Here is a 56,280-nt window from a genome sequence, read left to right as displayed (position 1 = left end):
ATAGCACCATCTTTAGTTAGAAAGATCAAGGCCATATCTAAGGTACAATGCAAGTTTGCATATTAAGTTATTTTAATCATTGGGCTCCGAAACATCCATGTCCCTACCTTGGGGCTTAAATTACTATGTGATAGAAGTATTATATTTGGTTTAAGAAGTTTGAGACGCTTCTAAAGATACACTTTTTCTTAAATTTACAAGGAGATTTCAAACATTGAGATTGTGACAGAAAACTTCGAGCATTGCTTCTTTTTCTATTGTAAAATATTCATATTTCCTTAAACATTCTCCCAAAATATTTGTCAACTATTATTCCTTATGAGCCTTGGAAAAACAAAGAATTTATTTAATAAGAATTAAAAGCTATGAAATATACAATGTAGCAGTTTGAAGTAATACCATGCAAACACAATACAAGAGTTACCCAAACATAATACAAGAGATCCACAGGCCTTTACGGTCGCTTGGGTACCATAACCCTTAGTTTGACATGCTAGAGACTCATATTTACATTTTAAGCTTAATATTGAAGTATAAACCCTGATCTGAGACCAAATATTGTAAACTTTGGGTAATATTAAATTTAATAGTCAATCTTTTATTATATTTACATTTTCATATTAACGGAAAGAAACTGCACACAGCTTTTTTTCTACAAGTATGCAATACACAGGATATTAAAGTAGATTTCCAAAAATAACACATATTGAAGTCAATATTGCTGAATGACGATTTGCCTTGTTGTTTTTAAGATGAGGTTATAATCGGTATGGATGAAAAACAGCCTAGGTAAAAATACATGGCCAATATATGGGTCATATATATCCCCCCTCCCCCCGATACATAGCCTTTACTTTTGTCCCATGGTCTGGACGGTGAAATTCACAATTTATCATCAGGACATTATGAATTTAATTACAATGCATGACTTTATCTCACACGACTGTGATAGTACAAAAAATATTGAATCAATACATTTTCACTATGTGGCCATATTGGCCCAAGCCTAGGGCCTGGAGCCCTGGCCCAGGGACCATGAATGTTATAATATAGGTAGAGGGCTTCATGGACATCATGACATGCATAATTCTAAATTTTATGGGAGTAGAAATGAATTTGTGTTGTTTTTTTTAAATTCAATAAATTTTGATTTTATGGCTTTATTAGCCCCGTCCTAGGACCTGAGCCCCTGTCCCAGGACATCATAACGATACATTAAGTATTTTACAAACATGTATGGGAGTAATGAAAAAGATTTTCTAGGATCTTATGCATTTTTCCTTTATGGCTATATTGGCCCCGCCCTAGTGCCTAAACTCCTCTTCCAGGTACCATAAATTTTACAATTTTGATTGACGATTCATGGACATTATAACAATGCCTTTAGTTTTCTACACACGTGTGAAAGTAGAGAAGATTTTTGACAATTTGAATTGACTTTTTCAATAATTGGTCCCGCCTATGGCGACCCGGAGGTGGTAAAACAATGAATTTCACAAACTAGATTTCTCACCATAGAGATGCTTCACACCAAAAAATGGTAACACTTGGCTTTGTAGTTTTAGAAGAAGTTAAAAATGTAAAATCGTCAATGCACGATGGACGATGCACGACGCACGACGACGGACAAAGACCAGTTGCAATAGGTCATTCGGGTAATCTAAATTGATTTTGATTTAACACTCTGATTATCCGATAGACACGCAATGTTTGTTAGGTGGGCATTTAACATATTCTAATTCAGATATTCTAGATAGTTCATTTATAATATTTTAAGATTTTCCAAAGGTTTTTCTCAAGATACATCCCAAGATATATATGACTTGGAGAATATACACCCCTTGTATGACAAATACGTGCGATGACTATTAACTCTCCAATAAGTTATTCTTCCTTAATGATTAAATGATCATAATATTTTATGAGATAAAATTTACCTTTTTATCTTTGAAGGACCCCAAATATGTAACTTGTGACTGTTATATAGGACAATGCTGATAAGCGATGCGTTTATCCATAAAGGAAGTGCGTCTAGAAGGCAGAACTTAGGATGGAGTTTAAGGTAAATAAATGCAGTGATATTCTAATATATCGTAGTATATCTTGCATTGTTTAAGTCGTAAAAGATATTTCAATATCTGAAGTATAACAATTTTATCTGGTTCATTCAATTTCTTTTATTTCGATTCAAAATAGAGGTTGGTGTGTTTGTTTGATCGTTTAAATAATTTTGATAATTAACCGGGTTTTCCAACGGAAAAATCCGGTTATTAAAATGGTGAAAATGGCGGGCGGGCGGGCGGCTGCCAAAAGGGTACCCTCATTGTACGGATAACTCCTCCTACAGTTTTCAAGATAGGTAGTTGTTCTTTTGCAGATCAATTGTACATATATTAGAGGTGTGCATATTGCTAGGATTTTGATTTCTGATTATTTATGAAAAAAATACCAGCTTTTGAACTTAGTCATTTTTTGGCAAAAAATTGCATATAGGGTACCCTCATTGTACGGATAACTCCTCCTACAGTTTTCAAGATAGGAAAATGTTCTTTTGCATATCAATTGTACATATATCAGAGGTGTGCACATTGCTAGGATTTAGATTTCCGATAATTTATGAAAAAAATACTAGCTTTTGAACTTAGTCATTTTTTGGCCAAATATCGCATATAGGGTACCCTTTCACCTTATCCATTTCACTGGATATGGGTTGACATGGATTATGGATACAGTTCACATAAAAGAAAACCCGGTTTGCTGTCACATTGACAGCTTTTCACTTGTTTAATTTTTTTTTTAAATAGGTCTCATAAATGAACTTGCAATTGTATGATAAGTATTTAAAATTATCATATAGCTGTAAAAAATAATCAAAGTGAACACACTAAGCAGCAAAACTGATACCGGTATCTCTCGATCTTAAAATTCTCTTCTAGTTTCCCATCTTTGTATTAAAATTGGCGCATTGTTGCAACCACTATTGAAATAAAACCACTATTGAAATAAATTATTTCAATAGTGGTTGGGAATGCATTTCATTAGAAAAATCATTTTGCAACCACTATTGAAATAAAACCATTATTGAAATAAATTATTTCAATAGTGGTTGGGAATGTATTTCATTTGAAGGATCACTTTGCAACCATTATTAAAATACGACTACTAATGGAGTAATGATTTAAATAGAAGTTGGGGATTTATTTCATTATAAGAACTACTTTACAGACACCATTGAAGTCCAACTACTAGTAAATTTATTTTTTCAATCGCAGAAGGAAATGAATTACTTTATAAATATAACTATATAATCACTATTGTAACGCATTTGGAAAGAAAGAAGTTGAATATCATATTTGCAAACGATTTTGAAATAAAAGAAATCTAACGAATAATTTAAAATACACAATTATGTTACAATTTTCACTGCTGCGTAGAAAAAAATTACCAATTCTCGCAAATAATCATTATTTACATTTGTTTTTATCTAACAAACAATTTCAAATACACAATTAAGGTACTAAATACTTGCATATTTTACGTTAATAATAATCAAGACTGTGAAATAAATGTGCTTATTTCAATAGTGGTTGCAAAGTGATTTTTCTAATGAAATGCATTCCCAACCACTATTGAAATAATTTATTTCAATAGTGGTTTTATTTCAATAATGGTTGCAACAGTCCATTTCAACAATTATTGAAATAAAATATTTCAATAGTGGTAGGGATGCATGACTGTCATTTTAATGCCTATTATTCCGACTGTGCATAACATTTTCGGTTCCAGATGACAGGTGGTATGGGAAACATGACCATATAGAGGTAAGTCAAAGAACATCATAATGAAAAAGGAATTTATCATCTCATAAGACATACTTCTTATATTCAGAAACTCCCCTAGCAGAAAGGAAAGTGTTACAAACAGACATATTAAGAGACATAAAACTGAAATGCATCATCAACCACTATTGAAATACTTTATTTCAATAGTGGTTGAAATGAAAGGTATCCCTAACCACTATTGAAATAACTTATTTCAATAGTGGTTGAAATGAAACGCATCCTTAACCACTATTGAAATAACATATTTCAATAGTGGTCGTAATGAAGTACACCCCCAACTACTATTGAAATAATTTATCTCAATAGTGATATTTATAATAATATTTATCAATAATTAATTTTTCAATGTACAGCTGGGGGTTTGAATAGAAGTTCTGGCAATTTACAAGATTTTCACTATTGTGCAAATAATATACATTATTCATAGGACATGATATGTTTGTAGAAGGAGAAATGTAAAGAAAAAATATAAATTTTCAAAGTAATATTTATAAAGAAATGCATTCTAAGCTACGATTGAAAATTTGTTTTAATAGTAGTTGTACTTCAACAGTGTCTGTAAATTGATTTTCAAAATTGAATACATCCTGGAACACTATTGAAATAATTTATTTCAATAGTGGTTGTATTTCAATAGTGGTTGCAAAGTGATTTTTCTAATGAAATGCATTCCCAACCACTATTGAAATAATTTATTTCAATAGTGGTTTTATTTCAATAGTGGTTGCAACAGCGCATTCCGATAGTCGATACCGTCAATACTTTAGAGTAATCAAACCAGCAAGCAAAACTCTAAAATTCATCAGGGGTATCAGTCGGCAAAACATAATAGTTATGGCAAATTCAAAAATTACTTTGAAAAAAAACGTACCATGATTGAAATGTGTTACTCGTCCACGGTTTGAATTGAAGACCACGTTAAACCAAAACTAGACTTGATAATAGATAACGTCTCGAAAGACTCGCTTTAATAGGGATGTGCGATCATCTTGTACATTGAACGTTTCTTGAACTGGCTTGTTTGTGCCCAAAACTGACTAAAAGTGTTGTCACCAGATAAAAAAGCAATGAATATGAGGTTTTACATGTATGTTGTTTTGTATGCAAATAATGCATACAAGAGCAGAACAATGCCTTTTCATTCATTTAAATCTGTGCGGCTACATACTTAAATTCAAGATTTAAAAATCTGAAAAAAATATAAAAGGAGGTCATTAGTGTTCACTCTACAATCTTTTGATGAGAAAAATTCAAACAGGTGTTATTTACCTGGAATGACCAGGGTCCGTCGAGGTGCTAATTGCTATACACAATGACATACACAGAACGTAGAAAAAAATATTGAAAATCTACTAGTTTTGTATTAATCTATTGGTTAAAAACTGGATTACACATAAATTAAATTTAAATTTCTAATAATAATTAAGGTTTCCAACGGAAGACTTTATTGTTATTGCTTTGTTTCTTTTTCCCTTTTATTTTTTTTTCTTACGCTTTTTTGTACAAGCGATTTCTTGAAAACGACTCGACCGATTTCCGTGAAAATTTAAGATCTTGTAGATATTTATAAAAACCTTATATATAATTTTCTATTTTAATGACGTCATTTCCGTTCGGGAGATATTGACGTTTTAATGATTTTTAGAGGGCCATTTTGTCCTGCTATCTCCTCCTAAACGAAAAAAGGTATTGAAATCATATTTTCAGGGATTGTAGACAAACGATTGTAGATGTGTTTAAAGGCATTTATGGCTGTCTGGCTTCAAAGGCGTCGAAGCTCGCCTGGACCCGAAAATCGAGTTTGAAAAAACGAAGTAATTTTTAATGGTTTTCGTTCTTTATCTCCTTTCCTGAAAATATTTTAAGATAACATATAGAGCAAATAAAATTTATATTTACAAGAGCTTTCGTTTGATAACAAGAAAAAGGGGCTGGTCCCTCAAATTAGGGGCCAAAAGGGCTCTAAGGTCTTTCTTCCATAGCACTTTACTGAGAAATATTTTGTAATATGTTTAAGAAGCAAAATTGTTCATCTTTCACTGATTAAACTATACATTATAAAAATTTTATCATGCGTTACGTAATTAAGGGTTTTAAAGGGCCAAAAGTCCAAAACTTCGATCGAATATATCCCAAAAAGGACAACTATTTTGAAAAGCAATATAGAATAAAAGATGCTTAGAATGATGTTTTAATCAATATTCAATCATAAAAGAATCGTTATCTGGCCCCAATAAGGAGATTAGGGGTCGGCCCCTAAAACGTCCTATCCCAGATAACTCAAAAACGGCAAAGAATTTCTAAACACTTGTTGAACAAAATATGTTAAATATCAAAAGAACTTTCGTATGATGCCAAGAAAAAGGGGCTGGTCCGTCAATTTAGGGGCCAAAAGAGCTCTAAAGTCTTTCTTTCATAGCACTTTACTGAGAAATGTTTTGTAATATGTTTAAGAAGCAAAATTATAAAAATTTTATCATGCGTTACGTAATTAGGGGTTTCAAGGGGCCAAAAGTCCAAAACTTCGATCGAATATATCTCAAAAAAGACAAAAAATTTGAAGAGCAATATAGAATAAAAGATGCTTAAAATGATGTTTTAAACAATATTCAATCATAAAAGAATCGTTACCTGGCCCCAATAAGGAGATTAGGGGTCGGCCCCTAAAACGTCATATCCCAGATAGCTCAAAAACTGCAAAGAATTTCTAAACACTTGTTGAACAAAATATGTTTAATATCAAAGGAACTTTCGTATGATGCCAAGAAAAAGGGGCTGGTTATTCAATATAGGGGCCAAAAGGGCTCTAAAGTCGTCTTTAAATTATAGCACTTTACTGAGAAATATTTTGTAATATGTTTAAGAAGCAAATATGTTCACCTTTCCTTAATAAAACTATACATTATAAAAATTTTATTATGCGTTACGTAATTAGGGGTTTTAAGGGGCCAGAAGTCCAAAACTTCGATCAATTATATCTCAAAAAGGACAAATATTTTGAAAAGCAATATAGAATAAAAGATGCTTAGAATGATGTTTTGAACAATATTCAATCATAAAGTTTCGTTATCTGGCCCCAATAAGGAGATTAGGGTTAAAACGTCATAACCCTGATAGCTCAAAAACGGCAAAGAATTTCTAAACACTTGTTGAACAAAATATGTTTAATATCAAAAGACCTATCTTTTTATTTTTAGGGGCCAAAAGGGCTCTAAAGTCTTTCTTCCATAGCACTTTACTGAAAAATATTTTGTAATTTGTTTAGGAAGCAATAATGTTCATCTCACATTTATTTAACAATATATTATAATTATTTTATCATGTGTTCCGTATTAAGGGGTTTTGATTGGGTTTTAAGGGGCCAGAAGTACAATATTTTGATAACATACATCAAACAGAACAAATATTTTAAAAAGCATCATTTTGAAAATCAATATAGAATAAAATGCTGAGAATGATGATCCTAACAAAATTCAACCATCAATTTTTTTTTTGTTGCCCCGATAAGGAGATAAAGGGTCAAATATCAAAGTCAAGGTCATATAACCTTCAAAAAATCGCACGGAAGACCTTCTCGTTGCTCGCAACGAGATCGTGTCTAGTTTTTTTTAATAATTGATTTGACCTTTAATTCATTTGAGAAAAAATAACGATTATAATTTAGGTCCTTTGGACTGCCATCAGGACTGTAGAACGCTTAAAAAATTAATTTTCTTATTTTTGTATTATCTCTGAAGTTTTATAAGTAAGTAAGTAAGTAAGTAAATCATTTATTATAGTGACATGTGCATTTTGCATGTTACAATAATACAGTGAAACAATAATACAAGATAATAGCACCCGGCCCATCGGACCTATATGTCACTGGTTATATAAATTACATATTTAAAAGTCAACGTGAAAATTTTGATTGTCTTAGTTTTAGAGCATTAATAATAAATTGAGAGCATTGTCGGGGATAAGTACATACTAAAGTTCTGAATAATTCAAATTCTTCATAATTTGTTGAGCCAGTGCACGTGGTATTTCTAATAAGTAAATTTCGTAAATCATTATATAATGTACATTTTAGGATGAAGTGAATTTCATTTTCAATTTCATTTAAATTACAAAAAACACAGAGTCTGTCAGTTAAAGGTTCATTTCGAAAGCGTCCAGTTTCAACACGTAAAGGGAGAATTCCACATCGGAGCTGAGCTAGGGCAGATATTTGATTTTTTGGAATGTTCATGAGAAGATAATTTTCTGTTGAGAAGTTTTGCTTTAGGAGACGGTAAGTTCTGAGTTTGGGAGAGTTTTGAAGATTTGCGAACCAAATGTTTTCTGATGTCGAGTGTTGGTTTTGGATAAAAAGTTGGACGTCACAGCATATTGCGTTAGTATAGATATTTGACATGTTCACGGAATTTAGCACAGCTTTTAGTTGGCAGTTCCATCCCCTTTCGTTGTTAACGCATTGATCCCAGATGAAAACTTGTTTTGCCGTCCTGTTGTTGTCCATTGTCTGAAATTTGTTCCAAAGGCGGACCATATTAGATTTGTGTCTGGAGCTAGCAGGGGCCCATCCGGTTTCTCCTCGTACGGCTAGTAATGGTGCTAAACGATGTGTTCCCAGGAAATATCTTGCTGCTCGGTCCTGCACTTGGTCCAGTGAATGGAAGTTTTGGTATCCCCATACTCCACTGCAGTAATCTATTACCGGGGCGACACAGCTATAAAATAATTTTTCAAACGTAGTGAACCCAATGTCCTTCAAGCTGTGGATTTTGGATATTAAGGAACCAAGAGCTCGTCCTCCAGATTTAGAAAGATTTTCGGCATTATTTTTAAAGTCTCTGTTTTCGTTAAATAACACTCCGAGGTATTTATAAACTGATGCATATTCTAATTTCGTGTTTCCTATGTAAAATGTAAAGTTGCTTTTTTTACTGTTTCGTTTTCGGAAATGTAAGATTTTTGTTTTTGCTAAATTGATTTGTAAGTGCCACTTTTTGCACCAGTTACTTACAACGTCAAGAGTGTCTTGCATATTTCTTTCATTTTCAGTGATGAGAGCTATATCGTCTGCATATAGAAGAATTCCAACATCAGTATGATGAATAGGGATTCCCTTTTTTGTATTTTTAACTTCCCTAGCTAAGTCGTTAATAAAAAGGGCAAAAAGGGTTGGCGATAGGTTATCTCCTTGTCTAACTCCGGAGGTGCAGTTAAACCATGCGGTGTGATGATCTCCTATGCGCACACAAGATTCTGTATTGTGATATAAAGATTTAACATTGTTGTAAAAATGACCGTCCACTCCGTTAGTTAGGAGACTGTATTGTAGTAGATCCCGGTCAACCGTGTCGAATGCTTTCTGTAGGACAATAAATGTAACGAACGTGGTATCTCTATTTTGTATTAGACTGTTCAGAGTAAAAACGTGATCTTCACAATTTCGATCTTTTCTAAAACCATTTTGTTCATCAACTAAGAGCTCGTTGTCTTCTAGGTAAGCTGTTAATCTGTTGTTTAAAACGGAACTATACGCTTTGGATATGACCGAGAGTAGACTGATGCCCCTGTAATTCAGTGGAATTCTATGGTCAGAATTTGGGTCTTTTAAGATGGGATATATGATCGCTTTTTTCCAAATGGTCGGTATTTTGTGATTTTCAAATATAAAGTTGAACATTTTGTGCAGAGCTTTTATAACAGTGTCATTTTTTAGTACTTCATTTGGCAGTTGATCAATTCCTGTAGATTTCCCGTCTTTATTTTTTAGTACGATATTCCTTATTTCGTTTATATCTATAGTTTTGTTAAAGGAAGTGAACATGAAAAAATTATCAAGGGCTCAAATTTGTCTGTTTGATGTGTATAATGATATCTGAAAACCGTTTAGACAGAGCTTTCCTCAGTAAAAAGATATACCACTTAAAATAACTAATTCTTGCAATCCATGAGCGCTGCCATATTGTTAAAATCATTACCTCCCTGCTGGGTTATCTCAAAGCATCTAAGAGAGGGCAGCACTGATGCTGCCGTCAGTGAGACACATTGCAATTTTACACACGTGTAGTAACAGGGATAAAATGCCATCATCAAAATGTGAATGGAAACTTGAAAGGAATGTAAAGAGTTGTCATTTTAAACAGTGTTTATGGAGGAAGATTTTGGATCTCAGAATGATGCATTCCCACAAGCAGTTAATGTGACATGTAACTAGAATGGAATGTCCGTGGATCAGTGTTATTGTGACCTATTTTTTCTTGCACTCGGGAATTTCTTGTTTATGAGTTTGAACATTATGTGTGCTACATAAATGAGCACACAAGGTGCATTGCACAGCATCCTGACTTTTAAAAAGTGTCTTAGTCCTGTTATTCTTCTGACAGCATAAACAGAACCGGCGTACATATCATCAAGATCTTATGTATAAAAAAAAACAAATCAGAAAAATTTCCAGGGCATTTAAATAAAAAGTAACGGTAAGAAACCCCACATGGAAAATGGAATTACAATTTTATATTAATTTAAATTGAAATCTAAAAACAGCATTTTATTTATGTAAACACTGTCTGCCACATGCATCTCCGTACAAACATCTGGAATGTGATGGTCTTATATTTCACAAATTAATTCATCTATATTCATTTTTTGTACAAATCATAAATAGTTATCTGAGGTTCATTTATAGAAATGTACTAAATCCTTGTCTTCTCATGACAGTACACACAATTTTTCTTCACATCAAGGCATAATTTTTCTCCTCAACTTTTATCAACTCTGTACATAAACACTGGCCTAGTTCCAACATTGACCCAGTCACCAGCAGCAATGTGGCTTATCTACGTCAGAGAACAGATGCATGCTGGGGAATAATGGATTACCTCCATAAACCTTTCACTGAGAGTGTTAAATTGATAAAATCTCTTGATAGAAATAAACAAATAGGTAACAGACCTCATTTTTAAGTTTCAAAAGGCTTTTATAATTTATTAAGCAACAATTATTTTTTTCATGTTCACTTCCTTTAAGCTCTGAGTTGGAGATGTATAATGGATCAAGCATGTTTTGTTCAAATGCATGTTTTTGGATAATAGCCGTATTTCTAAATTCGGAGTCGAATGAGGAGTCCGTATTTGGGTTGTAGAGATTGGAGAACTCAGATTTCCATTTTTGTTTAAGATATTCAGGATTCGTTGTTACACTACCGTCCTCCATATAGCATTCATACGGGATTTTAGATTTTCGCTTTGGGCCCAAGTGTTTAATTTTGTCCCAGAATTTGCGCGGGTCTTTCACCGAAATTTCTTCTATTTCTAAACTCTCTCCTTTGCGCCATTTTCGATCATAATATCGGAGTCTTCTGTCAAGTTTATTTTGCGAATATTTAAATTTTTTCTGTAGTTCTTGTTTCTCTCTGTGATTTTGTTTGCATTTCAGGAATTTCTTTTCATTTTCTCTAGCTATTTTCCACAAAGAGGTAAGTTCTTCATTCCAGAACGGTTTGTGATATTTGAATTTCTTACGGGTTCTCGCTGTACAATCAAACTTTGGGATCACATCTTCCATTTCTTTTATTATTATATTACAGAGGTCATTGTATAAGTCGTCGGACTGGTTTTGTGTTGATCTGCTTTGTTCAATGTTGGTTATCAAGCGTGAAATGGCACTTGTTGCTATGTTTGATTTCATGAAGTCAGGTGGAATTTGGCGCAACTTGTAGCGATGGTTTTTTGCCGCATTTGGGGTTAAACATTTATCAGCTGTTAGGTGCGGAATTTCTGCATTTATTGCCAGCTCAAATGAAAGCAATGCGTGATCGGGACTTTTAGATTTCTCTCCTAGCAATCGAAATAAATTAAATTCTTCTATTAAGTCTTTGCAATTGGTAATGCGAAAATTTTTGCATTGCTTGAAAATATCATGAGGTACACAGATGTAGTCTACTACTGATTTTCCTCGTGTTGAATAATACGTGTACTCGTTCGATTCATTGCCGTAGCGACCGTTTAGAACACAGCATCTACTATCGTTTAAAAATTCCAAGAACGAATTGCCGTGCTGGTTTTGAGTGTTATCAATAGTAATTCTAGGTGGTAGTTCGTCTGTGCCTTCATTACCATCTTGTGTTTTTCCTATTCTCGAGTTAAAATCTCCACAAATAATAACAGAGTCTATATCATAGTGTTGGTACATTTGAGTTAATAGGTGTGTGAAGAATTTTCAGGTGGCAGGTAGCACGAGAATATCACAAATTCAAAGTCATTTTGCTTGTTTTGGAATTTAACACCAAGAATCCCTTCGTATGAGTTATCTATTGTTTCTATATCGTAGGTTTCAAACATCCACTTTTTAATTAATAAACCCACCCCTCCAGACCCTTTTGGTGCTTTAATATGAATGTTTTTCCTGTTTGATCCTATTCAAATGTAATCAAAATTGTTCATGTATATTTCTTCTGATTCAGTTAAGTGGGTTTCATTGACGCTGATGATGTCGCAATTTGACTTATTTATTAGTTCTTGTCTCAGTTCTGTGTTGGCTCTAGTCCAACCGCATACATTTAAATGACCAATTTGTACATAGGGTTTACCGAGGGGTCGGGTAGTGTCCTAATAATCAGGGTCGTGATCGTCGTGATCGTCGTGCTCGAATCGTGGTTCTGGGTTTAAGGTTGTAGACCTCGGTGTCTTTTTAACAATTCGACCGTTCGATGTTATACGAAACTGATTTCCGTTCGGCATTTCTCTCAGTAATGTACGAGCATTGAGTTCTAAAATTCTTTCAGTATGTGATTTGCTACCTCTGAGAAAAACAGTTTTGTATTGATCTTTTTCTTTCAATTTTCTTTTCTCTCTCAAAACCTGCTTTTTTTCTTCCAAGTTCGAAAAGCTAATCTTAACCAAACCGGGTCTGCCGATTCTCCTCGATCTTAACCGGGCTGCGTCTACTACCGTCACCGCGTCGTTCACCGATTTGATAAGTTCAGTTGCAACGTCAAAAATGTTTTCATTTGGCAGTTGAGTGATGTTGGTAGCTATGATAGTTAATTCGGGGTCGTTGACTGTGTTGGCAGTGTGCTCGTGTTCGCGAGGGAACTCTGGTTCCGCACGGTCTGTGGTTTCAACTTTGTGTAGACGCTTTATAATGAGCTCAACGGTCCGTGACATTGTATCTATTTGGGCTTGTTGTTTACCCAGCTCTAAGTCGAAGTCGCTTTTCATAGCCTTGAATTTGTCTCCAATGCTGGACATAAATTCTTTACTAAATTTATCTAATTTGCTGTCCAAAGTAGATTGAAGTGATTTTTGACCTTTTTGGAGTGAATCGATAGCTTCCGCAATGACAGTCATTATATCTAACATACCTCCAGAGCCTTCGGGGCTTTCGGGTGAGTTCGCCGCCATTTTCACTTGTTTTTGTTGTGGCTTGGGCGTTGTCCCGTCTGATGACCGGCGTCTCTTTTCCTGCTCCGAAGTAGTTTCAACCTCAGTTTTAGGTTCCTGGTTGTCCTGTCTCTCATTAGGCATCTCGCTTTGGAGGAATTCACTTTGCTTTATTAAAATTATCAGAATTTCAATATTTGAGACTCACTTAGAAAAATTTCGTGGTGTCCATTTTCACGCATGCGCATCAGAGCTTTTATTATATATTATTGATGTAATGGCATTCTGTTTGAATCTGGCCAAATCGTCTTCCATTATTCTAGCGGTAATGGGCGTACTTTAAACTGACTAGATGTCCTTTCCTTTTTAAACTTTACCATTCTAAACTAATTGATATTTCATACAGTGTTTGCTCGTACAGTATTTACTACATTGTATAATAATGTCTATTGGTTGAACATTTTGTCCAAGTCAACGAAAACGCATGGTCGACATTCTTCGAGGAAATTCGGACCGGTTTTTATGTCGTAAAAGAATAGCTTGTACTGCTTCTACAGAAACGTTTCCTTGTATCTCTGGACCATTCTATTTCATCTAAGGATTAAATTCACTCTTATTTATTTTCAAAAACTAATACGGTTTTATGTATGTAACTTTGGACATATTTCTCTTCGTGATGCGATCATGCAGTGTTAAAGTTCTTATTTATTTCCAATCGGATGTTCATCTCTTCAATTGCAAAAAAATTTATAAAAAACAAAACTACGAAATATTTGCGGTAGATATAAAGGGGATGCCCATAATTAAGTTAATTGAACCGTTAATTGCTATCAACTCACCCGTTCTTGGTGTCCAACAGACATGCTTGGTCAAACCAGTCAATCAGGGCTCAGGCTATTAAATGTTTTTTGTTTGATTGACAAGTGGTATGTTATTTATCTAAATCTAGTTAAATTTAAGGGAAGGTGGCTTAAAATTGGGCATTTAAGTTGTAACTTCGTCTCAAAAGAGGGTACCCTTTTCTTAAAATGGTCTCAAAAACCACCAATTTGCACGAGATAGTTTTGTCTTTGTCTAGGGAAGTACATTGACGTTATATTTTCATTGCAAATTATAAGTATCTATACTACTATATTAAAATAATAGACTCGAATTTTTTAGCTTTAATACCGACAAATCGGAAGAGTACTGTCTTTTGTTTTATATATTTTAAACATCATTGGTACTTGAAGATTACCAATTTGTTTTTATTTTTTCTCAATCAAGCTTCGTTAATTAATAAGCAACGAAAATTCCTCAAAAAATTCCGGAAATCATCATAATTATTTGGATTTTACAATCTTGCGCATGCGCATTACATTCACGCTAAATCACGGGAGGCTCTTTATTTTATGTTTCCACAATATCACATTTGCATGGATAAACTTGGAAACGATAAAACAAATACGTGTTAATTTTCATTTGAATTTTTTTTTCTGTTCATTAAAGACAATACGGGAGATAACTCTAACACAGTGCATTTACTAAAAATTCCCAAGAGTTTCGAACGTCAATATTGTATGTAAAAAACGTTGTTGAAATATGATAAATTCTGCAATTACAGAGCTAAACTTTTCGAAGAAAGGTATTTACAGCTTCAAAATGGTTTGTTGTGAACAATTTGACTGTTTTTTTTCATTGCAACTTTATTAATTTTCTCCAAAATCCTTTTGGAGCGATTCTGCAATTTTCTGCTATATTACGGGTATATGGGAGGCATTTTAACTGTTGTGAAGGCCTTCAAAGTTAGATTATTCCAACTCAGCAGATAGCATTATTGTAGGCTTGAAGTTTGGTTATGCAAGTGTCAACAATAAACGGTGTTTCGATGTATCTATTTTGTAAATGCCCGATATCATATGCAATGTCAACCCGTGCACGCACGGGTCAAAGTCTAGTATTTTTTAATTTAAGACAATTAAATTTTGGACCCCTACCCTACCTCTAAAAAGAATAAATTTAATTCATACTTATAGAACTAGAAAAAACCCTTGGAACTGGTATAAAGATGTCTGTCACATTCAATGTGGAAAATTCAACCTTTTCTCAACAAATGGTTGTAATGTGGACACCAATGAACTCCTTTCTTACTTTTTTCAGATTTCTTTTTAATTTTCAAAATTTGTCTGCAACTGTGCAGTTCTATAGCTGTTGTAAATGATTAAAAAGGCATTGTTCTGTTTTTGTATGCGCAATTTGCAGATGTAAAACCTCATATTTATTGCCTTTCATGTTTTGACCAAAGTGTAGGCCAGTTTTGGGCCAGTTCAAGAAATTTTTACATTTTTATTTCTCAAATGTACAAGATGGCCGTACACCTCTCTTGATAAGGGATGAAGGGTGAAAACGGTATAGAGTTACTGTAACATTTGCTTATCCTATATCCAACCTTCACTCTGTTTCTAGTTTATGACCGATATGACCCAGGGTCAAAGCACTTGATTGAAATTATACTAGATATACTACGTGACCCCCCCCCCTCCCATATTAGGATATTTGGAAGTTGTCTTTTGTTTTGTTTTGTTTTCTTTGCTTGTCAAGAATTTTTGGACAAGCAATTTTGGAGTCCCCCCCCCAACTCCTTTTTAAAAAAAGATGCTACGCATCTGTAGTTTATAAGTAATTTTAATTGAAACTATTTATAGATTTTTTAAAGTTCTCAAGAATGATCAAAGATATTATTTGATGAAATAGAAGCTAAGAAAATAACATTGATCATTGTAGTCAGGCGAACTTAACACACAGCCAAGAAACATTTTCATAGTGATTTAACGATATTCTGAAGTTTTAGCTCACTTGTCCATAATGTTTTTATTATCTGGCGCTGTTGCATGTTAACATGAACACTGGGAATCCAATTTACGTGAAAATCCAAATAGAACATGGATGGAGTGATTTATGAAAGTAATGCAAAAAGTAATGGGGAAGCGATGTACATGTTTTAATTAGTCGGTGTAATGATAACTGTCAGATTTAATTTTATTTGTAAAGGAGATTCAGGTGGGCCAATTAATTTAAAAAAATAAACGCATCGAAGAAAAGAGGTCCATTGGTCACATCGCTCACAGGAGCAACAATTGATAGACATAATAATATCCGATTTATGTAGTTACATACAAAACATCTCAATAATTTCATGTAAAAGGCCCTGCATATTCTTAAATATATCATTGAGCCCCTTTTTAACAGGATGATTTTTCCGTCACATCTCACATTGAGCATTGAAGTTCTCGAAAAGATCTTAAACAACTGTGTATATATTGATTATAAACCTTCATCAAATTTTAAACCTCTTGTGAGGCCCAGGAATTCCCAGGACCTAGGGTCTAAACATTTTTTCATAATTAACAATTGTCGAAATGCTTGCATACAAGTAAAACCACAAATAAAATATTTAATGTGTTCCTTTGTAAATTTGAACCACCCCCTTATGGCCCCAAACTACCCATGAAGATCGTGATTTTTACAATTTTTAATCTACACTATCTGTATTAAATAAATTTACAGCTCTCCTGGGCAAATTGTGTTTAAGAAGAAGATTTATAAAAAAAAAATTCTATATTTCTATGTAAAAATTCGGCCCCATTGTGACCCTTCCCTACCCCTTGGGATCAAAATTTGAACAAACTTGAATCTACCCTACTTGAGGATGCTTCCACACAAGTAGTGAAAAAGTGTTGAATTCTTCAATAATTTGAATTAATGTTTTAGATGAAAGGTATTTATAGCCTCAAAATGGATTGTTATAAATAACTTGACTGTTATTTTCAATTCAACTTCGTTAATGTTCTCCAAAATCGTTTTGGAGCAATTCTGCAATTTTCTGCTTCATTATGGGTATATGAGAGGCATTCTAACTGTAGTGAAGGCCTGTTCCGAGACACATTTAGATTATTCTAACAAAGCAGCGAGAGTGTAGTGAAATTAAAAGCATTATTGTAGGCTAAAAGCTTGGTTCTGTAAATGTCAACAATAAGGTCTGTCGATGTATCTATTTCATAAATGTCCGATATCATAGGCAATGTCAACTCATGCACGCCCCGGTCAAAGTCTGATTCCTATATAAAAATTCGACCCCTCCCCATTGTGGCCCAACCCTACCAGCGAGGAATGATCATGATTTTAATAAACTTGAGTTTACACTAACCGAGGATGCTTTCACGCCTGTTTTCGCCTTTCTGGGCTATCGGTTTCTGAGAAGATCTTTACATTTTTTCTCTATATATCCCTATAGAAAAATTCAACCTCCTGTTGTGGCGCCCGATCCTACCACTGGGGATCATGATTTGAACAAATTTGAATCTACACTACCTGAAAATGCTTCCACACAAGTTTTAGCTTTTCTGGCCAAATGGTGTTTAGAACAAGGTTTTTTTAAATACCCACAATTTTTCAATGATTTCTAATTATCTCCCTTTGCAAGGGGGCATGGCCCTTCATTCTAAAAAACTTGCATAAAGATAAAAAAAATAATTACATGTAAATCAATAAATCTTGTTGTTAAGGTGAGCCCTCTAGGTATCTTGACTTGCGATATTTTGAAAGGATATTGCATAACTATGTAAAATTAAACCATTTGATACAAAGAATAGCACCAGTTAAGGAAATTTAAAAAAAAAATCTTAAGTTTTTACTTGCTTTTCTACTCAAAAAAGCAGATTTAAACTGCACGAAGTTATCAAATAAGAAAATGTTTCTCGTAACGCCTACGAAATGAAAGGGTCCGTCAAAATAGCTTTAAAACATTGATATAAACAACTGCAATTTTAAGGCAGACGGTCAAATACATTGACAACAAAATATATTTTCAATTTTAAAAAATGGCGTGTGTTGTAACTTTAAATGTTAAAAGGTGTGCTTGGAAATTAATCGTAAATATGAAATAGACTCAAAAACTTCAATGATAATTACTTTTTATCATCACAAAAAGAGCACACTATATTCATTGTTATTATTTGTAGTGATCTGTTATCTCTTTTTTCCAGAGTAACTTGATTATTTTCTTACTTCTGTTAGGAGGATATACAGAAAAAGGTAACTTTGATATAAAAAAGAAGTCAATCTTTTATTCATCAAGTTTTTCTTTAATGTTTTATATTATTAAGATATCCTTTGTATAACATCAAAAGTCAAAACAAACACATCACATCCAATACAAACAATAGGACCAACAACAGCATCAATATCGATGGCAAAAACGACAACACAAACGACATCACTACCACAAACAACGACGTCAACAACAACGACGCCATTAACAACATCAACATCGCCATCAACAACGTCAGCAACAACAACGGCTTCAGCTTTCAAGACAAATGGGTAAATTTATCCGTTAAAATTATTCCATGTACCATTTTCTTTTCTGTTTGTCAGTATTTGTGTTGACTGGTTTAATTCCAGAAAGTGTGGTGCCCGCTTAAATTATAGGTGTCTTTGATATGTTTAGATGCGTTTAGGATATAGTTAAATTATTGTTCATGTCATTGCTAATGATCCAATTTATGAATTACGTGTAACTGATATATTTTACCTTTCAACCTGGCCCTATCGGCACCAACATTTATAAATCATCAATGTCAGTCATCAACTCAAATCTGAAACAAAAAGTGCAACTCAGATGAGGCCGAGTATTGACTTGAGCAATATTGGAGACGGCGACAATAATCTTAAAACAATACTCTTCTTTCAAATCTTTTATACGAGAATCGTGATGCTGAGTCCTCCACACTCCGTGACTTAGACACTCCCAAGGGAGTTCAGGATGCAATGGATTGTACGGGTCTCACCAGGGGGTAATATGTAGAAGTCGTGCAAGGCAATGTACTTTGCGAGCAAGACTATAAACCCCAACCTTTACCCTACCTTATTTTTAATTTCAGTACGTCACAATGTATAGATTAGATGTGGTCTTCATACCATGATCTTCATTTGCATACTTGTCAAACTAAAGTTCCGTTTTCTTATCTGTAAATGAAAATTATAAATATCTATAAAACAGTCTCTCATATCATTGTTTCATACGTGTCTGTCTTCACTAGATAACACCCTTTGAAAAATATAATAGGTCGTATGCAGTAATTTAATGCATATCCTATACAATTTTATGCTTGCTATTGTATGCGATTTTATTGATATGCTATGAGATTAGAACGCAATTTTAAGAGAAATTAAAATAAAAGGCTTAATGATATGGTATGCTATGCTATGCTATACTAAAAACCACCTCCGCATACAGAGGAGTAAGAAAAAAACCAATTAAAATATTAAAAAAACTAAGTTTACCACTAATCTGTAACGTAAACATTACTTCTTCAAAACAAAACATTAAAAACTAGATGCTGTCATTAGACAGTAATACCCGCACCATGTGTTTGCCCCTAAATAACACTGTTTTGTACCAGTTTAATTAAAAATGAAGGCTACATGCAAACTCCGGTAATACATTTAAAAATTATAATTTTCATAACTGAAGGATGAAATCCCTGCCCATATGATAATACACATCGTGACATGAGCAGCACTTTATGTGCAATTTGGGGTAGAACTGTTTGCAGAGAATTTTCAGTTAATCAATAATCTTAACATTTTATGTCATAGGAAGTATAATGGTCTATATAATTATTACAAACAAAATTAAAAATTAAATTATGCCCCCTCCCCGTGTCGGTTGCCGGTTTTAGATTTGCTTCTGTGTGCCTACATGAACATCATCGTGTGCACAGATTTAGAGAAGGGGTGGGAGTGAGGGGTCCAGACCCCCCCCCCCCTCCCCATGAAAATTCGTAAATTACCAAAAATACACCTTGGACCCCAATGCTCTTACAGACATGTAAACGCTCTAACCCATTGCGCTTCAATGTTAGGTAACATTATTTGGGGGGTAAATATTTAATCAATATTCAACATACTTTATTGTTTATCTCAATAGGAAGTATACATGTACATCACAATATGCAGGTGTCCTGCACCACCTTAAAGCTGTTATTTACCTAATAAAATAGTGCAAGTGGATTTGAAGAATAGGTCATAAAAATACATGCATGTTACAAATGACTGATCTTTGTCTGAAGTTATGTACACAACACAGGTTTGCATGTCTCATTAGCGGGTACTAGTTTTACCCAGCTCTTCGATTAGATGGGTTCACGTGTATACATACATGGGTGTTGCTAAAACGCGGAACGGAAAACGGAACGGAAGGAAAACGGAAAATCTTATCTAATGTTATTTACCTCATAGATTTGTTAAGTATGCTAAAACGATATACTTTATGTACCTTTTTAATTTTTTTTTAAAGATTAGCAATATTAGATTATTTATTCAAGAATATTTATTTCCTCAAAATTAACAGTACATGCATTGACCACTATATTTTGTCCCAAAATATCCTCGATTCACTTTTTGCTGTATATTTATATATACCTCAGGGTTCAAGCGATTCTCTTTTAGAAGCATTAAACATTCTCATTATTCTTTCTTTAAAACGTCCTCTCTAGCTTATCAGCTGGTATAAATACACGGCTAAAAATAAAGAAGTCTACGGGGTTTTGAATTTTAACAGACCCTAATGATAGTGTTGAAAAATTGTGCAAGGTCTTCTGAGTGACTTCTAAATGGAGAAAAGATGTCAACATTTTCCATTATAAATCGTCCAAATGTGCTGCATGAATATTTTGGGATCGACAGACTATAGTCCCAATATATAATCGGAAAATCAAACCAGGCAACGTCTAGTGCTCTCTATTCGGATCATATGTATATAGCTGCTGGAATAAACAACTGCATGCTTTGTAATGCAAACGTAAACACATTTGCATTGCTAAAGATACTAGTTTCACAAATTACTAGTTTCACAAATTACCGGGTATTTTTATGTTTACTGTATTTTAATTTTTAATGTCGTCAGTCCTACGGTTTTTTTCTTCCATCTCAATGATACTGTATCGTCTGTATGATAAAAGATCGTCTAGAACACCGAAAATTCAATTTTAATGTAAGTATATACATGTACATCATATTTGAAAATAATATAAAAATACTCAAAACACGCATAAAACGCTTTCACTAACTGTGTACGTTACGCTAATATGCCAGCAATACCATATAAGAGAAATAAGTAAAAAGTTATAGCTAATTTGCTCGTTTAATCATGTTAATGATTCACAATTCGTATACATTTGATTTTTCCGTTTCGTACTCAACTAAAGCCGAATGAATACAATGCTATAATTGATAGACATTCATATGAATATTAATAAGATAGCAACATGTTGATAATCATTCATTAGATATAAATAAAAGATACAAAGTAAATCGTTTCTGGCCAGTCTATACCCTTTTTAAGCGATAAACGTGATGATATTTTCCATTCCGTTCCGTTTTCCGTTCCGCGTTTTAGCAACACCCATACATACATGTCTGTGTTTTCCGTATGCAGAAAAGGATTACGGTAGTTAAGATCAGCTAAAGGAATTCATTATTGTGTTTTGATTGGATTATCATTATGATGTTGACCAATTTAGGTAAGCATAATACATGTAGTAGCAGTAGCACAATATAATGAGATGCCAGCATGGGATTCCTGCAAGCATACATACACATGTATATAAGTTCTACTTTCACTTTCTAAATGTAATCTCCCTTTGACAGCATACTGTATCATCATCTTTTAATATTTAAATAAGCTTATCATCGTTACCTATCCTATCGCATTTGTAAAGTTTCTGTCATTTTAGTTGCAAAAGTTATTTTTTTCATTTGTCAGACTGCATGCACTGTTGAGTTGACCCCATATTGACCCTGTATAAACAATTTCTTATTAAATTTGTGTATTACATATGTAAGTAAGTGTAGACACTTATATTTTTTATATGAGTTATAATAGGAAGGAAGGAGTATTTCTTTCTTAATGTATAATTATAATGCATCAAATACAATGTAGGTCATGACCTTATGGGACTGTTCTGACCCCACGAAACAGGAAAATACAAAATATCTTCTAAAGTCATTATGATGCATCAACTGGTGTAAAGTACATTAATGACCCCCAGGTGTTGTCTTTAACCCCCCCTCCCCCCTCCCCCACCCTGCCTTTATGAAATAGGAAATGATATGATACACTGTATATTTTGTTAAATTCTGAGATCTGAGATCCTCATCCCTAAACCGTTTAATTTATTTTTGCTCTTTGTGTCATTGCGCGTAAAATTGTATTGTAAGATTATGCCCCCTTGGAGACACCCTGACATTTTAGAACTAGAAATAATAATGTCTTTTATCTTATTCATATGTTATACAGTAGTGTTTGATCCATGTGGGTAATTCCTAGCCTAATGATGTCACTGCTTTGTTTAGGAGACTTTACAATTGCCCCAAATAGGTGAATACACATGGCAGTGATGCATATAACATTTTGTTTATAAATCTTAAAAAATTGAATTAAGCAATTTCCAAAATGTTAATGTGAATGACACGAGAGAAAAAGCAATCAAGAAATGATTTAAAATTTGCTACTGTACACATGTAAGAATGTATTAAGAAGACTGAATCTTTATAAGCAGGTTAGATTGGGGGGGGGGGATGAATGTGGAGTATAAACATTTATAATTTGAATCATTTATTGTTATTAATTAATTTTAACTTGTCAATGAGTACTACAGTACTTATTGATCCCAAGGTAGAAATATGACCTCTGATCGTATCTCAATAGATCATTTGTCAATTATGCAAGGTGTAATGTAATTTTTTTTAAGAATAACATTTTTTACCAGTTTATAAAAGTTTTTAGACACCCAAATTATATTTTGATTTTAATTCTGATCATTCGACAATTAAGGGGGGGGGGGGAGAACAGTTTATATTTGAGTTTGTTTTGGGGGTGGGGGTTCCAAGTCATATATTTGACAATTTTTTAATGTAATTTAAAATAAGACTAAGCCATACTACAGTCATGAACATGAATAGTATAGAACAAAACACAAACTATACATGTACATGTATATAATATATACATGTACATGTATAGTCAATCATCTGTTTTGTAATACTTCCTATGTATATTATACATAGGAAGTATTACAAAACAGATGATTGATCTATATCTGAGTTCTTAAATTGAATCATATATCATGTACATATTATTGTTTCTTTGTTCAAGGCATTTAAGATGGTATGTAGGTCATGATCCCAAGTGCTCTTCCTGAAATTATCAAATATCATAAAAACCATTGAGATCCCCACCTTAATCCAAAGATATTATTCCTCCTTAGGTCATGCAGGCGCATCAGATCATTATGGCATGTAAGTCATGACCCTAAGGGGTCATCCTGACCCCCTTAGAATCAGTAATTGTCAATTATCTTTAAATTATTGATGTTTGATGATCCTATCTCTATTTAATCTTTATTAATTATTAAGTCTCCTGAATGAAATTTGGAGACTTATTGTTTTTGTACGGTTCTTAATACATGTATTATTATTAGGGTCTTCCGTTTCCAACGGAAGACCCTATTGTTTTTGTTAGGTTTCTTTTTCTCTATTTTTCACTATTATTATTCTTTTTTTTCTTAACATTTTTCTTAAAACTCAAATATCTCAAATATGCTACAACGGATTTTTATGAAAATTTCACGAATAATACAAATATCAAGGTCTTTTATCATGTACATTTTTGTTGATGACGTCACTTCCGGTCGGCCGTTATATTCGTTTTTCTTTTTGTAAAAAGTGGTCTTGTCCTCCCTTTTTCGCAAAAACGATTAAAGATAGAAAATTAAAAGTTTCAGGAATGATAGATTTTTGAATTTCTAGGGCCGATCAGGTAAAACTACGATCGCCCGTCACTTCCGGTCCACTCAAACAGCAATTTTGGAAAATTGTGTTTTAAATTTTTTTTAAATCAAATAATCTACAATTTTTTTCCATCAGAATAGGTTTTAAACTTATCAAATTTTAATATGAGCAGGTCGTCCGTCACTTCCGGTCGTCACCGGAAGTGATTCTAATATTTCGATTTTTGGAATTTTAAAGCATATACGTTTTGTTGACATTTTTGTACTGAATGCAAAACTAAAAACCGTTTTAAAATCGGACAACGCATTGCGGAGATATTGAAGTTTAAAAATGACGTTTTCCGGAAATCTGCATTTCGCAGTGTAGGTTGAAAAATGAGTTTAAAGGAAGTTAATATGATAGTAAATCGTACCAAATGTCAACAGTTTAATTGAACCCTATCAATTCAAAATCAAACGAAAGACCCACTTGTTGCTCGCAACAAGGTGCTTTCAGGTAATTCAGGCATTCTCGAGAAATTAAGCGTCAAAATTCTGATGCGAGAGTCTGAGTAGCTCAGTCGATAGAGTCGTGGACATGGCCCAGGTGACCCGGGTTCAAGCCCCGAATGCCGCAATTTTTTTTTTTACTATTTTTCGCTTAGATCTACGATTTTATCTTTGAAGTGATAAGTTTAATCTAATCTATTCAAAAATCGGACGGAAGACCCATTCGTTGCTCGCAACGAGATCGTGTCTAGTTCTTCATCTTCTTTTTCTTCTTTCCCGCTCTGAACTTGTTTCTCAGAGATGGCTGAACATAATTGTACAAAACTCTGGGCCTGCAAATCTAGTTGTGCACCCTGGTTTGATTTTTCTCATTTTGGGTTAGACAACCACTTTTCGGGGGGGGGGAGGGGGGGGGGGGGAGGGGGGTGTCAAAAGGATGTGGGGTCTAACATTGAACCTTGTAGGAAGAATCGTAGACTTTATTGTAAATGGTAACTTGAAAACGGACAAAGATAATAATATAGGGTTTTCATAATCATATATTGGCTGTTACAGGCAATATAAAGGGTTTATTAGATCTGACCCCTGGGGTCATCCCCACCCCCCAGGAATTTGAAATTACCATATATCTCAGAAACTGTTATAATCATGACCCCTAAACCATATATATTCATGTTTCTGATGTCAAGGGGCATCAAATGCTAGTAGGTCATGGGCCCTGTGAGTGGTCCTGACCCCCTCAAACAACAAGTCCCCTAATATCTTCAAAACAGTTGAGATCCCCACCCTTAAACCATATATATTCTTGTTCCTTGTGTCAAGGGGCATCAAACGGTATGTAGGTCATGGGCCCGGGGGTGGTCATGACCCCCCTTGAACAGGAAGTGCACAAATATCTCGAAAACGGTTGAGATCCCCACCCCTTAACCATATATATTCTTGATCCTTAAAGGGCATCAAAAGGTATGTACCGGTAGGTAATGGGCCTCAGGGTTAAATTTAATTTTTCAAAACCGTAATGCACATCTATGGAACAGTTCCTATCATATCCCAAGATATGATGTGTCTATCCATTAAATCATAAAAGGAGTTCTAGGATCTATGTTTTTTTGAAGTGATAAACGTCATTTTTCTGCTACTTTTTGACTCCCTGGATGAAATTTAAATTTTTAAAACTTTACTGCACATCTATAGAACAGTTCCTATCATATCCCAAGATATGATTGTCTATCCATTAAATCATAAGAGGAGCTCTTGGATCTATGGTTTTTTTTAAGTGATAAACATCAATTTTCTGCTACTATTTGACTCCATGGATGAAATTTAAATTTTTAAAACCTTATTGCACATCTATAGGACAGCCCCAATTATATCCCAAGAGATGACGTAGCTACTCCAAAAGTTGTAAGAGGAGTCTGGGAACCATATTTTTTTTGCAATAAAACGTCATTTTTTGTTGCCCACTGATCCCCTTAATAAAAAAAAAAATTCTGGAACCTGATCACGCCTCAATATGACACCCCCAATCATATTCTAGAAGATCATTTGGCTACTGCCAAAAAAAAAAGACGTTTTTGAAACCAGTTTTTTTGTAAAAAAACGTCATTTTTCAGCCATTAAATGACCCCTAGGACAAAATTGAAAATTCCGAAACCTTATTGCGCATCTATAGGATACCCTAAAACATATTCCAAAAGATGATTTGTCTACTGTTGAAAATGTAGGAGGAGTTCGAGGAAGAAGGTTTTTTGTGAAAAAACGTAATTTTTTACTAATTATTTGACCCCCAGGACTAACAGAGAATTTTTGAAACCTTTTTACAAAACAACATGATACCCCAAATCAAACTCCAAGAGTTCAGTTTGCTGGTTTATAAGATGTAAGAGCAGTTTGAGAAAGTAAAACGTGACAGACGGACGGACAGACAGACGGACGGATGGACAGAACAGGGTAACAACAATATACCCGAACTTTCTTTAGAAAGTGCGGGTATAATCAAGTTTTAATAATTTTGTATGCTATGTTATGGTATGCTATGACGAATGAGAATCTATAATGATACGCTATGTGATTGTATGCTATGGCATGAAATTTCATTGTTATAGCATGATATTCAAATATTATGCTATGTTATGGGGTATGTTATAAAAGATACGCTTAAACTGTCTGTATTACAATATATGTAGAACTACATGTAATAAATTGCATAGATTATTTTTTATAATCGACCAGACCTCATTTGTTTGTCGGACGAAATCCAAAATACGACCATGCATATCCAGAGACCTCGAAAGTTTCCGTTTCATAATTTACCTATATATCATCTACAATATTCATATATATATACGTCATTTATTTTGTTGATATTACAATTACCACCCTTGTTATGTCCGATTTTATCGGGCTTATTGATGTACCCTACCATATGTGTATTAAATGGTGGCAATGAATGATTGAGGATGAGAACCTAGTTGCTACTTGTGTTTAAATTCATTGTATATTTTATATACAATAAGTATGTTCAAACCAAAGAATGATTTAACGGATGATCGATATACTAATTGAAGCGGAAAAGAGCCCCTTCCAAATCTTACCCCAAACAAGCGACTAAGATCAAGCTAAAATTATTAATGAATGACCCAAAATTCTGTAAACCAACTCTTATTCGCATGCAAGAAATTTTCGCGATGTAAGCGCGAGCCTTTTCTTCGCGAAATGCTCTCACCGCGAAAGTCGCCGCGAATAAAATTTGGTTTTCAGTGTATAAAATACCTTACTCAAACATCATAGACAAGTTTGGTTTTCATGAAATTATCCTCTATGTCTTTTGTTTTCGGTTTTTTAATTTATTGTTTTAATTTATTTAAAAATAAATTTACTTAAAAAAATGGTTTTCCAATATGTATTATTTATTTTAAGTAAAAGATCTATTCAAAAGGGTTATGATGAGGAATCAAAGCTAAAATCCCGTTGCATTTATTACCTGTGTTACTTTCCCAGTACTGTTGAGTATATGATGCAACATGTGTTACTTTCAGCGCTAATGACTACATGGTGTTGCCATCTGTACAGCGGGAGGTGGCAGGGGTAGAGATCTACTTCAGGGAGGGGCCTAGTCTGTCGTCGGCGCCAGTGTTTAATGTGTATCTCGGTGATGTCTTCTACATGTTCATAACATATACAGGAAGTAAGTATCAATGTTAAGAAACATAATGGAAGAATATTTTATTTATATCAACTCGGTTTTTTTCTTTCATATTTTTTTTCTTTTAAGTCGATTGTTGTCAGAATTTAAAGTAGGGAGTCATTTGTTCTCGCATAGGTAAAAGTTTGAAGAAATTTAAACCAAGCATAATTTATAATTTGACCAAGATAGGGAGTGTTGCGTTAGGTAATATACTACATGTTATAATTGTTAGCCCTTTTGTGCGCTTTTGAACAGTTTATGAATAAAAATAAATACACATATAGCTAATTTGCACAATAAATTTCAGTTGCTCAAAAGCAGGGGTGGGGTAATTGAAAGAAGTATTTGTAATTGAGTGTAATTAATTACATTTTTCAAGGTAATTGGAAGTAATTATACCCGCACTTTCTAAAGAAAGTTCGGGTATATTGTTGTTACCCTGTTCCGTCCGTCCGTCCGTCTGTCCGTCCGTCCGTCCGTCCGTCCGTCCGTCCGTCCGTCTGTCACGTTTTACTTTCTCAAACTGCTCTTACATCTTATAAACCAGCAAACTGAACTCTTGGAGTTTGATTTGGGGTATCATGTTGTTTTGTAAAAAAGTTTCAAAAATTCTCTGTTAGTCCTGGGGGTCAAATAATTGGTAAAAAATGACGTTTTTTCACAAAAAACCTTCTTCCTCGAACTCCTCCTACATTTTCAAAAGTAGACAAATCATCTTTTGGAATATGTTTTAGGGTATCCTATAGATGCGCAATAAGGTTTCGGAATTTTCAATTTTGTCCTGGGGGTCATTTAATGGCTAAAAAATGACGTTTTTTTACAAAAAAACTGGTTTAAAAAACGTCATTTTTTTTAAGCAGTAGCCAAATGATCTTCTAGAATATGATTGGGGGTGTCATATTGAGGGATGATCAGGTTCCAGAATTTTTTTTTTAATTAAGGGGATCAGTGGGCAACAAAAAATGACGTTTTTTGGCAAAAAAAATATGGTTCCCAGAACTCCTCTTACAACTTTTGGAGTAGCTACATCATCTCTTGGGATATAATTGGGGCTGTCCTATAGATGTGCAATAAGGTTTTAAAAATTTAAATTTCATCCTGGGAGTCAAATAGTAGCAGAAAATTGACGTTTATCACTAAAAAATCAAACATTGATCCAAGAGCTCCTCTTATGATTTAATGGATAGACAATCATATCTTGGGATATGATAGGGACTGTTCTATAGATGTGCAGTAAGGTTTTCAAAATTTAAATTTCATCCAGGGAGTCAAAATGTAGCAGAAAATTGACGTTTATCACTTAAAAAAAAAACATAGATCCTAGAACTCCTTTTATGATTTAATGGATAGACATATCATATCTTGGGATATGAAAGGAACTGTTCCATAGATGTGCATTACGGTTTTGAAAAATTAAATTTAACCCTGAGGCACATTACCTACCGGTACATACCTTTTGATGCCCTTTAAGGATCAAGAATATATATGGTTAAGGGGTGGGGATCTCAACCGTTTTCGAGATATTCGTGCACTTCCTGTTCAAGGGGGGTCATGACAACCCCTGGGGCCCATGACCTACATACCGTTTGATGCCCCTTGACACAAGGTACAAGAATATATATGGTTTAAGGGTGGGGATTTCAACTGTTTTGAAGATATTAAGGGACTTGCTGTTTGAGGGCGTCAGGACCACCCACAGGGCCCATGACCTACATAACATTTGATGCCCCTTGACATCAGAAACATGAATATATATGGTTTAGGGGTCATGATTATAACAGTTTCTGAGATATATGGTAATTTCAAATTCCTGGGGGGTGGGGATGACCCCAGGGGTCAGATCTAATAAACCCTACATATTGCCAGTAACAGCCAATATATGATTATGAAAACCCTATATTATTATCTTTGTCCGTTTTCAAGTTACCATTTACAATAGAGTCTATGATTCTTTCTACAAGGTTCAATGTTAGACCCCACACCCTTTTGACACCCCCCTCCCCCCCCTCCCCCGAAAAGTGGTTGTCTAACCCAAAATGAGAAAAATCAAACCAGGGTGCACAACTAGATTTACAGGCCTATCATATCCTAGAGTTTTGTACAATTATGTTCAGCCATCTCTGAGAAACAAGTTCAGAGCGGGAAAGAAGAAAAAGAAGATGAAGAATATATACATGTATTAAGAACCGTACAAAAACAATAAGTCTCCAAACTTCATTCAGGAGACTTAATAATTAATAAAGATTAAATAGAGATAGGATCATCAAACATCAATAATTTAAAGATAATTGACAATTTCTGATTCTAAGGGGGTCAGGATGACCCCTTAGGATCATGACTTACATGCCATAATGATCTGATGCGCCTGCATGACCTAAGGAGGAATAATATCTTTGGATTAAGGTGGGGATCTCAATGGTTTTTATGATATTTGATAATTTCAGGAAGAGCACTTGGGATCATGACCTACATACCATCTTAAAATGCCTTGAACAAAGAAACAATAATATAATATGTACATGATATATGATTCAATTTAAGAACCCAGATATAGATCAATCATCTGTTTTGTAATACTTCCTATGTATATATACATGTACATGTATTAGTTTGTGTTTTGTTCTATACTATTCATGTTCATGACTGTAGTATGGCTTAGTCTTATTTTAAATTACATTAAAAAATTGTCAAATATATGACTTGGAACCCCCACTCCCAAACAAACTCAAATATAAACTGTTCTCTTTCTCTCCCCCCCCCCCCTTCCTTGTCGAATAATCTATTAAAATCAAAATATAATTTGGGTGTCTAAAAACTTTTATAAACTGGTAAAAAATGTTATTCTTAAAAAAAATTACATTACACCTTGCATAATTGACAAATGATCTATTGAGATACGATCAGAGGTCATATTTCTACCTTGGGATCAATAAGTAGTATTCATTGACAAGTTAAAATTAATTAATAACAATAAATGATTCAAATTATAAATGTTTATACTCCACATTCATCCCCCCCCCCCAATCTAACCTGCTTATAAAGATTCAGTCTTCTTAATACATTCTTACATGTGTACAGTAGCAAATTTTAAATCATTTCTTGATTGCTTTTTCTCTCGTGATTCACATTAACATTTTGGAAATTGCTTAATTCAATTTTTAAGATTTATAAACAAAATGTTATATGCATCACTGCCATGTGTATTCACCTATTTGGGGCAATTGTAAAGTCTCCTAAACAAAGCAGTGACATCATTAGGCTAGGAATAACCCACATGGATCAAACACTACTGTATAACATATGAATAAGATGAAAAACATTATTATTTCTAGTTCTAAAATGTCAGGGTGTCTCCAAGGGGGCATAATCTTACAATACAATTTTACGCGCAATGACACAAAGAGCAAAAATAAATTAAACGGTTTAGGGATGAGGATCTCAGATCTCAGAAGTTAACAAAATATACAGTGTATCATATCATTTCCTATTTCATAAAGGCGGGGGGGGGGGGGGGGGTTAAAGACAACACCTGGGGGTCATTAATGTACTTTACACCAGTTGATGCATCATAATGACTTTAGAAGATATTTTGTATTTTCCTGTTTCGTGGGGTCAGAACAGTCCCATAAGGTCATGACCTACATTGTATTTGATGCATTATAATACATTAAGAAAGAAATACTCCTTCCTTCCTATTATTACTCATATAAAAAATATAAGTGTCTACACTTACTTACATATGAAATACACAAATTTAATAAGAAATTGTTTATACAGGGTCAATATGGGGTCAACTCAACAGTGCATGCAGTCTGACAAATGAAAAAAATAACTTTTGCAACTAAAATGACAGAAACTTTACAAATGCGATAGGATAGGTAACGATGATAAGCTTATTTAAATATTAAAAGATGATGAAACAGTATGCTGTCAAAGGGAGATTACATTTAGAAAGTGAAAGTAGAACTTATATACATGTGTATGTATGCTGGCAGGAATCCCATGCTGGCATCTTATTATATTGTGCTACTGCTACTACATGTATTATGCTTACCTAAATTGGTCAACATCATAATGATAATCCAATTAAAACACAATAATGAATTCCTTTAGCTGATCTTAACTACCGTAATCCTTTTCTGCATACGGAAAACACAGACATGTATGTATGGGTGTTGCTAAAACGCGGAACGGAAAACGGAACGGAATGGAAAATATCATCACGTTTATCCCTTAAAAAGGGTATAGACTGGCCAGAAACGATTTACTTTGTATCTTTTATTTATATCTAATGAATGATTATCAACATGTTGCTATCTTATTAATATTCATATGAATGTCTATCAATTATAGCATTGTATTCATTCGGCTTTAGTTGAGTACGAAACGGAAAAATCAAATGTATACGAATTGTGAAACATTAACATGATTAAACGAGCAAATTAGCTATAACTTTTTACTTATTTCTCTTATATGGTATTGCTGGCATATTAGCGTAACGTACGCAGTTAGTGAAAGCGTTTTATGCGTGTTTTGAGTATTTTTATATTATTTTCAAATATGATGTACATGTATATACTTACATCAAAATTGAATTTTCGGTGTTCTAGACGATCTTTTATCATACAGACGATACAGTATCATTGAGATGGAAGAAAAAAACTGTAGGACTGACGACATTAAAAAATCAAAATACAGTAAATATTAAAATACCCGGTAATTTGTGAAACTAGTAATTTGTGAAACTAGTATTTTTAGCAATGCAATTTTGTTTACGTTTGCATTACAAAGCATGCAGTTGTTTATTCCAGCAGCTATATACATATGATCCGAATAGAGAGCTCTAGACGTTGCCTGGTTTGATTTTCCGATTATATATTGGGACTATAGTCTGTCGTTCCCAAAATATTCATGCAGCACATTTGGACGATTTATAATGGAAAATGTTGACATCTTTTCTCCATTTGGAAGTCACTCAGAAGACCTTGCACAATTTTTCAACACCATCATCCGGGTCTGTTAAAATGCAAAACCCCGTAGACTTCTTTATTTTTAGCCGTGTATTTATACCAGCTGATAAGCTAGAGAGGGCGTTTTAAAGAAAGAATAATGAGAATGTTTAATGCTTCTAAAAGAGAATCGCTTGAACCCTGAGGTATATATAAATATACAGCAAAAAGTGAATCGAGGATATTTTGGGACAGAATATAGTGGTCAATGCATGTACTGTTAATTTTGAGGAAATAAATATTCTTGAATAAATAATCTAATATTGCTAATCTTTCAAAAAAAATTAAAAAGGTACATAAAGTATATCGTTTTAGCATACTTAACAAATCTATGAGGTAAATAACATTAGATAAGATTTTCCGTTTTCCTTCCGTTCCGTTTTCCGTTCCGCGTTTTAGCAACACCCATGTATGTATACACGTGAACCCATCTAATCGAAGAGCTGGGTAAAACTAGTACCCGCTAATGAGACATGCAAACCTGTGTTGTGTACGTAACTTCAGACAAAGATCAGTCATTTGTAACATGCATGTATTTTTATGACCTATTCTTCAAATCCACTTGCACTATTTTATTAGGTAAATAACAGCTTTAAGGTGGTGCAGGACACCTGCATATTGTGATGTACATGTATACTTCCTATTGAGATAAACAATAAAGTATGTTGACTATTGATTAAATATTTACCCCCCAAATAATGTTACCTAACATTGAAGCGCAATGGGTTAGAGCGTTTACATGTCTGTAAGAGCATTGGGGTCCAAGGTGTATTTTTGGTAATTTACGAATTTTCATGGGGAGGGGGGGGGGGGTCTGGACCCCTCACTCCCACCCCTTCTCTAAATCTGTGCACACGATGATGTTCATGTAGGCACACAGAAGCAAATCTAAAACCGGCAACCGCCACGGGGAGGGGGCATAATTTAATTTTTAATTTTGTTTGTAATAATTATATAGACCATTATACTTCCTATGACATAAAATGTTAAGATTATTGATTAACTGAAAATTCACTGCAAACAGTTCTACCCCAAATTGCACATAAAGTGCTGCTCATGTCACGATGTGTATTATCATATGGGCAGGGATCTCATCCTTCAGTTATGAAAATTATAATTTTTAAATGTATTACCGGAGTTTGCATGTAGCCTTCATTTTTAATTAAACTGGTATAAAACAGTGTTATTTAGGGGCAAACACATGGTGCGGGTATTACTGTCTAATGACAGCATCTAGTTTGTAATTGAGTCTCCCTTCAATTACAAGTAATTGAATGTATTTAATTACATTCCAAAAATATCATGTATTATCAATTACTTTTCAATTACATTTCAATTACTTTTTTCAAGTTAGAAGTTTAAAAAAGGTGTCATATTCAGTACATTTTATCAGTACAAATAAATGTAAACAATTATATGCATGTAAAGGTATATAAGATTAACATGAGAATGACAGACAGAAATTTAATAATAATGTTTAGGTTGCATACCTGTTTAAATAATCTTGTGTTTATACACTTATTAAGTGTCTCATTATGGTTGATATGTTTTTACAACATGACACTCTTGAAAAGGTCTAATTTGTTCAGGGCTGAAGCCCTCTCATACCCAAGAACAAATGTAGTATTAGTATAAAAAATCTTGTTCAGAACCAAACATGAACAAAATGACACAGGATTTGTTCGCATTATAATGTTTATATATTATCTTAAATATAAATTTTAAAGCACAATCTATAAATAATGATTAAAATGGAGGCAAACCTTTAAAGACATTACCATAAAAAAAGTTTTGTGTGCCTCAATGCATTTTCTACCTGTGTATATTCTTAGTATATTAAAAGTAATTGAAATGTACTCAAAAACATTTGTCAAAGTAATTGAAAGTAATTAATTACATTTGAAAAAATCAATGTAATTGTAATTTCAAGTAATTGACAAAATTATTGATGTATTTGAAAGTAATTAATTACATTTTAATGTAATTGACCCCAACCCTGCTCAAATGTAAAACTTGCCATCAATGCAGAATTAATAATATATTGTATATAGTCATTCGAACTTGTACTCCTTCATTCAACCGCCAGTATTTTTTCTGCTGCATCGTATTTTTGGTCAATTCTTCTGTTTAATCTTAAATGCAAATAACATTTTATTTCTTCAAACCTGCAGTAGTTATTACCTTAAGAATGAAGATAAAATTATATTTTAAAAAAAATCAACAATTATTATATTTGCACCTGATTATATAATAACTTTTGGCCGGTATATGCATGTAAAGAATTAAGACTATGATTGTGCGAATTGGTTATTTCAAGAATGTATTGCTTAATAATAAAAGATAGTTAAAGGGAAGGAGTAATTAAAAAAAACAATACAAATAGTATAATTACTTTTTTTTATTTACGGAAGAAGCAACCGTAGGGATCCAATCATCAATCATTAATTACTGCCTTATTGGGCATCCCCAAGCAATACATGCAAGACTAGATTGCATATCTATACTACTATATTAAATTAATAGACTCGAATTTTTGGTCTTTAATACCGAGAAATCGGAAGAATACTGTCTTCTGTTTTATATATTTTAAACATCATTGGTATTTGAAGATTACCAATTTGTTTCTATTTCTTAATTCTCAGTTAAGCTTCGCTAATTAATAATCAACGAAAATTCCTCAAAAAATCACCTGGATTTTTTTTATTTTACAATCTTGCGCTTGCGCAGTACATTCACACTTACGGGATCTTTAGTTTATGTTTCCACAATATCAAATCTGCATGAATAATCTCAGAAATGATAATACAAATACAGGTAAATTTTCATTGGACTTTTGCTATATATTCTGTTCATTTATATTAATGATTTCTTATGAGAGAAAATATAAAATAACAAATATACATTTCAACTAAGTACTTACTTTCGTGTCCGTGATGACACAAAATATTTGATTACATGCAAAAAAGTTACATTTAATATTTGTTAGGAGAGTGAATATAGAATGTTTTATCGTAAAAATGAATAATGTCATACGGTCCCAGTTTTACAAAGAAAATACGTGTACGTGGGTGAAAAGGTGTTGAATTCTTCCATTCTATGGATTAAATTTTTTAGTTGAAAGGTATTTGCAGTCCCAAAAGGGTGTGTTGTGATGAATTTGACTGTTATATTCAATGCAACATCATTAACTTTCTCCAAAATCGTTCCGGAGCGATTTTGCAATTTTCTGCTACATAACGGGTATAAGGGAGGCATTCTAACTGTGGTGAGGGCCTTTCTCGAGACACAGTTAGATTATTCAAACTAAGGAAAGTATGTTGAAATTAATAGCATTATTGTAGGCTAATAGCTTTGTTATGTAAATGTCAATAATAAGGTGTGTCGATGTACCTATTTCGTAAATGGATATGCAATGTCAACAGTTTTGTTCAACAAATTGTTTTTCTAACTTGTGTATTTGATAAGCTGAGGCAAATGAAATGTAAAAATTTTGAAAAAAGTAACAAATCGGTCCTTTGGGTGCGTTTCTGAAATGTCATTACATACATTACTACGTTAACCAAATATTGACCAAATATAGTTTAAATTATCTGTTATTATAAAGAGACATTCTGAGCACAAATTAAAGGCTCGGTTCAGTGGTACGTTCATTTATACGTTTGGTGATCTTGCGTGTGCTATGGTTGGCCTGTCGTGGCTCACGTGGCTGATCTTAGCGTTAAAAATCGTATTGAAGTGATGGAGAGTGCAACGTTAGACAAACGGACGTTTGACATGCCAGTTGTAGGTACGATTTTGTTTAATGACGGGATAAATATTCTATACTTGCTTCTTAGACAAATAGACTTTAGGTAGCTATTATGGACGGCACAAATGAAATATGCTTTGCAAAACATAATCTATCTTTCGACTCTAGTAACATACAATACTGAGAACTTCTCTTAAATCTAAAAAGAAAGTCTGCGCAAAAATCTTATATCAGTAAATTAATTATCAACTGATAATTTTTTCTGACCAATGCAATATCTTTAAATGATTTTACAGTTTTCCTAACTATTTGTTGAACTTTATACTATCTTCAAAAAAGGTTTGACGAAAGGTTTAATTGAAAGGAAAAGGCCACATCGAAATGCTCTGCTTTTAAAAATGTTATTATTACAAGAGGGACACCATTTACACTTTATTTATTCAAAAAATCAGAGTCTAGAAATTCTTAACTGTTATTTTGATTTTTGAAACAATTTTGAAAACATATTTATAAAGTGTGATAGTCCTATGAGATGACGATTAATTATATTTTAAGAATGGGAAACTACTCTGTTTACAAACGAAAATTATCAAAACAACCTCCAGTAGGATGTGTAAAGGTTTTTTGTGTAGCTGGTTTTAGTTAAAAATGTCGTTCTGCGAGTACATATCATTTGTTTCTCCTTACTCCGAAAATGTATATGTTTTTATCTTAGCACGCTTGCAGGTCGAAAAGATTGGGAAATTTTATGCCTTTTCTCTACCATTACATCTACTTCAATGTTGAGTCCTTTCTTGTCTGGTTTTTCTTCTTTGCCTTCCATTTTTTGTCAAAAAGAACGCATTTGTTTGTTGGATTTTGGTTATTAGACGGTTACTAAAATCTTTGATTTGATTTTAATGAATGGTAAAATTGTCGATTATCTTGTCTTAATGGATATGTCTATTTCTTAAACATTTGTTATAAAAATAATTTGTTTATGGACGATTCGCACGCACCACGAACAATTGCTGTACGCATGACGTGCGTATGTAGTACGTTTACTGTGCGTTCAATTCATGGTGAGCAAATGCGGCTTGCAGTCAACGTACATGTACGTGTAACGCAAGGGACAAGCGAGGTCCGTGCAAGTCAAATTGTACGCCTATCTTATGGGATCTTTGAAACGTTTCTCGCAAGACTTTCATTAAAATCCGCCCGTAGAAGCTCTTACGACCAGTTGTGACTAAGGCTTTACCAAATTAGAAATACATATGCTTCCTGTAAGCATACACGGTGGCTGGTGGACATGCAAACCAATCATCACGGTTTCCTTGTCGGATCTGTAAACATATGTATATGAAAAAAGGCACTTTTTTTTTTATAATTTATATCTTTTTCAAAGAAACAGACATGCAAAACAGACATTCAATCACACACACACACACACACTTATGAATAAACACTGAAATGTATTATTTTGTGGTTACTTGCCTACATGGGAAAAAAAATTAAGTATAGACAAAAAATATATTCATGATACAGTGTAATAAAAATAAATCAGATATCAGCAGCCAAGATACCTTTCCAACTATCCCATAAATTTTCGAAATATTGTAATTTACAAGTTTGTATTGCAGCATATCTTTCAATATTGTATTTTAGTTTTAAGTGACAAAGGAAACCACCAAACATGGAATCTTATTTGACATAAGACAACAAAAAATATATTGTTTCATATACAGAATTATAAAATTAATTACTTTGTTATGAAATGACAATGGAAGTTGACCAAGTATAATATTAGACATATTAAATCCAATTCTTTCAGAGGTCTTTCTATAAATGTATATACTAAGTTCACTCCACAGGGTATGTATTTTCTCACAGGAAATAAAAACATGTATTATTGTTTCCACATTATTTGTACAAAACACACATGTGTCAGTAGTTTTAATATTGATTTTTTTTAAGGTAGTATCCAACTGGAAGAATATTGTGTAAAATTCTAAATTGAAGCCATTGTACAGAAGAATCTTTGGTAGTTTTAAAACAAATCTTAAAAATGTCATATTCAGTAAGATATTCAACATTATAATATGTTAGATATGTTTTCCATCTGCTAACAGCAATTGGAACAACCACATTTTCATTCAAAACATTGTAAATAATTTTTGTACACTTTTCATGGAGTATAATTGTTTGGAACAAAAATGGTATACATGGATTAGGATTTCTTTTAACAGAAGTCCTGTCAATGTAAGACATTTTAAAAAAACTTAAAAATTGCTGATTTAAGGAGGCCGACTTTAGTTTGCATTGCGCATGTGTTTGCGCATTCTAATATAATACAGTTGATTTATACTTCTAATGAATTTTTTTCGATATCATTTATAAAATTGAACGCAATAAACAAAATACAGATAAAAATATTAAGATTTTTAAAGGAAATTTTTATTTTTAACACGATTTTTACGTTGTGCGGTAGGGGAGCATTGCCATTGCGCATTTATGACGTTATGATAAAATAAAGCTTTGTAGGAGTACGTTATAAGAAATAACATAAAAGAAAAAGTAAAAATTGTACGCTGTTGAAATTTTATATACAGAATGATGCTATCCTCGAGGACATTTTCCTCATGTTTTGGAATGAATCCATTATACCAATCATCATTCGTGATGATCAAAATATATAGCAAAATTTGGTGCATTTTAATATTTTGAGACGGCCCCCAGTAAAAACCAGACGGTAGAATTTTGTGTTTTTTTTACATATAAGGTAGGAAATGATATAACTAATCATATATAACAATTTGAGAAAAAAAGCTATCGTAGTATTTTTTTAAACTGCTTTGATGTGCGGAAAATGACAGTTTCCTATATATTCCTATAGTAAATGTACCTCTATTTTGAGATGGTCCCTAAAAAGAACCAGACGGTCGATTTTCATGAACCTTCGCAAATAAACTAGAGTTGGATTAAATTACATATGGTTAAAAAATAAAGAGTTATGCTATTGTAGTTTTTCCGCAAAAAAACCCAAATCGGCCTCCTTAACACTGTTGTATTGCATTATACATATATTCTTGAGATTGTATTTACATTTAAATTCTTCATAACTTAAAAAATTTTATGTAATATTGTTGATCTGGCTAGGATTGATTGAAAAACATAAAACATGGTTGTGTGTATATACTGCCATTTATTTTTGCTAATAAGAAAAATTAGGCAATAAGGGGAGGTCTTCAAACAGTCATAATATCAATTACCAGACATTGAATGTAAGTTATAAAAGGTGAGCAAATGACCTCCCCCATATTAAACAAAGATGTATACAATATCAACATGTACCAAATATACATACAACAAACATATTGTTGAACAAAAACAGCATTGTATATATCAACAACAACATACATGTGTAATACAGTGCAAAATAAATCCCCAACTATAAAGGTGATGAAGGGGAAGGAGGGTGGGTTGATTGCGGTATTTACAAACTTGTTGACAGCTGACAGTTAAAATGACGTAGTCAAAACATCGCGCGACTAAACGCCGCACTCTGATTGGTTAATGTAGACAATTAAAGAAGATCAGCTAAATACTCAAAAATACTCAAATATTAGAATTACAATTATATCATGACTAGACTATTATTTTTGGTACTGGCATAAAAATAACATATCACAATTTACATAAATGCTATTATTTACAATAATGCTGTATTATGTAATATTGTTGATCTGGCTAGGATTGATTGAAAAACATAAAACATGGTTGTGTGTATATACTGCCATTTATTTTTGCTAATAAGAAAAATTAGGCAATAAGGGGAGGTCTTCAAACAGTCATAATATCAATTACCAGACATTGAATGTAAGTTATAAAAGGTGAGCAAATGACCTCCCCCATATTAAACAAAGATGTATACAATATCAACATGTACCAAATATACATACAACAAACATATTGTTGAACAAAAACAGCCACCAAAAGCAAACAGCAGGTTTGCACAAAAAGACCCCACACAAGGTGGACTAGCCAGATCATGGTAGTCAACAATATGAAAGATGGCAGTACATACAACACATATGGCAATGACTAACCTCTGCCTTATATGGAGATTTAAATATTAACATATCATGAAGGCACAGATTATCTATACATGTATAACCAAACCAGTTATAAATTTGCATACCACTATGGACATCTTATTTTTAACCTTGCAAGCATTAACACATCAGTTGACTTCTGCCCTGTGTTAATATGACAGTATAATATACATGTTAAAAGTTTTTATACTATCAAACATGTTTTAAAATACAGATAGACATGTAATCAAACATTTTCAGATGAACCAGTAGGCACATGTTACTCAAATGACAAAATCAAAACAACAGAAACAATGGTTAAAAAACTATACAGCAGGCATAAACACATCAGTTTACTTCTGACCTGTGTTATGTTATGTGTAACCACATCATGTACATAGTATAGATACATGTTATACATGAATCACACTTTGACTAATGTCCAATGTAAGACAAATGATAGGGAATTGTGATGAGAATTGAATTTTGACATACAACTAATCTATACATTGAATGAACAACACAAACAATGCATATCAGATACAATTATTTAACACAGCAGTTAACTTCTGAACTGTGAAAACCTTCCAGAAAAATATACATACATAGCATTTGCTATATGTATTTAAAATGTAAAGCTTGACAAACGTATGTATCTACGAATAGCATCAGATTTCCATCTTCCCATTTTTTGAATGCAGTTTTCAGAATAACCCAAATGTGCTGCATGAGTGGCTGCCCCTATCCTAAAGCTGTGACCTTTGTATAAAGCAGGGTTCAAACCAACAAAATCAATAATATTAGTAAGATTTTTCACTACAAATGCATAAGTTACTGGTTCACCTCCCATAAATTGAAACAATGGACCTGACTTGTGGCCAAATGTATGCAAGTAATTATATAATGCTTGAACAGGGCACATTTCCTTATTATTTGATGCTTTAAGATGGATTTGAAAAATGTCATGTGTTTTATTTGTTTTGAAATTTTTTAACACAATTTCAACAGCCACAGGTGTTGTTTGAAGCATTTCAAAAGTAGCATCATTTCTTTGAATTACTTTACACTGATCAGTTTTGGATTTTACCACAATCTCACCTAAACGCAAGAAAGCATTGAAAGCTAACAAAAAAATGGATTTCAGAAGAATCCTAGTGTACATATTTTTAACAGAAAAATCCATTGATTGGTTAATGTAGACAATTAAAGAAGATCAGCTAAATACTCAAAAATACTCAAATATTAGAATTACAATTATATCATGACTAGACTATTATTTTTGGTACTGGCATAAAAATAACATATCACAATTTACATAAATGCTATTATTTACAATAATGCTGTAACAATTTTCATCATAAAAATCTTGTATGACCTTTACACCATTCTTGTACCAGGTTTTCATGAAAACATAATTATTTCCTATGTGTATTTTTAATTGTACCACACCGGAGAATTTAAAATATTATCTTTTGCCTTTGGGTGATCAATATAGGTAATAATAAAACATAACCATGAATTTAACACATCTTTCGAAAAATCATTGTTCGCCTTGTGTAAACATTCAATTACAAAACTATCACGAAAATCAAACAATTTCTGTAAAAATAAAAAATCCATCCATGGTTTGTGTGATTTTGCAAGCCTTTTTATCCATGAAAATTTGAGAGATGTTATAAAATTGTTAATGTCAACCATTGTCAACCCTCCTGATGAATAGTCCTGTGTAATGACTGACCTCTTAGATTTATCATTCTTAGATTTCCACAGAAATTCAAAAAAAATTTTATTAAGGTATGAAATTGTTTCTTTCTTTGGATTTGGTAGTGAAATGAATAAATGATTTAGTTTCGGTATGAGCAAACTTTTAATAACAGTAATTCTACCAAAGGCACTTTAATACTGGAGCAAGGGAATAGATACATATGTAGTCCGAGAATCCTAGGACTCTTAAACCCCCTCCCCTATTTTCATGAATGAATCGTTTTCAAACATCAAATAATAAAGGCGATGTAACAGTCAGAGGAGTCTGAGATTAGGGTTTAGACTTCAAATTAAAGCTTGAAATGCAAACATGAGACTTTCTGACCCATGTTAATCTAATTGAAAGACTATGGTACTCAGGTGACCGTCAACCCTTTTGGCCTCTTGTTTACTTTTACTTAAGTGTTGTCAAAAATAATTTCTAGACCTAATGCAATATTCAACCTCAACAAAAAATGTAACAGTATTCAAATATTTTTTATTTGAATACTTGGTAATTTGCAGTTATATACACTTTTTTCGGAGCTTTTCCATTGATTTCAGAACATTTTGATTGAATATATTATCATATCAAATTCAAGAGATAGTGTTTCGAGAAAATCCTGAATTTGTGCCGTCCATGGCTGATCGTAGCTATGCAACGTAAAAATAAGTATTCCTCAGCAATCGCATCTTCTCGGGCCTTTCCGGCAGGCTAGGAAAAACACCTCGAATGTATTAACATCACCGGATGTTAGAATTTTATACAAAATGGAGTCGCTTCCCATTAAAATAATTATCGGCTAGACAGCCTTATAAGTCGCTTCTGTATTATATTTTAGGGTATATCATTTACTTTAATGAAGTCTAGCTTACATCTCAAAAGATTATAAAATGTTTTGAATTTACATCAAGTTTTATAAAAAGGGGGGTTGTCATGGACGCCTAGGTAATACATTCGAGGTGTTTTTCCGAGCCTGCCGGAAAGGCCCGAGAAGTTGCGATTGTATTCCTCAGATCAGCCTCGGAAGCCACGACTGGCAAATCTCGTAGCACACGCACGCTCACCAAATACGTACGACCAATTGTGACTGAGACTACAATTGCCTTTCCTTACGATCAGTCACGGCAGACATGACTGGCAAGTTCCGGTGCACACACACTCAATTTTCTTTACATTTTACTTACTTGAAGAATGCTTTAAAAATCATAACTCAGCATAGATAATCTTACAGTTTAGAGTAGAGCTCTTGAAACCTAGTTTTATGAGTCACAATCATCTCTCTTTGCACGTTAGGCAGCATGTCAAATATTAAAATATTACTTTTGCTTAAATAACATTTCTTCAGGTTATCACGTGATCAAACCAGTGGAATGTAAGGCGTACGCTGGCGTGGTCATCGACAAAAATGTTACCAGCATGGTCTTATGGAACAGCGTAAGGTGCGATAGGTTTTATATATCTACGAAATATTCCATACATCACTAACTTGTTTGTTCTCTTCTCAGTTATTAAATTTAGAAAATATGTCCTTATGAAGCTTTGAAGAGTCTGTTCCTTGATTGCAATTTGGATCTTGGATACTTGTGATACTTGATAAAGCAATTTTAATGGCTGAATGTAGGCAGTCTTTATGAGAGAGAAAGAAAGAGAGAGGGAGAAATACAATCTTTATTTTATGTATCATATTTAAGCAATAAAATGCTTTTTTTGAAGATTCATGCGGGATTTGATGGTGGTGACATTGCAGAAAAAATATGCAACCCGCGTACATAAGAATTTGAGTATGACATGAACACGATTATTTCGTTAAGTCCGTTATTTTCTTAGGTTGCTTAAGGTTTCACCAATTCGATAAACGTGGCGTGTAGATTTTAGCCTTGTTAGTTTCTATAGAGCTATGAAATCACATTAAATTTCGGTAAGAAATAGAGAGAATCATTCTTGGTGGGTGTAAATATATATCAATAGTATGACAGTATGACAAATAAATTTGATCTATATATATATAGTGAAATTCTGAGTTCTTACATCGTATGTTACTGGGTTTTATTGATGAAATGTTTTCAAGTGGGACCAATGTACGAACTTCTCAGTATATTTATTTTCAGCTAAAGAATAATATTTATAATTGTTGAAGCAAAAATTGACATTTATTATTTTCACAATTTTAATATGATAATATCTATTCTTATCAATTATAGAATGTAGAACAAATGAAATCAACAATTTTTTATCTATGTTAGTCATGATGAAAAGATATACAGTATAAAGTGTTGTAAAACATGATTGCAATTTATTTATTTATTTAATTTTATTTAAGCATTGAATAATTATTTTTTGAAAGATATAGTTTCATACCTGCAGCGGTGTGCAAACAAATTGAGAAACACACGTAATTAATTGTAGTTTTAATCAAGTACATAAATATATTTTACTTAAACGATCGTGTCTTTATATATAACACCAAATATGCACTTTTATAAACAAAGAGAGATTTCATTGAATTTTAAGCCTAGGACAGTATTCTGGATACATGTAGATCTCACAGATTGGAGAAAACGGTAAATTTTTGTAGTGGCAAAATTGCAATGTTTACATTTTGTTGTAATTTTTTTTTCGGTTTCATATTCTTCTAGTTATAAGGTTTTTTTCTCTCTATGCATTGATCTAAAACCAGATATTAAGCTAACACTATAGTAATGAAAAATCAAATGAGAAATGTATCTCTATTTGTTTACAATTATACAATTGTTATTGTTCTCTGTTGTCAAAATCTATCTCAGTGTTGTATTATCTTGTCTTTACTATTGTTTTATTTTAATTGTATGTCAAAAGTTGGAGAAAAAATCGGCTCTTAATTAAAGAAGGAGTTTTCTTGTTATTAGACATACTTCTTATATCTAGAAATTTATGAAAGAACTTGGGCGCACAAGATGGAATCATCGACACGAATCAATAGATTTAAATGTAAAATATAACCTGGAAAGGCTATGTACATGTTTAAACAAAACTTAATTACTCAAACTATATTATGTTGAGAGCTGAAGTACATGTCTATTCCAGCTATTAAAAAAAACTCGCAAGCTTCCTTAAAATGGCAATGAGAGGGTAAACCGATAATTAATCATATTGGAAACGCATACATATTTTAATTCAGTTATACCGTATTGTAACGGAACCGTCTAGGGGTTAAGTCCCGTACATGGGTGTGATCAGAGTTCAAAAGGATAACGAGTATATTCAGTGTTTAAAAATAATTATATTCTGTAATAATTTAATTCTGGTTGTAACGCGCTTTCTGATTGGCTAAAAAATTATTTTATATCGTATAAAGAATGTTGCCTACGTCATAGTAAGACTAACGTCAAAAACGTATCAATACGCCTGACGTTACGTTTGAATTTTGTACAATTTTATGTCATTTTAAAGGTCAAATGACCGTTTTTATCTACAATGAAGAGTAAAAAATTAAATTATAAGCAATGAATTCAATATTTATTAGTTTTATACGATATAAAATGGTTTGGAACAGTTTACGCTTTTTTATAAACCGCTTCGCGGTTTATAAAGCGTAAACTGCCCAAAACCATTTTATATCGTATAAAACAAATAAATATTGAATTCATTCCTTAAATAATTTTAAAATTCTGGTTGTAACGCGCTTTCTGATTGGCTAAAAAATTATTTTATATCGTATAAAGAATGTTGCCTACGTCATAGTTAGACCAAAGTCAAAAACGTATCAATACGCCTCGCGTTATGTTTGATATTTTTTTGATTTTTTTTTTTTTTTTTTTTTTTTTTTTTTTTTTACAATTTTACGTCATTTTTAAGGTCAAATGACCGTTTTTATCTACAATGAAGAGTATAAAAATTAAATTATAAGCAATGAATTCAATATTAATTAGTTTTATACGATATAAAATGGTTTGAAACAATTTTACGTTTTTTTATAAACCGCTTCGCGGTTTATAAAGCGTAAACTGGATGATAAAAACATTAAATGTAGTTATCTGAATTATGTAGACATCTGTTTAAGACATAAAAATTCTACTCTTCCGTGTGATGATAAAAATATCAAAATGTCTATCAGCTTATACAACTTAATAGAAATAAATATTTAAAGTAAAATTGATATTTTTTAGCCCGCGTTTCCTCTAATTCCTGAAATTTTGACGATAGTTTGACTAGTTTTCTATGCTTCTTTATTATTTATATAACTGTAATCATTAATTGTGTTTAGTTAGGTGGTTATTTCATAACTGATTTATCATTATTATCATTTAAGGTGCTCAACTGCGAGTGGTATTTTAGAGGATTTCAAAAATGAGACCAATACTCTTTTATCGGCTACTTTATATGGATTTCAATTCCACCAAAGCCCGTATGTAACAATAGAATGTACAGTCCGTATTTGCAATCCCAACACACACTGCGCTAATGAGACAGAGGTATTCGTACATACATTAAAAATATAGAAAATCTAATGAACTTAAAGGAAATGACATTTAATCTAAACAAATTATAAATAATTTCAGCTTTGTCAACACACACTTAATCGTCGAATGATGGCCCATAATCCCTCTTCTCTAGGAAAGGGGTCTTTCCACATTATTTCAGGGGCCAGAAACATAGGTAAGTTCCAATGGATACTATGGGTGTCTTTAACAAAAGAACTCACGAACTCAAAGAAATCATCATAGAAAATATTTTATGCAAATTCGAAATCCATGCCTTCTTTTTGCTCAGCGTCCGAAACGCTTATAAGGGATAATGCAGTACATGTACATGTATATGTTTATGCAGAATGATGGAAATCTCTTTGAAATGCCTATTCTTAAATCAGTCATTTTTATAATGTTTGCAATATTTCATTTTAATCCTTAATGAGTAACTACATGTATTTAATTTTAAAGAAATAGTTTATTAAAAATTCCTTCCTTGTGGCCTATATAATACTAGTAGTTCAGCCACTGTATATATATCAGACATTTACTAGAATGTGATATACTATAGCTAATTGAATTGTTTAAAATCATAGAATTCTAAATTTAAATTTAGATTGTGATAAGTAAGTTTATAATTATATGATTGTTTTCCAATCCAACATTATTTATGTCGTAATAGGTAAATGGTTTTTTAAAAAAATACCGGTATTCAACATCAAGTAATGTTGGAAGCTTTATCAGTAAACAACATATTGAGCCGAAATCCGTTTGGAATGATGCACGTGTGCAGTTACACCTCAAAACAAATCGTTCATGAATAACATTGCATAATAAAATCGCCATTTCTATTCACACTGTAGTTCTCAATTATAACCTTATAATAATTTGTCACACTTTTTAAAGATCTGTTTAATAAACATGTAGACTAATAGAGCCTAATTCAAATCAAGGCTGGTTTCAACCATTGCAAAAATATATATATATATATATATATATATATATATATATATATATATATATATACATATATATATATATATATATATATATATATATTTATGATTCATTGAATTTTAATACAAATAAACAGATTAATTTTCATTAAAACTGACAAATTGTATAAAGAAAAAGAGTTTTCGAAAAACAATAATTTAAATTTGATTTATTATTTTCGGTAAATTATTAAATATCAAATTGTGTTTTCATAATTCATTTTTGTTTTCATATTTATTCCTTTTGTTTGCAGGAAGGCCCAAAGAAACTTCATCTTTTTTGTTGTATACTTTCTGTTGGATGCTTGCTTTCGTAATTTACTTTCAGAATCACTAATTATTGGGTATTTTTAAACTTGTACCAACTACCGTAGTTATTTGATTTCATTTAGGGGTACAAACTAATATTTGTTCACAATCATATGTAGTACATTTCAAGTACATGTAATGATTGCTTTATCCTAGTTTTATTAATCTTTTGTGCTACTGTGATATGAATACTGTGATATAATTCTACTTTCTTGAACATAAACATTATAACATTTACTAATTTACAAAAAATTATCATAGACCAAATAAATTTAAAAGAATGTGTAGATTGCATTTCATATGAATGTATTTCAAAGAGTATGTAAAAAACTTAAATTTGAATAAAACTATAACTTTTAGAGTAGCTTTCCCTGCATGATAGAGAGAGAGAGAGAGAGAGAGAGAGAGAGAGAGAGAGAGAGAGAGAGAGAGAGAGAGAGAGAGAGAGAGAGAGAGAGAGAGGGGTGTATACTTATACAACAGTGAGCAGTGTATCACTACAGTTGCTGCAGTTTACGGAGTAGGACGCCGCTAATTCTTACCAGCTGTCAGAGGATCGGAAGCGGGGGGAACAAAATGGCCAGTTACATAGGTAAGATTATTTATATTTACTAAATATTCTCTTATTTACGTTCATCACTATAGTACTTTTTATCCCGGTTTTCAAAATCAGATTAGATCAGAAACTCCTTGGAAAGTTACTGTGAGTAATATATAATTCATGCATTTTCATGTAGTGAATTGATCGGAGAAACAAGAAAATTTACCCCGTCATTATTTCATTTTGTACTGCAAGCGTGCTTCTGAAGTTAATTATAATTTGTATTTCATTCATTCTATCATTTGGTTCGTGATTGTACATATGTTTTTAACACGTCTGCAATTATTTACATCCATATTTGAACTATTCAATATATATGTTTTGTTAATGGTTTATCTGTATATTTTTAGCACCGAATTCTTAAATAAAAGGTTTTGTTTATTTATATCTATATCTTTCTTATATTGTTTTATTAACAGCTGTATCGTAACATTTAAAATAAATATATTGCAATAGTTTTGAATACTTGCAACATGTCTCATCCTTCGAGTGCAAAATTATTAAGATTCCAGTGTTATATAATACACTGGTTCCTATATAAGTACCCTGCAACCCTGCATCGTGTTTCCCCGACTATGAGTATCTGCATGTGGATATGTAATTGTTTTTGACGTTCTCCATGCTCTGCAGCCTTGATCTGACACTTGTCAACCAACCTTTCCTTATGCTTGTTGCAGCTACTATACGGATAACATCAAACTCTCGTAAGACTTGGGGAATTATGAGACATGTTCATCTATTGCTAGTTATTTTGGTTTCCTTAATTTTAGAGTGAACTGCTCATATCGTGCTTAGTACTGGTTCATCGAGATTCTTTTCTATGTCTACTCAGTACAATCTTACCTGTGCCAGAGAAACCACTGTTTTCTGGTAATCCACAACACATGTCTATCTCCAGCTGACTCCCATTGCTGTCCAGTGATTCCACAGACACTGGCAGACAGTGGTCATGGGGGGAACCCTAAACCCGTCAGTTATGTGTGGTGACTGTGTCTGATGTCATTTATCATTACGTAGGTGTATGGAAATATAATATATTTTCATAGAAATTCCAAAAATTACTACGAACTATTTTGAGGAGGATTTGCTCTCCGATAGTAATTATACAAAATATGAATATAACGCCACACTTTTATAGCGGTCTCTTGTTGTAAACAAAATCCACTTGCTACCTTCAAAATACCTTTCTGAATGAAACATTCCTGATGTATAAAATGCTGGTGCTTGTAAAACGTTGTTAAATTGTAGACATTCTGTGCAGAGTGAGTCAGCATTTCTTCATACAACATTCCAGCCTCCCTTGTCACGCGTAAAAGCATGTTTAGATTCATTGATGATGACATGTCTGAAGACAATACACGTAAGCTACTTACATTTATGGTTACTTAAGATTTTTTCTGTCTTTATGTTGCAGATTACGAGGATCCAGCTTGGACCTACGTTTATGTACCGGCATACAACTACGATGACGAACCTTTGGGTTTCTTCATCAACCCAAGGGAAAACATGTACAGCGGTGTCCGAAGTTACGATGACAGTACCTTCGACATTCGTCGTCGTCGCTACATCTTGGAGGACCAGCTTCTTGGAGATGACTGGGATTACATCCCGCTTCCCAGACGACACGCTTCTCCCGTGAGGCGGCGCTCGCGATCTGTATCACGAGAGTACGTTCCTGTATCCTACCAAGAAAACAGAAGTCGTCTGCCCTCTCCCGCCCCCGTCGCCTCTGTTCCCACCTTCCGAAGATCCCCCTCTGCTGGTAAATACGCCAGACAGCTAAGGTTTGACAGTAGAACCAGATGGGTCCCATTCCCATCTCCAAAAGAAGATGAATTTTCCGTAAACCTTGACCTGAAAACGGACGCATTGAACCGTGTCCTCCTACGGCGAGACATTGACACCGCGCTGCGATCATCGTACGCCAACAAGGGGAGATCGGCGGTGCGTTCGAAGAGGGATTTTGATCTATCAGAGTTGCAAAGGCTTGATAGAAAGCAAGATCAAATTTCGAGATATCTTAGAGATTTTAAGCGTGATGCTATCAGAGCAAAATATCAAAGCAGATTTAGATATTACTGAGGAGACGATGAAGAGGAAACTATATGTTTAAGCAGCCTTTGACCTTTTAGATTGTTACTCTGAATGTTATGAACTTAAAAGCAACTGTGACGGTATTTATGCTTTACATGCATTAATAAAGAATGTCAATATCCATCCACTGAATTCTTTGTACACTACATTGGTTGTCCATTATGGACATAGATAACGGTTCGCTTTTGGTGTGTAGAAAAGGTTAGGATAATGTACATGTATTTTATAATATCAAATACACCATATATCACAAAAGCATTTATAATTGCAATAATATTACCGATATGTCAAACGATTAATTAACATATCTTCTCTAAAATCTATGATAAACTCGTAAGCAAATAACAAAGAAAAACCTTAGCTATCTTTAACCACTCTGTTAACAAACTCTAAATTGAAATTCTGACTTTTGAGTTATATTGATAACTACGATATTGCAAAATTCGGTACGGTCGTAGCGTAATAGCAAATCTCTCACTTTTGAAATGATGATCATTTTTTAAGAAGACATAAACTCGTCGAATTTACAATTATACATCTTCGCTAGCCAAGGGTTTTCGGTCCACTTTGCTCCCCATAAACCCTTGGCGGATTTCACTGCGAAAACCCGGTGACGAGCTCCGTTTTATGATTGGCTGCAGCTGCGAGTAGCTGATCCAATCGCAGTGCTTGTACAAAGAAAAAAAGACAACAGTTCCACTTGTCACAACCTATTACTCCGTCCTCAAGAACAAAGAGTTTTTGAATTATTTATACTAACGAAAGTTTGTGCAGATAGAGCAATAAGACGGACATATTTACTGTTTCCATTATGGACCGAACTGACAAAATATTAAATGGGAAGAAATGACAGTTAGTATAGTTCTTTGATGTTTCGTATGGGCTTTGTAGTTTTAGCTAGCGTGCAGAAAAATAATTTTTTCTGCAATGTTAGCTACATAATGTTTCTTCACACCCATTTGTTTGTTTTAAGAGATTGTTCTTGGAATTACTCTCTCTATTTTTTTTTCAGAACGATTATCATAGCCTTTCACTGCAAAACATGTACCTTTTGCCTCAACTGCAAAATGGGTGCGCTACGGCCGTGGCAGTGCATATTCATGCTTTAGCGTTTAGATCCTTTTGACAAGCACGTCAACAAGATAATTATATATGATGTAACAACCAACCTCATTTGAAAGTATAGAATACTAGTAAAGTATATATCAAATTAAATAAATTTAAAGTCATACCATTTAGTGTAAATCTCCATGTATAATATATCAGCGCAATGCAACAACATTTGTGAGGTATGTCCAAAGCACAATTTTTTTTAATCAGTATTGTCGACATCGCGCAGCGTTGGCCAACATCGAGACGACATTCTTTTATTATCGTATATATCGAAGGCATTTAATTGCAGCGTAACCCTATATTTGTTAACATCGCAATGTTGACCAACATCAAGTCGACATTGTGTCTACATCGTGCACCTTCTTTTTTGTTTACATCGTCAACATCGTCGACATGCATCACAATATTGATTGACATCGAGTCAACATAGCGTCTTCGACATAACATTGTATACGTTGCGATATCAACAATGTTAACTTCAAAGAAATATCGGCAATGTCGACACTTTAAAATCGATATCGGTTCAATATCGTGCAATGTTATATCGATATTGTATCAATAATGTATGCATCGCGATGTTGACGATATCAAAAAAAAAAATATGTAATGGACATATAGCCCTATATCCTGTTAACATTGTCGACATCGCAATGTTGACCAACATCGAGTTGACAAGTCTACATTGTTCGCCTCCTTTCTTGTTTACATCGACACGGGATCTATGGCTCGGATAACAATACATCAGTGGAATATGCAAATATTTTAAGAGGGCTGGATGGTCATGATCATCTTTACACTATATTAAACTTCGAAAAAGAAGAGCTCTGAATAAAGAAATGGCATAATATCCAAATATCTGGGGGTTTTTTTCTTTAATATGATAGTTTATATTAACTACATGTAAACATATCATATTTGAAAGCTGTTGACCGCCCAGCCTCTTTAATATCATGTAAACTTCTACATCGTGCAGTTTAATGAACTCACTATGCAATTGTTTTGAGTAGAATTGACACTTTTTTTATCTGGATATACTTCATATCCTGAATATTTGCAGACTCACCATTTATGAAATGAATACTTTGTAAAAAAAAAAAAAAAAAAAAAAAAAAAAAAAAAATTCAAAGTTCTAACACATTCGCTAGTAAAGGACTATGTGCGGTATGGTCAAATATCTGCCCCCGATTTCAACCAATTTTTAAATAGTATCGTATAAAAATCAAATCTTCACAAATCATTGTATAGAGGATGCCTATAACTTTTATCTTGATTTAACGAGGCCGGGTCTAATTTTTTCTGCCCTAGATTATTGAATGAAATTTTTTACATGTCATTGAATTTCTACTGATATAATTATTATTTTAAGATAAAAAAAAATAAAACATTTACCACACTGTTTGTTTAGGGGGTCATCTCAAAGTTTGTTAATTTTTAACATAGGACCCTATGGGATTTTGCTTGAAATGTATCAATTTTGCACATTTTTTACATTTTTTTTAAACTTCTGCCCTAGGGATTTCTTTTTCTGTTCTACATATTAAAGTTATTGCTAAAAGGCATCAAATGGTCAAATAAAAAAACCCTTTTGCCTCCTGGTTTGTTCCAGGGATCTTATCAAAGTTGTTTTTTTGTATACCCAATTTCCCAGTTTGTAAGATAATGGCTATTTTTTATTTGAAAAAAGCGGAAATGGTGATCTTTATAGTATTATTAAAACATTCAGACACATTTAAGTAATAAATAAATATATAACATCTCATATTAAGGGTCATTAATATAAAATACATGGTTACTGTCTTGAAATATATGACAGAGGGTTAGGCTTGCTGAACCCTCTTCACGTTTATTACCAAAGCCCAAATATAGCTTATACTTCGAGACATTTATGTTTATTCCACAATATAAAATCAATTTTACGCATCAAACGAGCCATTTTCAACAAATTTCGCTGAATATCTGCAGTTGAAACTATCACGCCATGGCGTCAACAACGCAAAAAGATGACGTCACAATACAAATGAAACGCTGCGCGAAAGCGTGCGTACTCGTTCTGTACTCGGCCTCGTTAAGGTATCCCACTCCTCAATGTTGTTGTATCAAGATTTTCTTGAGAAGTATATCATTGAAATCTGTAGACAAAACAAACTTAAATAATACAAAGATAATGGGGGATCAGTATCCATCCCTCTGAGTTATGGCCCATTTAATTTGACCTTTTTGCACCTAAAATGCAATTTCATCCTGATTAGGATTTGTTGTCAGTATTTTTGATTAAGCAAACTTATTTCTTCAAATAGTGTTTTAAATTATGCACAATGGTCACACTGAATAGAGGGATTACGAAAAAAATTTGTACAAAGCTGCATAAATTTTTTTGTGACCTTTTTGCACTTAAAATAGACAATTTCTATAATAGTTACAATTTGATTTGAAATAAACACTTTTTGAATATCAAGAATTTTATAAGATTAATCCAGTTTGCCTAAATATGTATTCAGTATCATTTTGACATAATATAACATGGGGGTGAGTGATGTCAAATTTTTAGATATAGGGCTTCAAAGGTAAAATTCTCGCAAAATTTGGCTTAAAAAAATTCAGACGTTCTATATATATGCATGATTTTATGCTAAACGGCTATCACATTCTCAAGATTTGATTTTGTACATGTCACACAGAACCTATAAAATATGTTACAAACCTATCAAATGTTAAAAATGTGAATAGTGAATAAAGTATAATAAAAAGAAAAGTATATTGAAAATTCATAAAATTGCTTGTTTCTGTCATTTTCGTCTAAAAAACCTTCTGCACGAAAAAATAGTTCCCAAAAAAACATGTTTTTTTCTTGAATTCAAATGGATTTTCTTCATGAATGTTGTGTAATTATGAAATAATAATCTATCTGTGATGATTAAATAAATAAAATCATATTCATTTTACATATAATGATCATCTGCGCAATGAAATCAAAACATGAGGAGTGAAATACCTTAAGTCATCATTGCTCACTCGCTGTTTATCTATGACGTCACCTAAATGACCTTATTCCCGCAAATTTGCAAAAAAATGAAGATATTCTCATTTTTGCTCTACTGGCACTGTACCAGTTATCGGCTAAAATTTAACGTTTTCTTTTCGTAATTCCTTATTAGGGTCTTCCGTTTTCAACGGAAGACCCTCTTGTTATTCTATTGTTTCTTTTTCATTATTATTATTTTTCTTTTTCTTTATTTTTCTGACTTTTTCAAAGCTTAATATCTCAATAAGTTTTCAACAGATTTACATGAAACTTTCAGGGATTATGAAGCAATATTGTGCCTCAAAGTTTTAGAATTTTCAACTACAACGTCACTTCCGTTTTTACGTTACGTCAATTTTTAAATTTTAAAAAAGTGATTTTGTCCAGGGCGTTTTTCAAAAACGGTTCAAGATAAAGACTTGGAATTTTCTGTGTTGAAGCAATGATCGTTTTTATTTGGACATAAGACTGGAAATTAGTTTCCGTCACTTCCGGTCTAAACTGGAAGTGTTTTAAAATTTTCGAATTTTCGAATTTTTCAGTTTAATTTAAAATGTTTACGAGGTTTGTAGAGTTTGTTATGCTGAACACGAATCTGAAATCCGTTTGAAAATCGGACGATGCATTACAGAGATATCGGGGGTTAAAAATTGATTTTTCCGGAAATTTTGATTCCGCGTCCTTGGTTTAAAAAATAGCGTAATGTTCAAAGTCAAATTAACTCGTACCAAAAATAATCGTTAAGTCGTACTTGAACACATTCGGATTTTTTTGTTAAGTCGTTCTTGAAATCAGAAAGGTTTTTGTTAAGTCGTACGTAAAATCATTCGTATTTTGTTAAGTCGTACCAGGAATAATTCGATTTTTTCATCTTTTTATTTTAGTTACTCTTGTTATTGGTTTAAGGGCTCTGCTTCATACAGGAACTTCCAGCTTTACTTCCGATATTAACGGAAGACCCACTCGTTGCTTTGCAACGAGCTTTGCTCTAGTTTCTTGATATTTTTGGATAAAACTTGACATACTTTAAAAAGTGAACTCCTTATTTATCAATCTGTTAGTTTATATCATTATTTAGAACCCAAAACATCTTGTTTTGTGCTTTTAAGCACGCCCCGAATTTGCCGAGTTTTAACGATTTACTGTACCAGTTATCGGCTTCGTGATAATAACATAGTAAAAATCCGTGTTCATGTTGATTTTATACTCTGCTAAATGTAGTTTGAATTATGCCCCTTGTGAGGTCAGACTAATGTATTCGGGGTCATGATACATTATAAACAAAACTCATAAAATAATTCGTTTATTATCGTACGGTAATACACCAAATCGTATATTATTCAATACATAATTGTGCAATCAGGCGTTCAATTGCGCTACGAATCTCTCGGAAATTCGTGAAT

At 33.0% G+C, this 56,280-nt stretch overlaps 1 protein-coding gene across 1 annotated transcript; it reads left to right on the top strand.

Annotated features, from left to right (window-relative positions):
- The first annotated feature begins 18,237 nt into the window (after positions 1 to 18,237).
- LOC105344245 (uncharacterized) lies at positions 18,238 to 50,865 on the top strand. Its single transcript, XM_034460935.2, has 8 exons — positions 18,238 to 18,289; positions 18,421 to 18,577; positions 27,576 to 27,724; positions 43,644 to 43,737; positions 46,587 to 46,749; positions 46,837 to 46,933; positions 47,993 to 48,639; positions 50,063 to 50,865. The coding sequence occupies exons 2-7, from the start codon at positions 18,444 to 18,446 to the stop codon at positions 48,073 to 48,075; spliced, it is 720 nt and encodes a 239-aa protein (XP_034316826.2). The 5' UTR covers positions 18,238 to 18,289; positions 18,421 to 18,443; the 3' UTR covers positions 48,076 to 48,639; positions 50,063 to 50,865.
- Positions 50,866 to 56,280: the final 5,415 nt, after the last annotated feature.

Source organism: Magallana gigas, chromosome 2 (assembly GCF_963853765.1).
Source record: "Magallana gigas chromosome 2, xbMagGiga1.1, whole genome shotgun sequence".
In the NCBI taxonomy this organism is placed as follows: domain Eukaryota; kingdom Metazoa; phylum Mollusca; class Bivalvia; order Ostreida; family Ostreidae; genus Magallana; species Magallana gigas.
Note: the sequence above shows the minus strand (reverse complement) of the source record. Positions and strands in the feature narration are given on the sequence as shown.

Excerpts from the sequence above, each read along its gene's own strand:
- LOC105344245 (XM_034460935.2), top strand. The coding sequence starts at position 18,444 with ATGGCAAAAACGACAACACAAACGACATCACTACCACAAACAACGACG. Across the intron at positions 18,578-27,575 it reads TCAGCTTTCAAGACAAATGG|CGCTAATGACTACATGGTGT; the intron begins GTAAATTTATCC and ends TGTTACTTTCAG. Across the intron at positions 46,750-46,836 it reads ACTGCGCTAATGAGACAGAG|CTTTGTCAACACACACTTAA; the intron begins GTATTCGTACAT and ends AAATAATTTCAG.